Source organism: Camellia sinensis, chromosome 2 (genome assembly GCF_055761805.1).
Source record: "Camellia sinensis isolate YWXY chromosome 2, ASM5576180v1, whole genome shotgun sequence".
In the NCBI taxonomy this organism is placed as follows: Eukaryota; Viridiplantae; Streptophyta; class Magnoliopsida; order Ericales; family Theaceae; genus Camellia; species Camellia sinensis.
The window spans coordinates 32042775-32114863 of NC_138962.1; the positions used below are offsets into that span (position 1 = coordinate 32042775).

General features: G+C 34.1%; 2 protein-coding genes across 2 annotated transcripts; both read right to left on the reverse strand.

The window, feature by feature from the left end:
- Positions 1–31595: 31595 nt before the first annotated feature.
- On the reverse strand, positions 31596–34441 carry LOC114266367 (subtilisin-like protease SBT3). The gene has a single exon (XM_028207249.2). The coding sequence runs from the start codon at positions 34307–34309 to the stop codon at positions 32021–32023; it is 2289 nt and encodes a 762-aa protein (XP_028063050.2). The 5' UTR covers positions 34310–34441; the 3' UTR covers positions 31596–32020.
- A 2658-nt stretch (positions 34442–37099) lies between these two features.
- On the reverse strand, positions 37100–45126 carry LOC114293920 (Protein kinase superfamily protein). The gene is made up of 9 exons (XM_082914055.1): positions 44851–45126; positions 42589–43140; positions 39591–39878; positions 39150–39411; positions 39005–39057; positions 38647–38714; positions 38429–38518; positions 38124–38208; positions 37100–38041 (listed from the first exon to the last, which is right to left on the reverse strand). Exons 1-9 carry the CDS (start codon positions 44930–44932, stop codon positions 37497–37499), a joined length of 2025 nt encoding a protein of 674 aa, XP_082770181.1. The 5' UTR covers positions 44933–45126; the 3' UTR covers positions 37100–37496.
- Between the last annotated feature and the right edge of the window lie 26963 nt (positions 45127–72089).

The window sequence follows — 72089 nt, forward strand, 5'->3', positions numbered from 1 at the left end:
CAAGAATAATAAGAATAAGAGAGAGAAAACCCTTTTACAATTTTGCTCAAACTCTCAACAAATTTTCTTTCAATAGAAATAATTAATCACTCATAGTACACAACACAATATTTGAAAATATTTCAATATCACAAAATTTTCTCTTATTCGCTTCTTGATTTTTCTCCCCATAAAACACTTGTCGCGACCCAAACCAGCCCCTATAGATTTAGTGTCGTAACCAGCCAATAATCCTGGGATTACCAAAAGCCTCTGAACAAATAAATAAAATACAGGGGTTAGCAGAAGCAAATACAAATATGTAATGTCCATGGAGCTGTGTAAACATATATGGGACTGAAAATTTAAAACTTAATTCACATAATTAAGACGTCATACTCATGTCACCGTTCATACAAACAGACAAACAAAAGGCTTGTTCAACTTAACAAAAGAAATACAAAAGATCTTTAACAAGATTCACAAAAACTTGACCACTACAAAAGGGAACCTCCTTAGGAGGCACTGTGGCTGGCTAACAAAACGAAACTCCAGGCAATCAATTCTGAGCTTGGTCACGCGCCTGGTCACCTACATACATATATAATAATACGGTGAGCTGAAACCCAACGAATAACAACAGAGTAAAAGATTTATGAATGATGTCCAAACAGTTTCAAGAATTAGAGTTCATATCATAAACAAATTCAGATTCATATACGTAACCAGAAGTCTCAAGCAGTTATATGTGGTACATCCATTAGGTATCATATTATCTTGGTCCTAGGACCTATATGCATAGTCGGTACCGACAACCCCAAAGGTGCATATCTTGTACACAAGTAGCCATTGTACTGTTTCCTCCAGGCAAGGGCCATGTATAAACCACGATATTGTCTCCCCTGGGTAAGAGCCATATGATCATAAGTCACAGTATTGTTTCTCCTGGGCAAGGGCCATGTGAACTAAGGATGCCACAAATACATTTTAGAAAATCGGACATTCATTCATTATTCATAAAATAGTAGTTCATAAACAGATCATATCTTATCCTTCTAAAAATACTTGCAATCAAACATAGCTTTACAGAGTTGTTACTCACAGATAGCACCGATAGCAAAATGGACAGAGTAGATAGATTTGATAGCCTATGGCGTGTGACCTACACAAACACATAACAAATGCACATTGAACACACGCCTGGAAAACACATAACTCATTTCTTTTTTCTATCTTGGTGTGTCTCTAATCTTTATCCTCATTATTATGTCTTAATTAAGGCTTAGGAATGTCTAAGATGCAATGAGGATGCCAAAATGTAAGTTGAAACACTTAGTCAAATTTTCAAAAACAGGGCAGTCCGCTCGAGTGCAACTTTGGTCGCTCAAACGGTCTACAAAGTCTGCAAAAGTACTGGTTGCATGATTTTTACGCTCGACGTTCGCTCGACCGTCGTTCGAGCACAAGACTGGGTAAACAGGGTCTCCTCTCGAGTGCAACTTCCTTCGCTCAAGCGGTCTACAAAAGTCTGTAAAACTTCTGGGGGCTCTCATTTTATGCTCAAGCGCAACTTCGGTCGCTCGAGCGAAGGGTCAAAAATAAAGGTGGTCACTCGAGTGCAGGGTCTGCCGCTCGAGCCAACCCCCAAACTCTGCAAAAATACTGGGAGCTCGCATTCTCTGCTCGAGCGCAGAGTCCACCGCTCGAGCAGAGGATGCAAATTCTAGAATAAATGTAACAAAAAAAATTTCAACAATCATAATACAAACATTTATTTGCATTATATTTTCTCCTCATTTATTAACAAGTTCTTTGTCCAATAAATTTATATATAAAGCATATTTCTTCTCCCCCTTTAACATCATCAAAATAAAAGGTTGATATGGGTGAGAAAAATCAATTTTTCTTTTGAAGTAAATACAACAAGAAATATTTAACAATTATAATGCAATCATTTATTTTCTCCCTCTTTAAAAAAAATTGACAAACAATTCATATATAATTGTTATAACTTATACCTATTTTTAACATAATGAAACATTTGTGCAGATAAGGAGTAAGATAAAAATTTAGAGTAATTTCAGAATATATCTTTAAAAAAACTCCCCCTAAGATTATGTATATAATCAAAAAATAATAATTTTCAGAATACTCCCCTGAAGTTACGTTTCTCATAAAACATTATCTCTCCCCCTCAATTATTTATTTATCCTCCAAATACAATTTTTATTTCTTCTTTGAGGCATTTTCAAATATAAGTTGCACTATAAGATTTAAAAACTAAGTTTATATAAACTCTTCATTTCTATTGTGACTTAAAAAAATATCTAATTATAATACAAGACATCATGAAAAATGCATTTTAAAGATGTAATCATATCAAATCATGCATTTGTCAAGAGGTGTACAATCAAATTTTTTGATTTTTCAAAATTTAACAAATATCATAATATAGACGCAAATAAATATTTTAATATTTGATTATTTAGTCTCGTGTTCAGTGATGCCTTGTCTTCATTCAATCACATATAGTTGTAATAAGCATCAATTCACATGTAAATATACAATTTCAATCAAGCAAATTCAACACATGTTATACCATCAAAATCAACTTTTTAATAAAGTGATTCAATGTAGATAATCAAGATATAACAAAATCACATTTTTTATATATATTTATTTTCTATATCATTCCCGTGGCCTAAATGACATCATATAAGCATGTTATGACATCATGTAAGCATGGTATGGTATGGCTTAAGTAACATCATTTTGTCTGAAATCTATATAATAATTTATTTTATATATCCCTATAACTCAGGTTACAAATTGATTTTTTGACTTATTAAGAAAAAAATATATAAAAAATAAAGAAGTGACATAATTCAAATAAACTAATAAGTTGGCTTATAAATTTGTTCCCAAAATGGCCCTAGATTTGATTACACTAGTCAAAAAATATTAGAGAAATTATTAATAAATTGTTTTTTTTTTTTGTAAATAAAAAATTGATTAGACATTTAATTTTTTTAATTAATGATAATTAAGTTTCTTAAATTTTTTGATCAAAAAAATTATCTTTTTTAGAAGATGCCAAATACCCTTTCAAAGTACTAAAATTTTACTAAGCCTTCATTTAGGGTGTGGGTTGACTTTTTGACTATTTTAGCCTGGGATTAAAAAGCCTCGTTTGAAATGAGTTTTTGACTTTTTTGACTTTTGTGAAAGAAAAAAATAAAATGACTATAGTTTAGATGTAACAATTTATCTTTTTGACTTTTTTTTTTGGCTATGTTACCTTTTTTGTCTATTTTACTTTTTTGTGACTAAATTAGCCAAAAAAGCCTATGTCAACCTGTTGGCTTATTTTTTCTACGAAGAAAAATACCATAAATGCGAGCGTGCTAGTAAGGATTGAACAATCCTTACAGATTAAATTTAAGCCAATTATCAAGCGAATGTATTAACAGTTCTTTTGCCTCAATGAAAAGGACTTCAAAATTGCCAAGTGTAAAAAAAAAAATTAAAAGAAGAATGAGGGAGACAGAGAAAGATGATTGGGTGAACAATTGAGGTGATTGAGTGAACAATCAAAGTAACAATTAATTACCTCTGCTCCTATGCTTTGAAAAGTAAGTGCATAAAATTACCTCTACTCCTATGCTTCGAAAAGGAAGTGTTGAAAATAAAGTGCAAAAAATATAAATGACAAGGAAATATAAATGACAAAAAAAAATAGAAATCAATTGTCTTTGATTTGAGTTCTGGATCATTTACAATGTAGCAATGAATGGCTATTTATAGGTAAATATTTATAGAAAAAAAAACTACCTAAAACTACCCACTCTTCCACCTCCTCCATTTCATACTCCATGTCACGACCCAAACCCGCCCCTATGGGTTTAGCACCGTAGCCGGCCAATAATCCGAGATTACCGAAGGCCTGCTTAACAGTAATAAAGTAAAACAGAGTACAGGGGCATGGCGGAAGCCAAAACAATAAATAAACAATGTCCAATGAGCGGTGACAGTCTGTATGCAAAAGACTTTTTCATACATATATGCAGTCAGTGACAAAACAGTATGTACACATATACAATCATTCAGTTCAGGGACCTGATCCCTATTAAACAGTACGGTAACAACCTACAGTTTACAAAACAGAACAGAATGGGGAAAACTAAAACACTCCATAGCCTTAGCTTGACAGGCTCGTGTAACAACCCTCACCACTGTTTACCGATAAACTACAGATTACTGCTAAACTGAGAATGATTATGAAAAGTAATTGAACTGATTGAAATACTGAACTGACTGACTGAAATCTGAAACTGATTGATTGACTGTATCTGTTTAAATGCATTGTCTATCTGTTTGACTGTTTGATTATCTGTTCATGTTTTATGTTTAAATTGCGAGTTGAAGGCCTTATCGGTGGCCGAACCGGAGATCGATTAGTGTTTCATGATCATCATAATTTTGTGATTTTATGGTATATTTATCTGAAAACTAATTTGGTATGATTAAATTAAATTAAATATTAATAAATTGCATAGTTTGGCTTAATTACCAAAACACCACACTAGTGGCCCACTCGATGAACCATATTTGAGCCTTATTATATACTTAGGCAACATTTCATCAGCCACAATTGAACATCACAACCGACCAAAAGAGGAGAGTGGGAGGTTTGGAGTGAATTCAACTTGATTTTGTGCATTGGCTTGAAGAATTGGAATATAGGTTGCAAATTAAGCTTCCTCACCTTGTATTGGAGACTTAGGTAAGAGAATTCAACCTCTCATTGTTGTGTTTAAGCTTGTTCTTGCATGGTTTTGAGCAAAGTTAAAGTCTAGAGCCAACATATGGCTCAAATTGTTGAATTAGAGCTCAATTGTTGCATGCATGTGCATATTGATAAGTTTTGAGGTTGTAATTCATCATTCCTCACTTGCATGTCTATATTTTGAGAGTAGACCATGAATTCATCATGTTTTTGTAAGAGTTAGCTCATTTGAGCTTGTATTTAAAGCTTTGAAATGATTTAAGTCCATGCATGTTGCATGTTCATTATGTTCTTGAAATTTGGTTTGAAAATGAGTTTAATTGATCTTCCTTTGGGCTTTGATTTTACAAATTGAGCTTTGAATCCTGTTAAACTATGAGTTTTGAAGTGTTTTCCAGAAAATGAGCCTAAGAGGATCGAATTTGGTGTTTGAAACTTGATTTTGAGCTTGAGGTTCAAATCTGGGAATTCCAGATTTTGAACTCACGCTCGAGCGGGGTGACTGGCGCTCGAGCGTGGAAATCGTGCGCCCAGTATTTTGTTCTGTTTTTAAGTTAGCTCGAGCGGGACCTTGTGTCTTACGCTCGAGCGGATGTCGAGCGCCCAATCGAGTGTGGATTTCACCTATCTAGCACTTTTGACTATTTTGCATTACGCTCGAGCGGTTAAGTCTGCGCTCGAGCGGAAACCTTTGTCCGCATGTCCGCTCGAGCGGATTAACCTACGCTCGAGCGGGACCCCTGTTTTCTAAAAATTCTGAAAATGCTTTTAAAGTGCATCTTTGCATCCTCATTTCATCCTAGACATTCTTAGGCCTAGTTTAAGGCATCTTAATGAGGATATAGATGTAGAACCAGACCGAGGCAAATTAGGGATTAAGGTATTATCTTTCCCAACTGTGTAGCTTAGTGTGTGTTCAATCTGTAAACTGTGTAGGGTTGGCGACTGGGGACGCGCTCTAGCCTAACTATAGCCTAGAACTCTGTGAGTAACAACTATGTAAAGATATGTTCAAAAATGATTATCTTCTGAACAATTGAACTGTACTGTTTCTGAATTAATACTGTTAATGGAATGAATGTATGTCCTCTATTCTGAACTGTATTGTGGCATCCTTAGCAACTACTGTTACTGACTGTTACTGTTACAGAGATCTCTGTCGGTTCCCTTGTTGAAACCACTACTGTTTACTGATTGATGGCCATCATTGACTGTTCGGTCTTTCAAGACCTACTATTTACTGTACTGTTATGCTAATGGATGTACCACATATGACTGTACTGACTGAACGACTGAAATACTGATTTAATGAACTGTTTTCATTACTGTAAGGACATTCATTCTAAACCCCTTTACGCATTATGTTATTCACTGGGCTTTAGCTCACTGCTCATATATATATGTAGGTGTACAGGCACCAGACCGCGGCTAGAAGCGTCGGGGTTAAGCTCCAGTTTTGTCAAGCCAACCACTATGCCTCACTGCGAGGTTTCGAGCCTGTCAAGCTAAGGCTATGGGGTGTTTTAGTTTTCCCCCCTTCTGTTCTGTTTTGTAAACTGTAGACTGTTACCGTACTGTTTAATAGGGATTAAGTCCCTGAACTGAATGATTGTATATATGTACATACTGTTCTGTCACTGACTGCATATATGTATGAAAAAGTCTTTTGCATACAGACTGTCACAGCTCATTAGACATTGTTTATTTACTGCTTTGGCTTCCGCCAGGCCCCTGTACTCTGTTTTACTATATTACTATTAAGCCGGCCTTCAGTTATTTTGGATTACTGGCCGGTTACGGTGCTAAACCCATAGGGGCAGGTTTGGGTCGTGACAGAGTGGTGTCAGAGCGATACTTACCACGAGTTATGCCGCACACACGTGTCTAAATAAGCTATAGGATGTCCTAGAAAAGCGATTAGGGCATTACATGAGCATGATAAGTGCGTGGCTATGACATGACTGAATATACGCTAATGTGTTAATCTGTTTAAACAAATGACTGCCTATGTTGATAACTATTATAACTGCCTATAGTGAAATGGTTAATGCAAGAACTGCAAATGAATTTGAATCCTCATCTTCTGAGGCAAGAATGACAAGACTAGAAAGAATGATGGAACTAATTACTGAAAGACTAGATCAACAACAGAATCAATAGCTCCCACATCCTCCTCCGGTACAGCCGGAACAGAATGTGAATGTTAATGATGGGGACATAATTGCTCTCACCCAAAATTTCAGTAAAATGAAACCGCCGTCCTTTCAGGGAGGCCTTGAACCGTTAAAAGCTTAAGCACGGGTTCTTGAGACAGAAAAGTTATTTGAAGTGTTTCCGTACTCTGAAGCACATAAAGTACTGTTAGCTACCTTTACCTTGCAAGAAGAGGCCAGAAGGTGGTGGATGCTTATCCGCGATGATAATACTGTAATGACTTGGGCTCAATTCAAAGGAGCCTTCTTCGAAAAGTACTTCCCTCAGTGTGTTAGGGATAGAAAAGTGACTGAATTTGAACAGCTGAGACAAGGCACAATATCCGTTGCTGAATATGAAACAAAGTTCACCGAGCTTGCTAGATACGCACCACACATGGTGGACACTGATTATAAGAAGGCCAGAAAGTTTGAAGGCGGCCTTAATGTTGCAATACTGGACAGAATAAATGTTCTGAAATTACCGAACTATGTAAATGTTCTTGACCAAGCTTTGATGGCTGAATCGAACATCGAGGCACTGAAAACTGAAACACCAGCGTCTGAATGGCGTGGTAAAAGGCAGGATTTTAAATTCAAGAAAGGCAAGCATAACCCATTGAACAAGAAACAGAATACGGGGTCAACAACTAGCCCCAGCCAAGGGAGTGGTTTCATACCACCATGTTCTGAGTGTGGCAAGAAGTACAAAGGGGTCTGTTACAAAATATCTGGAGCCTGTTACAGGTGTGGCAAGGTGGGCCACATGGTTAAAGACTGCCCCTCTGCTCCACAAGCCAATAGTAAAGTTGCACCAAGCGTGGCAGCATCAACTGTTGCACCAAAACCGAACCCCAAAGCTACCGGGAAAGAGCCCATGAGGTAGGGCCGAGTGTTCGCCCTAGTACCAGGAGATGTACAGAATACCGAGACCGTTGTGTCAGGTATTCTCTCTATTTGTACTCAAAATGCTTATGTACTGATTGATTCGGGGTCTACGCATTCATATGTGTCGCATGCTTTTTCGCGAAAACTGAATAGACCATTAGAACCCATGAATTATCTGTTAGCTGTATCATCACCCGTTGGGGGGTCTATGACTTGTGCATATATGTACTCTGCTTGTGAAATTATTGTTGAAGATGCACATCTGTATATTGATTTACTGCCACTGAACAATGATTATTTTGATGTAATATTAGGAATGGACTGGTTAACGAAATACCATGCTACCATAGACTGTGTAACGAAACAAGTAGTTTTCCATCCACCAGGTTTACCCGAATTTGTGTTTAATGGGGTTGGACTAGTACCTCCTCCGTATTTGATTTCATCTGTGAAAGCTGTTAAATTGATTAGAAATGGGTGTAAAGGATATCTGTGTTCTGTATTGACTGTATCTACTGATGATAATGCTAATGTGAACAGCATTCCCATAGTCAGAGAATTCCCAGATGTTTTTCCAGATAATCTGCCAGGGGATTTGATTGAAAGGGAGATTGAATTCACCGTTGATATGATTCCGGGTACCCAGCCAGTATCTAAAGCTCCTTACCGAATGGCTTCGACTGAATTGAAAGAATTGAAAGTGCAACTGCAGGAATTGTTAGATAAGAAGTTCATCAGGCCCAGTACTTCACCGTGGGGCGCACCTGTTTTGTTTGTGAAAAAGAAAGACGGCTCACTAAGACTGTGTATTGACTACCGTGAACTGAACAAGGTAACTGTGAAAAATAAATACCCATTGTCACGTATTGATGACTTATTTGATCAGTTACAGGATGCTCAAGTGTTCTCTAAGATCGACCTCAGATCAGGATACCATCAGTTGAAAGTTAAACCAGAAGACATTGACAAAACTGCTTTTCGAACGAGGTATGGACATTACGAATTTTTAGTTATGCCTTTCGGAGTTACCAATGCACCTGCTGCATTTATGGACCTCATGAACAGAATCTTTAAATCATACCTTGATGACTTTATTGTTGTATTCATTGATGACATACTGATTTACTCCAAAAGTATAGAAGAACATGAGCATCATCTGAGACTTGCCCTACAGACCCTAAGAGAACAGAAACTTTATGCTAAACTGTCTAAATGTGAATTTTGGCTTGATCATGTTATGTTTTTGGGGCATGTTGTTAGCAAAGATGGAATTTCAGTTGATCCACAGAAAGTTGAAGCGGTAGTAAACTGGCCTAAACCAACAAATGTGACCGAAGTCCGAAACTTTTTGGGTTTGGCTGGATATTACAGAAGATTTGTCAAAGATTTCTCCAAAATTGCCTTACCGTTGACTCAGTTAACTCAGAAGGGGATATCATTTGACTGGACTGACCAAAGGGAATCAGCATTCCAAGAATTGAAAACTCGACTTGTAACTGCACCGATTCTTACCTTACCTTCAGATACGGATGGTTTTACTGTATTTAGTGATGCTTCTCATAAGGGTTTGGGATGTGTTTTAATGCAGAATGAGAGAGTTATTGTTTATGCTTCCCGACAACTGAGACCGCACGAAAAGAATTACCCAACCCATGACTTGGAACTTGCCGCAGTGGTATTTGCATTGAAAATCTGGCGTCACTATCTATATGGGGCAATATGTGAGGTGTATACAGATCACAAGGGTCTGAAATACTTCTTCACACAGAAAGAACTGAACATAAGACAGCGGAGATGGCTAGAACTGATTAAAGACTCTGACCTACAGATTTTGTACCATCTGGGAAAAGCCAACACCGTTGCCGATGCACTGAGCCGGAAATCGATTGGAAATTTAGCCTGTTTGCTCACCGGGCAGAAAGAATTGCTTTGTGACCTTGAAAAATCTGAAATTGAAATTGTTTTGCGAGAACAAGGTGGAATAATAGATGCTATTTCTGCTCAACCGGCACTGATTGAAGAAATTAAAGAGAAACAACAATCGGATAACTTCTTGAAGAAGATCATCGAAGAAAGGGAAACTAAACCAAGAGCGGATTTCAAATTTGAAAATAATATACTGAAATTTCAAGAAAGACTGTGTGTACCGAATGATATTGAACTGAAAAGAAGAGTTCTGCAAGAAGGCCACAATTCAAAACTGTCTATCCATCCAGGGAATACAAAAATGTACCAAGATTTGAAACTAAATTTCTGGTGGCCGGGAATGAAGAAAGAAATTGCCGATTTTGTATCAAAATGTCTTCATTGCCAACAAGTTAAAGCCGAACATCAACGACCCGCTGGATTATTGCAGCCCTTACCCATACCGGAGTGGAAATGGGAACATATCACCATGGATTTTATTGTGGGATTACCTCACTCCAATAAAGGTATGGACTCAATTTGGGTTATCGTTGATAGACTGACTAAATCTGCTCACTTCTTACCTGTTAAGACAATTTATAATGCGGACAAATTGGCTATACTCTATATTGATGAAATTGTTAGACAGCATGGAGTGCCTGTGCCCATTGTTTCTGACAGGGATTCGAAGTTTACATCAAGATTTTGGCAAAGCTTACAGACTGCATTGGGTACTGAATTGAGACTGAGTAGTGCTTACCATCCTCAGACAGATGGCCAGTCAGAAAGGACCATCCAGACTCTGGAGGATTTACTGAGAATGTGTGTCCTTGATTTTCAGGGAAACTGGGAAAGCCATTTGCCTTTAGCTGAATTCGCCTACAATAACAGTTTTCATTCAAGCATTGGTATGGCGCCTTTTGAGGCATTGTATGGCAGAAAATGTAGATCTCCGATTTGCTGGGCAGAAGTTGGAGATGGGCCTTTGCTTGGGCCCGAGATTGTATATGAAACGACTAAGAAAGTGAAACTGATACAACAGAGACTGAAAACTACACAGAGCAGGCAGAAAAGTTATGCTGATGTTAGAAGACGAGACAAAGAATATGAAGTAGGTGATCACGTTTCTGTGAAAGTGACACCGATGAAAGGCCAGACTCGTTTTGGAGTCAAAGGCAAGTTAGCGCCAAGATATGTCGGACCGTATGAAATTATTGAGAAAATCAATCCGGTAACGTATCAAGTTGGGCTTCCTCCTGAAATGGAGCATATGCACAACGTCTTCCACATTTCTATGTTGAGGGATTACCTCCGGGATCCTTTCCATGTGATAGAACCTACTCGTGTAGTGCTGAGTGATGACTACACTTACGAAGAACAGCCTATTCAGATTGTAAACAGACGGATCAAGAAGTTGAGAAACATGGAGATCCCGTTAGTGAAAGTCGACTGGCAAAACCATGGTGGCGTGTATGCCACTTGGGAAAGGGAAGATGACATGGCTAAAAGATATCCTGAATTGTTTCCACTGAATCCTGTTTTCTTCCAAAATGAAGGTAACTCGAGTTTAGAGGACTAAACTCTTTTTAAGGATGAGAGACTGTAACAACCCTCACCACTGTTTACCGATAAACTACCGATTACTGCTAAACTGAGACTGATTATGAAAAGTAATTGAACTGATTGAAATACTGAACTGACTGACTGAAATCTGAAACTGATTGATTGACTGTATCTGTTTAAATGCATTTTCTATCTGTTGATTGTTAATTGATCTGTTCGTGTTTTTATGTTTAAACTACAAATTGAAAGCCTTATCAGCGGCCATATCTGAAATTGATTAATGTTCTGTGTTCGTTAGAATTTATAGGATTTTATGGTATATTTATCTGAAAACTGATTTGGTATGATTAAATTAGATTAAATATTGATAAATTGCATAGTTTGGCTTAATTACCAAAACACCACACTAGTAGCCCACTAGATGAACCATATTTGAGCCTTATTATATACTTAGGCAACATTTCATCAGCCACAATTGAACATCACAACCGACCAAAAGAGGAGAGTGAGAGGTTTGGAGTGAATTCAACTTGATTTTGTGCATTGGCTTGAAGAATTGGAATATAGGTTGCAAATTAAGCTTCCTCACCTTGTATTGGAGACTTAGGTAAGAGAATTCAACCTCTCATTGTTGTGTTTAAGCTTGTTCTTGCATGGTTTTGAGCAAAGTTAAAGTCTAGAGCCAACATATGGCTCAAATTGTTGAATTAGAGCTCAATTGTTGCATGCATGTGCATATTGATAAGTTTTGAGGTTGTAATTCATCATTCCTCACTTGCATGTCTATATTTTGAGAGTAGACCGTGAATTCATCATGTTTTTGTAAGAGTTAGCTCATTTGAGCTTGTATTTAAAGCTTTGAAATGATTTAAGTCCATGCATGTTGCATGTTCATTATGTTCTTGAAATTTGGTTTGAAAATGAGTTTAATTGATCTTCCTTTGGGCTTTGATTATACAAATTGAGCTTTGAATCCTGTTAAACTATGAGTTTTGAAGTGTTTTCCAGAAAATAAGCCCAAGAGGATCGAATTTGGTGTTTGAAACTTGATTTTGAGCTTGAGGTTCAAATCTGGGAATTCCAGATTTTGAACTCACGCTCGAGCGGGGTGACTGGCGCTCGAGCGTGGAAATCGTGCTCCCAGTATTTTGTTCTATTTTTAAGTCAGCTCGAGCGGGGTAATTTACGCTCGAGCGAGACCTTGTGTCTTACGCTCGAGTGGGTGTCGAGCGCCCAATCGAGCGTGGATTTCACCTATCCAGCACTTTTGACTGTTTTGCATTACGTTCGAGCAGTTAAGTTTGCGCTCGAGCGGAAACCTTTGTCCGCATGTCCGCTCAAGCGGATTAACCTACGCTCGAGCGGGACCCCTGTTTTCTGAAAATTCTGAAAATGCTTTTAAAGTGCATCTTTGCATCCTCATTTCATCCTAGGCATTCTTAGACCTAGTTTAAGGCATCTTAATGAGGATATAGATGTAGAACCACACCGAGGTAAATTAGGGATTAAGTTATTATCTTTCCCAACTGTGTAGCTTAGTGTGTGTTCAATCTGTAAACTGTGTAGGGTTAGCGACTGAGGACGCGCTCTAGCCTAACTGTAGCCCAGAACTCTATGAGTAACAACTGTGTAAAGATATGTTCAAAAATGATTATCTTCTGAACAATTGAACTGTACTGTTTCTGAATTGATACTGTTAATGGAATGAATGTATGTCCTCTATTCTGAATTGTATTTTGGCATCCTTAGCAACTACTGTTACTGACTGTTACTGTTACAGAGATCTCTATCGGTTCTCTTGTTGAAACCACTACTGTTTACTGATTGATGGCCATCATTGACTGTTCGGCCTTTCAAGACCTACTATTTACTGTACTGTTATGCTAATGGATGTACCACATATGACTGTACTGACTGAACGACTTAAATACTGATTTAATGAACTGTTTTCATTACTGTAAGGACATTCATTCTAAACCCCTTTACGCATTATGTTATTCACTTGGCTTTAGTTCACTGCTCATATATATATGTAGGTGTACAGGCACCAAGCCGCGGCTAGAAGCGTCAGGGTTAAGCTCCAGTTTTGTCAAGCCAACCACTATGCCTCACTGCGAGGTTCCGAACCTGTCAAGCTAAGGCTATGGGGTGTTTTAGTTTTCCCCCCTTCTGTTCTGTTTTGTAAACTGTAGACTGTTACCGTACTGTTTAATAGGGATTAGGTCCCTGAACTGAATGATTGTATATATGTACATACTGTTCTGTCACTGACTGCATATATGTATGAAAAAGTCTTTTGCATACAGACTGTCACAGCTCATTGGACATTGTTTATTTACTGTTTTGACTTCCGCCAGGCCCCTGTACTCTGTTTTATTGTATTACTGTTAAGCCGGCCTTCGGTAATCTCGGATTACTGGCCGGTTACGGTGCTAAACCCATAGGGGCGGGTTTGGGTCGTGACAGCTCGGAATCTCGCAGTGAGGCACATAGGTTGGCTTGACAAAACTAGAGCTTAACCCCGACGCTTCTAGCCGTGGTCTGGTGCCTGTACACCTACATATATATATATGAGCAGTGAGCTAAAGCCCAGTGAATAACGTAATGCGTAAAGAGGTTAAGAATGAATGTCCTTACAGTAATGAAAACAGTTCGTTAATTCAGTATATCAGTCATTTAGTCATATGTGGTACATCTATTAGCATAACAGTACAGTAAACAATAGGTCTTAAAAGACCGAACAGTAAATAATGGCCATCAATCAGTAAATAGTAGTGGTTCCAACAAGGGAACCGACTGAGATTTCTGTAACAGTAACAGTAACAGTGAACAGTGAACATTGAACAGTAGTTGCTAAGGATGCCACAATACAGTTCAGAATATAGGACATAAATTCATTCAATTAACGGTATCCGTTCAGAAAGCAGTACAGTTCAATTGTTCAGAAGATAATCATTTTGAACATATCTTTACACAGTTGTTACTCACAGAGTTCTGGGCTACAGTTAAGCTAGAGCGCGTCCCCAGTCGCCAACCCTACACAGTTTACAGATTGAACACACACTAAGCTACACAGTTGGGAAAGACAATAACTTAATCCCTAATTTGCCTCGGTGTGGTTCAACATCTATATCCTCATTAAGATGCCTTAAACTAGGCCTAAGAATGCCTAAGATGAAATGAGAATGCAAAGATGTACTTTAAAATCATTTTCAGAATTTTTAGAAAACAGGGGTCCCGCTCGAGCGGAGGTTAATCCGCTCGAGCAGACATGCAGAAAAAGGTTTCCGCTCGAGGGCAGACTCAACCGCTCGAGCGTACTACAAAACAGTCAAAATTGCTGGATAGGTGAAATCCACGCTCGATTGGGCGCTCGACACCCGCTCGAGCGTAAGATACAAGGTCCCGCTCGAGCGTAAATTACCCCGCTCAAGCTGACTTAAAAACAGAACAAAATACTGGGAGCACGATTTCCACCCTCGAGCGCCAGTCACCCCGCTCGAGCGTGAGTTCAAAATCTGGAATTCCCAGATTCGAACCTCAAGCTCAAAATCAAGTTTCAAACACCAAATTCGATCCTCTTGGGCTCATTTTCTAGAAAACACTTCAAAACTCATAGTTTAACAGGATTCAAAGCTCAATTTGTAAAATCAAAGCCCAAAGGTGTTCATTTCAAACCAATTTTCATGAACAAGATGAACATGCAACATGGATGGACTTAAATCATTTCAAAGCTTTAAATACAAGCTCAAATGAGCTAACTCTTACAAAAACATGATGAATTCATGATCTACTCTCAAAATATAGACATGCAAGTGAGGAATGATGAATTACAACCTCAAAACTTATCAATATGCATATGCATGCAACAATTGAGCTCTAATTCAACAATTTGAGCCATATGTTGGTTCTAGACTTTAACTTTGCTCAAAACCATGCAAGAACAAGCTTAAACACAACAATGAGAGGTTGAATTCTCTTACCTAAGTCTCCAATACAAGGTGAGGAAGCTTAATTTGCAACCTATATTCCAATTCTTCAAGCCAATGCACAAAATCAAATGGAATTCACTCAAAACCTCTCACTCTCCTCTTTTGGTCGGTTGTGATGTTCAATTGTGGCTGATGAAATGTTGCCTAAGTATATAATAAGGCTCAAATATGGTTCATCTAGTGGGCCACTAGTGTGGTGTTTTGGTAATTAAGCCAAACTATACAATTTATCAATATTTAATCTAATTTAATCACACCAAATCAGTTTTCAGATAAATATACCATAAAATCCTATAAATTCTAACGAACACAGAACATTAATCAATTTCAGATATGGCCGCCGATAAGGCCTTCAATTTGTAGTTTAAACATAAAAACACGAACAGATCAATTAACAATCAACAGATAGAAAATGCATTTAAACAGATACAGTCAATCAATCAGTTTCAGATTTCAGTCAATCAGTTCAGTATTTCAATTACTTCAGTTATCAATCATAATCAGTCTCAGTTTAGCAATAATCGGTAGTTTATCGGTAAATAGTGACGAGGGTTGTTACACTCCATGATCTTCCACAACTTCATTCAACCTCCATTTCATGCTCCACGTTCTCCACTTTGTTCTCCATCACCTTTCCACATTTCATAACTTCTCAAAACTTCCAAATGAGTAGGATGTGCCACATGTCCTGTAATTATATAAATAATAAATAATAAAATTGCATATTTATGGTGCCAACATTACCCCCGCGGCCATTAAAAATAATATTTGCTTGAATTTTTGAAGGGCCGAACCAAGCACATGATTAATCCAAGCAACAAAGTGCTTTGAATAATATCAACAAAGTGTTTCAAATGATATAATAGCACAAAATGTTCACAATTTTGTCAGTTGAATGCAAGAGCCATTGTGTGACTACAACCGAAGTACACATATTGTCATTATTTCGTGCCTTTTGTGCCTTAAAAAAAATAAATAAAATAAATAAAAATAAAAATTGGCCATCAATTTGAAAAGTAAGTCATTCTCAACCATTGATTTAAATGCATAAGCTTTTCGTAGCCAGGTTCAACATTTCAAATGACTAAGTTGTTCTTTAGTACATCAAAATAATGCTTAAAGATGATTATTTTATTAGTCATTTCATCAAAATTAAATTTTGATGTGAACCACAAATCCAAAAAGGATTTTGAACTCCAAGAACCATAGTACAATATGGCCTTAAAAATTCAATCAACTTGACATTTTGAATAATTTCAAAAAATTCAAATTCATGAACATTAAATTGTTCATCATTCTTAGCCATGTTTAACTTGAGAACATGTTCTTTGGCGAAATAACTTTCATCATTTATTGACAAATGGGGTTGTTTTTCTATTTTATCCATTAGTGGATTATGAAAATCCTCCGTGTGAGTTTCATCATTTTTTGACTTAATTGGCTGTTTCATTTTAGCCATTAATGACTTATGAAAATCCTTCATAAACATCTTATGTCCATAGTTTGACTCTCTAAGAATGGGTTTTTCAACCTCCCGAGTCTTATATGGAACATTATTTTTGATCATGCTTGGCTTAACAACATGCGTTTTAGCCATGTTATTTTCATAAATTGGCTCTTTAAAAATAAATTTTTTGGCCCCTTGAGCCATTGATGAAATCAACTCTTTGCTTTTGCTATTTTTAACCATGGAAAATTTTTGAAAAAATTCACCAATTCCAGCCATTAAAGCCTCAGTTAAAGACTTGGTAGTGAGAGTTGACAATTCATCATTCCATTGGCGAATTTTCATATCAAATTGATGAATTTCTCCAATTAAATGTTGTTTTTTTTCTTCTACCAAATAATATTGTAAGGGATGAAAGTTTATTTCATCAAGAAAATGGATCTCTTTCTTGAAGATTCAAAAATTTTTGTTTACGCCAAAAGATTTCATTTAGGCTATTTAGAATGGATGAATCCAATTCATTTTTCATTTCTTACACTTGACATCCTACTGGGCGTGTCAAAAATTATTGGCTTATTTTTCCTACAAAGAAAAATACCATAAATGCAAGCGTGCCAGGAAGGATTGAAAAATCCTTACAGATTAAATTCAAGTCAATTATCAAACGATTGTGTTGATGGTTCTTTTGCCTCAATAAAGAGGATTTCAAAATTGCCAAGTGTAAAGCAAAGAAAAATTAAAAGAAGAATGAGGGAGATGGAGAAAGATGATTGAATGAACAATTGGGGTAATTGAGTGAACAATCAAAGTAACAATTAATTACATTTACTCCTTTGCTTTGAAAAGGAAGTGCATGAAATTACCTCTACTCCTATGTTTTGAAAAGGAAGTGTTGAAAATAAAGTATAAGAAATATAAATGATAAGGAAATATAAATGACAAGAAAAATTAGAAATCAATTGTTTTTTATTTGAATTCTGGATCCTTTATAATGTAGTAATGAATAGCTATTTATAGGCAAACATTTGTAGGAAAAAAACTACCTAAAACTGCCCACTCTTCCACCTCTTCCATTTTATACTCCATGATCTTTCATAATTTCCTTCAACCTCCACTTCATACTCTATGTTCTCCACTTTATTCTTCATCATCTTTTCACATTTCATAACTTCTCATAACCTCTAAATAAGTAAGAGATGCCACATATTTTACAATAATATAAATAATAAATAATAGAATTATATATTTATGATGCCAATACAACCATAGCCTGATTGAACTTGGGTTGCCCGTCATCCAAGTTGCACTCCAAAAGGTGATATGAAAAGGATCGTTATCGTGTCTTAAAGGTGCGAATAAAGAAAATAGTTAAATTTTGTTCACATACCGACACAAAATGCAAGTTGTAATTAGTTCAAAATGATAAAATTCACAATTTAAGTGATGTTAACAATATTTTTAAGTATTAAGCTTATAGTTTTAGACTAATCAAATTATAAAACATATATATTGATACAAAACTGGTACATACATTGTTATAGAACTATTACATGCAGAATATCTATAAAATATATGTATGTGTACATGTTAACAAGATTCTTATAAAAATTAAAAGATTGCTATTGTGATTTAGAAGCTAGACTTACTTTCTAGACTCAATGTCAAAGAGATGATCGGATCAATCAATCACATTCTTAACACAACACTGAATCTGAAAAATAGATTTAAAAAATAAATTTTTATATCATTTTCTTACAAATTAATATTAAAAAATTACTCACCGATTCCGAAATCCATTTTTCCAAAGACATATCCATAAATGCGATTCCTTTAATTTCTCAGCTTAGGAGATAGATAGATACCTGTATTGATTAAAACATGCACATGTCACATTAAACACAGGCTGTTAAGTCCAATAATTCAAGATATATATATATACCCATTTTTCCAAAGATATATCCATAAATGCGATTCCTTTAATTCCTCAGCTTAGGAGATATATAGATACCTACACTGATTAAAACATGCACATGCCACATTAAACACAGTCTGTTAAGTCCAATAATTCAAGATATATATCGAATCCTCGTAAATTTTGATGATTTACTAGTAATAATTAAATAAAAAATGTTGAAAACGACTCTAAGATTGTTGTTAGTATTAAAAAAAAAGTGTATAAAAATGCACTGCAATGTGTGAAATATTTTGAGACATGTAAAGAGTATATTCAGATTACAAAACGTCTGACATTTAATGGTTTTTATTCACAGCTTTTAGGACTATCATTAATAAGACTCTTAAATAAATATCTAGGAAAAAAAAATAGTTAATTCAATTTGTCACTTGAATTATTGACAATCAATACCCCAAATCCTTAACTTTTATATTTTATAAATTTATGTCTCATTTAGTTTAGGAAAGTGCTATAAATCCCAAATAAATTATCAGATTTTCTACCAAACCTCTCATATGAGTGTGAGACCTATACAAATCACATGCGTGTAGGTCACACACCTATACGAGAAGTTTGATAGAAAATTTAGTAATTTATTCAAGATCCCTAATATAACTCTTTAATTTATCATCTCACGTGACACATCAATAACCATTGATATAATGAGTTTGACATAAGGTGCATTTATATTTAACTGTTATACATATGTCACATGATATTATAAACTAAATGTATTGTGTGGAAAATATAATAACTACAGCATTGTTGTTTTTAAAACTTGAAACAACATTTACAAACTGCAAACTCTTAACGATCTGATTTTGAGAAATAATATTGTATTTATCATCTTTTTATACAACATTTTATTTACTAATAAACATAATGCAATTAAAAAGATAATAAGTATAACGTTATTTCAAAACTCAAAACAAGAAATCAACACTAAAGTCACGTTTGGGAACATACTATTTTAGTAACTTTTTAGTTTTTTGATTAAAATGAGAGGTAAAAAAAAAGTAGTATATTTAGAATGACTTTTTAGTTTTTTATGGGAATAATAATGATATCATCAAATGAAATATTTTCAGATTTAGAAAATCAACTTTTACCAAAGCTAGCTATACCAATTATTTGTTGGTGTTTTTGAATATTGCGTGATTACTGTTTATCTGAGAAGATGTGGTGAATATTGTCTCCGATTATGCATTATGAACATCCACTATCCAATTACCATTTTCTCTTACCGGATTTCACCTTGAAGTGCACCTACAAAAAAAATCAAGTTTTCGATTTTGGTATCCAAATCTTTTTGGGTCCGTGACTGTTAGTTTCAAGATTACTTGATTTTTTGTTCCATGTAATCCTTTTTTAAATTGACATGATGAAATTGAGTGACCATTCCTATTACAATAATGACTGTAACAACCTTGACCTGTGATTAGTTAATAATCTTTGATTAAGAATGTTTAATAAGTAATTAAGAAGAAATTCTGCGTTCATTGCATGCTTTATATGTTATTTGCATTTCTATCTGTTCATGGAAGGAGTATCTATCTGTGATTTTATTTCTTTTTGTGAAGTGAAGGCCTTATCGGCCGCCATGCGAAATTGACTTGGTTTTTGTGTTATTTGGAATTTTTAGAATTTTATAGTAAGTTTAACCAAAATTCGATTTGGAACCAAATAATTAGAATGAAATAATGCAAAGTTGTTTAAGTTAAGTCAAGCTTAATTAAGTCCCCTAATCAAGCCTATATAGCACTACTTAGACGCTTTACACTCTTGTTCCTACACTCTTAAGCCTCAAAAACATGAGAGAAGGGGGGGGAATTAGGGTGAGAGAATTGAATTCAAGAAGGAAATGAGGATTTGCTAGGGAATTAAAGGGCAATTGGAGAATTGAGCAAGAACTCACTAAGAATTTCAGGAATTGAGAACTTTGGGTAAGAATTTCAATCCTTAAGCTTTGTGTTTGACTCATTCAAGCTTGAATTCAAGAGAAGTTAGAGATTAAGATCAAGAATTGAGCTTAAAGAGCAAGAATTGAGATCAATCCATGCATGCATGCATATTTTCTTACATTTTTAATTTAATTCTCACATGCATGTACCAATTCTACCTTAGTTTTGGGAATTTGTCATGTTTTCCATCAAATTACCTTATTTGATCATGATTTGGAAACGCTGAAATAAAGAAATTAGATGCATGGCACATTTTCAACATTTCAAGTTTAATTTTGAGCAATTGGTATGCTTTTGGGTCTTGATTCTATGAAATGATCTTTAATTCTCTATGTTTTACAAGTTTAGACATGTTTTCTCAAGTTTTGGGGCCCAAAGGTTGTGTTTTAAGGCTTTGAATTTGAGTTTTGAACTTGGGAGTGGAATCAGGAAATTTCAGAACAGATATAGCAGATGGATCAGTAAACCTTAAGCTATCTTTGAGTAATAACTTTGTAAAGTTATGTTTACATTTAAGTATTTTCCTATATGATATGACAAGAAATGCTCTATTTTCTGAAATACTATGTTTTGTATCAATGAATGATTGTCCATATATTGAAAAGTATTCGTGGCATCCTTAGCACACGGCCCTTGCTTGGAAGTAACAATACCGTGGTCTATGAGCACAAGGCCCTTGCCCGGGGTAATAATATCGTGATCTCATGGCCCTCGCCCGGGGGTCACAATACCGTGGCTTAAGTAAGTTATCTATTCCCGGTATCGGAGGTTCCTTGATGGTACTAGTCAAGTATGACCATTAATGCTTTGTATCTAATCTGTTAGCGTTAATGGGTGTACCACGTATGATTATCTGTGAAATTGAATACGTACATGTTTTTGAGCTCTAAATAAGAATATGAATCTATCTCTGATCTAAACTCTGCTTTCCGAATTTGATATGGGACATCATTCATTAAATCCTTTACTCTGTTATTATTCATTGGGCTTCCGCTTATTACTTATATTATATATGTAGGTGATCAAGGACATGACCGGACTCAGTGATGGTTGTCTGGAAATCTGTTGTCAGCCAACCTTTACGCCTCCTAAGGAGGTTCCCGTCTGAAAAAGTCAAGTTTTTGTGGATCATGTTAAGGACTTACTTTGTTTAGTTTTGTTTTTGTTTATCTGTACACTGGGTTAAGTCCCTTATGATAATATCTATATGGTGGTGCTTGACTTAAGTAATTTTGACATCATATGTATATGTTTAAGGTTTAAATTTTATGTCCCATGTATGTCTACACAGCTCTATGGACATTGTATTTGTATATTTGCTTCCACAGCCCCTTATATTATATGATATTTAGGTCAGAGGCCTTTGGTAATCCCAGGATTACTGGCCGATTACAATACTAAACCTATAGGGGCAGGTTTGGATCGTGACAATGACACACAAAATTAGAATTACTAAATGATGATACTCTAACAAAGAAATTTTTATAAAAAAATTGTTTCTTGTGGGGTTTGAACCCAATACCCGCTTTATCAAAAACACATCTTTGATTTTCAAGTAATTTATTTAAATTTTCTTTCCCTTGTGTGAATTTAAAAATCATTTTATTTAAATCTTCTATATTTTCTTACAAAGAATTATTTTCAATTTTCAAATCATTTGAAGAATTTTTTAAAGAATCATTTTCCTTTTTTAAACTTTCATTTTTATTTTTCAGAGTTTCATTTTCAATTTTAAAGTTTCATTTTCATTTTTCAAAACATCATTTTCATTTAAGAGACATTTATTTGATTTTTCGAGAAAATATTGTTTTGAAATAATCTTTTGAAAATCATCATGTAACTCCTCAATAAAATCTAATAATTCATCATATGTGGGAGAATTTGTATTTACCTCATCATCTTCAACTCTCATGAAACAAATATTTGTCACTTCGTTGTCGGTACTTTCTCCATTGGGATATTTTATATTGTCATCATCGTCATCTCCACATGCAAATTTTACTTCTTCTATGATTTCATTTTCTTGATTCGTGCCTTCATGTGTGATTTTTAATTTTTTCCAAATCTCTTTTGCTGTGTCACAAGCGCAAATTTTATCATATTCATTAAGATCAAGTGCATAATATAAAATATATATTGCTTTGCCATTTATTTGAATGCTTCTAATATCATCCTCATCCCATTTCTCTTATGTTTTAAGAATTTTCTTTATATCTACGATTTTGGAAGAAATAATTGGACCATTTTTAATAATCTTGCATACCATGTAGTCTGTCCATTGAATATACACCATCATTTTATTTTTCCAATAATTGTAATTATCACCAGTAAAATATAGAGGGTTGGAATGTGAGTGACCATCAATAATTTGTGTTCTTATAATGGTTGCCATAGATCAACTTTAAGACTGTTAGGTCAAAAAATAAACAAGAGTTCTCACTCTGATACCAATTATTATCCCAGGTAGACAACCCAAGAAAGGGAGATGAATTGAGTTTCTAAATAAATTACCAAATTAAAAATTTAACCCAAATAATAAATAAATAAATTTTCTCAACAATATTAAGTAGAGAAATAAAATGAGCAAAGGGAAGAGAGATCAAACACAGTGATTTATAGTGATTCGATATGCCGAGCCTACGTCAACTCCCCAAATATCCTCCTCAGAAATTTCTCTACTATTCTTCAAATAGTAATACACGAATAACTTCATGGCTACTAGTGAACCTTTACAACAAGTGACCAATCCCGATCACTCTGACTAGTTTAGAATTCGGTGCTTAGTCACACATCACCAAGTGATTTTAACCCAAAAACCACCCACAAAAATAATCTAACTAGTTTTGAATCCGGTGCTTAGTCTCACCTAACCCAAGTAATTTTATCCCGAAAAATCACTTACAAAAACTCTCTTTTTTTTTTTACAAGAATAATAAGAATAAGGGATAGAAAATCCTTTTACAATTTTGCTCAAACTCTCAACAAATTTTCTCTCAATAGAAATAATTAATCACTAATGGCACACAACACAATATTTAAGAATATTTCAATATCACAAAATTTTCTCTTCTGCACTTTTTGATTTTTCTCCACATAAAACACTTCTATTTATATCCAAAATACTAGCCGTTGGGGAGGCAGACACTCCCCTGTTTGCTGGATCACGTGGAGACGGACGCTAAAAGAAATCATCACGTGGAAGATTACCTTCCGTGTAGAGGTTGCATATTTAATTTATTACCTTCGGTGTAGAGGTTGGCTTGACCATCTTGTTTTGCCATTTGTTCAATACTATTGGTTGTAGGCAAAATTGCCCTTGGAATTTTAGTTCTGCTAACCACTTGGATATAACTAGTAATGTTAAACTGCTCAACTGATTAACTCAGCCACAAAGTGTTTCTTTGTCTCTTTCTTTCTTTTCTTTTGCTTCACATTTTGGGGCCATATAGCTGGTTTGTACTACAATAAAATATTTAAAGTACTTTGTGTTACTCCCAGTGGTTGTGTGTGTGTAAATTAAATGTATAAATAAAATAAATAACAAAATGAAAATAAATAATCTAGAAAATAATTAAATAAATTAAATTCCAAATTAATTGCTTACAGAAATTAAAAGTCGAGACTTATGTTGGACACAATCTCCTTAAAGTAGATTTCGCCCGCGCTCCAGTGCTTTGAGAATTAACGGCGTCTACTTCCCAAAATGCAACGACTAATCCTTGATTTGCAGCACTACAAACTCAAGTCTGGTGAACCAAAACTATGTTGTAACTCTCTATTTCTCTTCCTCAGATTAAATGCAGAACAACTATAGAAGAACAAGAGGACGATAAGAAGAAGAAAAAGAAATAAATGTTGAAGAAAAATTGATGGAATGAAATGCTAGAATCGCAAGCTATTTATAGCCAACCATGCACCTATTCAGGTAGGCCTTGGTGGTTGTTTGGACATGACTGGAAAGTTGCAACCGGAACAGTACCGGCTTAGAAATGAGGCGACCAGAAAATTCAGAAATTTGAATTTGAAATTTTGGCATGAAATTTGAATTTGAAAATTTGGTGAAAATTTTGAATTATTTCCGTAAGGAAAAAAAAAATTCCCATAAGAATTTGAAAAAATTCAAACGAATTTTGTCCAAAAAATTAAAGTTAGGACCCGACCCGACCTACACTATGCACCCGTGCCCGGCTCAACTCGGCTCGGCCAGTCAGCCGGACAACGGTGGCAACGTGCATACATGTGTGATGGCTTTGGTCCAAGCCCACTTTGTCCATAACTCCCCTCCTTACAAAACTTGGGGTGCCCCTTGGGGCCCATCCCAAGTATAGCAAGCTAGACATATACTCATATAAATCCTTAAGTCTTTCCTATGTGGGACAAGCACATTTCATAAATGTGTAGGAAACCCACCTAAAGCCATTTCCACGAACCCAAAAATGCGCATTGAATTCTCATTCATCAGGAAATGGTTTTGAGCAATCAAATACACGATGTTATTCACTATGCAGCATTAAACATAAACCCAATTAGAAACGTTAAAAATAACGCTTGGGTCTTACCTTAATTAATGCTCAAAGCTAGCAAAAAAATAAGTTTATACAAACCCATTTTCCAACAATCCCCCACATGAATGAAATTTACAATAACGGACATGCAACAAAACGCAGACAAAGAAAGAGTACATTAAGAAGATACACCACATTGAGATAGGTAGCTTTTGGCTTTGAACTTCCTTTGGTGAAAGCCTATCGAACTTAATGGCTAACCAGTGGACGCGATGCCTTAAACTGTTCAGTTGTTTATGTAAGCCAAGACAATAGACTACACATAATGTATCTGCAGACACAGTTTGGTTCTCACGGTTGTGTTCATTTTGGCCCTAAACAACACCTGGTAATTCATGAGTGCTCTAAAGAATTTAGCCTTCTCAATTCTCACAGAACCGGCTCAGTTCACACTCATATAGGTGACTTCTTATTAAGAGTATTCTACCATACCCCACTTTGATGTCCAAGCTATAAGAATCATTAAAAGCAAAGATTATCCTACTAACACTGCAGGTATCACTCTTCTTATCATAGAAATGAGTAGGAGAAAACCTCCTTAGTGATACGTGAAGTCATCCATAATGTTGTCCCTTTGAACCTAGATCTTGGGATCTGCAGTTAACTAGGTTGGGTTGCCATTATAGCGGCTTTTAAGTAATAGGCTTTAATCTCATTCCTCTCGATAAATGGTACACTTACTCTCTGGCTAGCCCTTTAGTCAATGGATCCGCAATATTCTCTCTTGACTTTATATATTCTATGAAAATTATTCCAAGTGAGAGCAAATGCCTAACAGTATTATTTCTTCGATGAATGTGTCGAGACTTATCGTTATACATATGATTTTGTGCCCGCTCTATTGTTGCTTCACTATCACAGTGAATGCATATAGCTGGCACGGGTTTAGGCCACATTGGAATGTCTTCTAAGAAATTACGAAGTCATTGTGTTTCTTCTCATGTTTTATCTAATACAATAAACTCAGATTCCATTGTCGACCTTGCTATGTATGTTTGCTTAGAGGATTTCAAGAGACTGCAGCAACTCCCAAGGTAAAGACGTATATACTAGTGGATTTTGAGTCTTTAGTATCCAATATCCAATTTGCATCACTGTACCCCTTGAGTACTGCTGGATATTTGGTATAATGTAAGCCATAATTCTAAGTGTGCCTTAAATACGTAAATACCCTAATTATCGTTTTACAGTGATCTAACCCTGGATTACTTGTGTACCTACTCAATTTGCTTATAGCATAGGCTATATCTGGCCTAGTACAATTCATTAAGTACATCAAGCTTTTGATTATCCGAGAGTACTCTAATTGTGATATGCCTATACTTGTATTTTTTAACAAATGAAGACTAATGTCAACAGGTGTTTTAGCAGGACGGTCGTCATGCTTTCTAAATTTCTCCAAAATCGTCTCAACATAATGAGATTGAGATAAATCATATCCTTCTGATGTTCTAGTAATTTTTATTCCTAGAATTATATCTACTACTCCCAAATCTTTCATGTCAAACTTTTTATTCAACATTTTGTTTGTAGATTTAATCATGTCATTATTGTTTCCAATAATGAGCATGTCATCCACATAAAAACAAACTATGACATAGCCTTTGTCTATGCTTCTAACATAGATGCATTTGTTACATTCGTTTATCTTAAAACCATACGAAAGCATAACGTGATCAAACTTTTCATGCCATTGTTTCGGAGCTTGTTTTAATCCATAAAGGGATTTGACAAGTTTACAAACTTTTTTCTCTTGGCCAGGAATTTGAAACCCTTCCAGTTGTTCCATATAGATTTCTTCATCCAACTCACCATTTAAAAAGATTGTTTTAACATCTATTTGATGTGTCTCCAGATTATACAATTCTGCAATGCGAATAGATGTCATTCTTGTCACTGGTGAATAGGTATTAAAATAATCAAGGCCTTTATTCTGCATGTATCCCTTAACAACAAGCCTAACCTTGTATTTATCTATTGAACCATCTGCTTTCATTTTTCTCTTGAATATCCACTTATATCCAACAGGTTTACATCCTGTTAGAAGATCTACCAGTTCCTAAGTATGATTTTGCAAAATAGATTCAATTTCACTATTCACAACCTCTTTCCACAATGGAGCTTCAGGACTTGACACTGTTTCCTTAAAGTTTTGAGGCTTATTTTCTAACAGGTATGTCAGAAAATCTAGACCAAATGATTTAGAGAGCCTAGCTCTCTTGTTATGTTCAGGTTCATCTGCTTCATTATCATTTTGGTCTTCACTACTACCCATAGTAGTATCAAAAGTTCTTTTATTTGAACTTGTCTCTTCAGTTTCCTTGCAAGGAAAAATGTGTTCAAAAAATGATGTATTCCTTGACTCAAAAATAGTGTTTACATGCATATCAAGTTTTTCAGATCTGTAAACTAAAAATCTGCATACGCTATTATTATTTGCATAACCAATGAAGACACAATCAATGGTTTTTGGTCCTATCTTAGTTGTTTTAGGACTAGGGACTACCACTTTGGCCAAACACCTCCACACTTTGAGGTAATTATAGGTAGGTCGTCGACCTTTCCATACTTCATAAGGTGTTTGATTGATTTTCTTGTGGGGTACCCTGTTAAGGATAAAGTTAGCAAACAAAATCGCCTCCCCCCACATGTTCTAAAGTAATCCTGAACTAATCAACATGGCATTCATCATCTCTTTAAGAGTTTGATTTTTTCTCTCAGCAACTCCATTTGACTGAGGAGAATAGGGTGCAGTGGTTTGGTGAATAACACCATGTTCAGAACAAAATTCCTCAAATGGTGCATCATGCACACCACTTTTGTCACTCCTCACTACCTTAATAGTTTTGCCAAGTTGATTTTTAACCTCAAGTTTATATTGTTTAAAAACTTCTAAGGCTTCATCTTTACTTCTCAATAAGTAAACATAACAATATTGGGTGCAATCATCAATAAAAGTAATAAAGTACTTGTTACCTCCTCTAGTCTGAACAAATTTTAAATCACAGATATCTGTGTGAATTAAACTTAGAGGTTCAGTACTTTTTTCTATGTTATTAAATGATGCCTTAATAAGTTTTGCCTCAACACAAATCTCACATTTATAATTAGGATCAAACTCTAAGTTTGGCAAACATTCTAAAGAAACAAGTCTACACAAAGAATTAAAATTAACATGTCCTAATCTACCATGTCATAAAAAAGAAGACTCAGCAATATAAACAGAAGATATGTTCTTATTATTAACAGCCAAATTTGGTACAACAGTTAAAACATTGAGCTTAAAAAGACCATCACTCATGTAACCTCACCCCACATACATTCCACTCTTGGAGAATATAACCTTGTCAGATTCAAAGACTAATCTAAACCCATTCCTGATTAACAATGACACAGAAATCAAATTCTTGCGAATTTCTAGCACATGGAGTACATTGTTAAGAGTGAGTACGAAGGCCTCTGAACAGAATAACATAATATAAGGGGCTAGCGGAAGCAAATATATAAAATATAATGCCCATAGAGCTGTGCTGACGTACATAGGACAGAAAATGTAAAACTTTAATTACATAATTAAAGCGTCAAACCACGTCACTATCCAAGTACATATAGACAAAACGAAAGACATGTACAAACTTAACCAAAAAAAAAAAAAAAAAAAGGGATCTTTGACATGGTTCACAAAATTTGATCGCTTCTCAAAAGGGAACCTCCTCGGGAGGCACAGTGGCTGGCAGACCCAAAACTCTCCAGGCAGCAGCTTAGGCTTGGTCACGTGTCTGCTCATCTACATACATAAATGATACAGTGAGCTAGAGCCCAGTGAATAATAACAGAGTAAAGGGTTTAATGAATGATGTCCCATAGCAGATTCGAAAAGCAAAATTTGAATCAGAAACAGATTCATATTCTTATTTAGAGTTCAGAAGCATATACTTATTCAATTTCATAGATGATCATACGTGGTACACCCATTAGCGCTAACAGATCAAATACAGAGCATTAAGGGTCATACTTGACTAGTTCCATAAAAGAACCTCCGGTACCAGGAACAAATAACATACTTAAGCCACGGTATTGTTACACCCAGGCGAGGGCCATGATACCACGATATTATTACCCCTAGGCAAGGGACTTGTGCTCATAGACCACGGTATTGTCACCCCCGGGCGAGATCCATGTGCTAAGGATGCCACGATTTCTTTTCAATATATCGACAATCATTCATTGATACAAAACATAACATTTCAGAAAACAAATCATTTATTGTCATATCATATAGGAAAATACTTAAACGTAAACATAGCTTTACAAAGTTATTACTCACAGATGGCTCCAATAGCAAAACAAATATAGTAGACGGATCAGGCGATATATGGCACGTGACCTACACAAACACAGAACAGATACATATTGAAACACACACCCGAAATTTCTTTAACTTAGTTCTTTCTTATCTTGGTGTGTTTCTAATCCTTATCCTCATTACTATGTCTTAATCATGGCCTATGAATGCCTAGAATACAATAAGAATGCCAAAATATGCCTTAGAACACTTAGTCAAAAATTTAAAAACAGAACACCTCGCTCAAGCGTTACTTCCTACGCTCAAGCGTTACTTCCTACGCTCGAGCGAGCCCTTAGGTCTACAAAAGTACTGGTCGCATAAATTTTCCTCTCAATGGTCGCTCGACAGTTGCTCAAACGGAAGATTGAATAAATACGGTCCTCGCTCGAGCGCAACTCTTGTCGCTCGAGCGGTTTACAAAACTTCTAGGAGCATGAATTTTACGCTCGAGCCAACTTTTGGTCACTCGAGCGAAAATACAAAACCAAGTGTGGTCGCTCAAGCGGTGAGACAGAATTCTAGAATTTCCAGATTGTACTCACAAGTCTAAAACTCAAATTCAAAGTTTCAAAACAGGTTCTTTTGGGCAAAAACTTAAGAAAACATGTGTAAACTTGTAAGACATGGTGAATTCAAAATCATTTCGCAAAATCAAAGCCAAAAAAGATGCCAATTATTCAAAATTCAACTTGAAACTTCCAAAACATAACATGCATGACTTGTCATGAACTCAAACCTTCCAAAACATGAATGGGGTAAGATAATGAGAAACTTGATAAATTCTTAAAACTAAGCCAAGATAGACACATGCATATGAGATTTGTTTGAAATTTAAACTCAAAATGTGATGAAAATGCATGCATGTATGAATCATGCTCAATTCTATCATCTAAGCTTAATTCTTATATTTAATCTTTCAGTTCTCTTGAATTCATCCTCTTATTGATTCAAACACTTAATTTATGGGTTGAATTCTTACCTTAAGCTTGAGTTCACACGTGTGGAAGCTTAATTCTCTTAAGTCTTCTTCAATTCCCTCAAAGTCTCTCCAATTCTCCTATGTTTCTTTGATCTCAACCCTCTTTTATGTTTTTCCCTCTCTCTCACGTTTGTAGGCTCAAAATGATGAAGAGGAGATGACTCAAAGTGGTGCATAAGCCTTAGATAGGCTTGATTAGGAAATTTAATTAATTAGGCTTACCACTAATCAATTGAGCATTATTTATTTTAATTATTTCGTTCCGAATCGAATTTCAATTAAACCTACCATAATTTTCTAAGAATCCAAAATAACACATATATCAAGTCAATTTCATAATCAGATGCCGATAAGGCCTTCAATTTGCAGAACAGAACAGAAATACAAGCAGATATTTCTACGACAAACAAATATAAACACAATTAATGCAACACACATGCAATTAATTCAAAATTTCTTCTTAATTATTTATTAGGCATCCTTAATCATGGTTTAACAGTTAATCACAGGTCGGGGTTGTTACACGAGGTCATTTTCAACATAATCTTTCCTTGTCCTTCCACAGTTGATGTAGAGGAGTTTCCCATAAAAAGTTGTTCTCCACTTTCCACCACTTTGTAAGTTGTGAACATCTTCTTATTTGCACAGATATGGCGGGTTGCTTCAGTAACCACCCACCATTCCTTGGGATTGCCCACCAAATTAGCCTCAGAGAATATTGCAACAAGATTGATCAAATAAAGATTCATATTCATAACAATTTTAAAAGTAGTTTAAGTGAGCATATATAATCCATTAGCCTCACACTTTTGATATAATTATACTAACCTCCCTTGAAGTTTTTAATTTGCAGTTAGGTCATTTTTTATCAACAATTCGTTAGTTGTATAAATAAAGAAAATTATTGTCTTCTCTTTTCTACTAAAATATGTATATATTTTTATTTATTTCAGTGTCTACCTGTTATCTGCATCACTTTAACCTTTATTAGAAGGGAGATTAGTATAATTATGTCAAAACTATAAAATTAATTGTATTATTTTCAAATCTCAAGAGAAGAACAAATTAAATAAAATACCAATTGAGACTATTGTGTGACAAGAGACATTAATAACAATAATTTATATAACAAGGAAGGCGGGTTTTCCTTTGAATTGGGATGAGACATTTGTCCTACGTGGCAATGTGGACCAGACATATGTCCTTCTAGACCCTTCTTGTTCCGCTCCCTATCAAATAACAAGTGTTATGGTTACATTGAAGCAGAGTTGCTATGCTTTGATCGGCCCTCTTATCCTTTTTTGCACCCAAAAAAACAAAAGGTGAAATATAAAATGCACTTGGCCTTTAGTTTCTAGCCATTCTCTGTTTGTATGCTTGGGATGTGCCCTTTTAGGCTGCCGTCAACACAAACAATGTAGTACTTGAAGCACACTTATTTTCACCATTGGCAAACCTTGCCTATGGTGCAAATGCAGAGACTATTGGACTTCTTACCACATGAGTCCCATTAACCTCATACCAGCCTAAGTACCCATAAGTCCCATTGTACTCATTCCATGACCTAACTCCCAAATCAATTTCAACTGTCAAGTTGAACTCAGCCTTACTGTATTTCCCCGTGAAGGAGATTGTTGACGGCTGCACAATAATTTTCGTACCCATTGGAGCCGTCACCTCTGCTAGATACACCGAATGTGAATCGACCATATTAGTCAGCACCCTCTTAAAGGTGTAACTTGTAATATCAGTGGTGTTCAAGATGACGATAAATGAAGGATAGTTAAGATCCAAACTAGCATTTTCACAGTCGAAATCTGACCTCCTTGTTATAATCTGAATCTGTTGCGCTGTATAGTTCATTCCACAGAGGAAATCGATGTAGTCTTGGACCTCCATGTCATACACAAGTCCAGGGTCCATGGCCTTGTTAGGGTTCACATGTCCTGCCCCAAAATCAAGAGGAGTCCCTGCAGCTCCAGTGGCTATGTCAATGATTGTGCCATTCAAATTATCAAACACATCTGCAGTAGTCATCATAGAAGATCGAATAGCAGCTGAGCTCCAATCCCGGTGGGCTGCTTTCAACAATGCAGCTATGCCAACTATGTGGGGAGACGCCATGGAAGTGCCAGACACAATTACATAGTCTGAGAGTAATGAACTGCCGTGAATATACGCACTCAACCTGTTGGGTACCCATCCAGCCAAAATCTTGTATCCAGGTGCCAGTATATCAGGTCTAAGTACCCATGGAGCCTCTGAACCCGGCCCTCTTGACGAAAAGCTCGTAACTTGAGGAGCCGGCTTGACACCTAGTAATGTTATCTGGAATTTGATACTCACAGTTGGGTTTTCAAATCCAACTATATAATCCTTCATTAATTCTCCATCTTTAAGGCTCACAACCACAAATGGAGTACCGGAAGAAAATATCTCGACAGAGTTTGAACTTACGATAGCTCCAGCAGCTCCTGATCTGTTCAATTCTTTCCACTGCAGAATCTGCGGATTCATTGATGTTTCGTTGTCAAAATCGCAAAAGATATACTTTCCTGCAACATCTTTAGGGTCTAAGGCACCAAACTGACAAATTTCTTTGCTTTTATTTCCATGTCCAAAGTATAAAGGGACTTTGGAGACTAACAGGTTTTCAAGGTAAGTAGACCTTCCGGTAACTGATAAGGCCCCATTGCCAAGTGTGATATGAGCCAAAAAATCTCGATCAATAGTTCCTGCACCGACATTGGTGATCCAAGGAGCTTCATTAAACAGCTTATCATGGCCGCTATTTCCAGCTGAACACGACACGAAAATCCCTTTTTCCATTGCTGCAAAAGCTCCGATTGCAATTGGGTTTTTGTAGAATGGAGCCTCAGGGAAGCCTAATGACAAAGACATTAGATCCACGCCATCAGCTATGGCCTGGTCCATGCCAGCCAGTATGTCACTCGAGGTTGTAAGGTCGGGTTCATTGAAGAAGAACACTTTATACATCGCCAATCGAGCCTTCGGTGCCATGCCAATGGCTTTTCCCTTGGCATAACCGAAGTAACTAGCACACGGCACTGGGCTGCCAGCAGCAGTGGATGATGTGTGAGTCCCGTGACCGAAAAAATCCCTTGGAGAGTCGTAGTCTTCAGTTGTTGATATGTTGAATCCAGCTTGCTTCATTGCTTTACTAAAAGACCGTGCACCGATAAGTTTCCTGTTACAATGAGAAGAATTAAACTCAGTTCCAGTTTCACAGGCACCGCGCCAACGTGCTGGCACCGGAGGCATGTCATCGTCGTTGAAACTCTCACTTTCAGGCCATATCCCGGAGTCGATGATACCAATTATCATGTCATCCCCAAACCCCGCCACGGGCCATAATCCGACATCGTCTTGCAAGCCAAGAAACTTTGGGGAATGGGTTGTGTGGAGATGGCCAAATGTCTCTGCGTACGTTGCAAAATGACCTGGCATTTTCTGCAGCTGTTCGAGCTGGGATTGTGACAGAACTGCACTGAACCCGTCTATCACATGATTATAAGTGTAGAGATGCGTCGGGGGAACATTGTCTGTGGAAGAGAGGGATGACAGTATCGATGTGTACCAGCTGTGGGGTGTGGAGAAGGGAGCTGGCATAGCTGACCTGTCCATGTGGATGATGTAGCTTTGATGGTCATCGGACAAGGAGGATGATATGGAAGATATGATAAGAAAAATGAAAGAATAGAAGAGGTAGGAAGGCTTTCCATGTTCCATTGTTATGGACACTAATGCTTGATTAACTATGAGATGAAAGATCAAATGATCTCATATATAGGCAGAGCCGGCCCTTGGACAAGGCTGGTGAGTCCGTGACCTCAGGCCCCAAATTATGTTTAAAAAATAGGCACCGAATAATTTTGATCTTAAGTTGTGTTTGATTAATAATTTTGGTCTTAAGTTATGTTTAATTTATTGAATTGAAATTGAATGAAATAATCACTTTATCATAATATTCATTCTCACGTTTGATTTATTAAAAATAAAAACAAAAAGGATAAATTACAAATACATTCTATCTCCTGAGATTTCTAATTAAAATACGAATCGCAACTGTGATTTTAAAAATTACATTCTATCTCCTGAGATTTCTAATTTCATAACAAATCGTCCATTTTATTAATAAATTATCAAGTCAATTAACAATTTTTAATAATGTTAGAAATATATTTTAATTTAATTAATAATTTAGCTAATTTTATTATTATATTAGAGAGTGATCATGAATTTTATTTTTTTAGTTAATTCTCTTGAATAAAAATTTTTGATATGAGAGTATTTATAATTTTTCAAATCACAGAAAGCAATATGTATTTTAAGCAAATGTATTTATAATTTACCTAAATAAAAATTACAAATGAAATTATCATTTACCATTATGGGAAAATAATCATTCTATAAAGATCAATTATTCTTCTTGTGCCTCCAAAATGTCAGGCCGGCCCTGCATTGTAGGGACATGAGCTAGAGATGATTGATAAAGTCAAGGGCATACATATACGGCTAGTAATGTCTGTTCCCTGTTTCAATACTCTGACATTTAGTCCATGTCCTCAATATTAGAATCAAAATAATAATATTCCCATCACAGATTTGTTGTTGTTGTTGTTGTTGATTTGAAGACAAGGATAGAACCACCTTCATATTCTAATATTCTGGTATTAGTAAGATTTTAATGTTAAAAATATTTTTCAGATTTCAAAAATGAAAGATATTTTTGGTCCAAATATGTTTGTTTCTAAAATCGCTTTCTATTTACTTTCAATTTTTGTCGTACCAAATAAATATTTCAAACTGTAGTATATATGATTGGTTTCAGTTTTTCAACTAACAAAATTAAAAAGTTCGGATTTGATGCTAAACAATATTATTCATACATATTCCTTCATTGTGCCAAACAATATCTGAATGGATTTGCTTTCATAAAAACAAAATCTGCAAATAAGTTTTAAGTGGCGAGATGCATAAATGGGAGGACAACAATAGTTGCATTTCGCATATAGAAATTAAAACTAACTTTATCTAAAATTAAGTGCATATTGAGACAATAATTGAGTTTTATACAAAAAGGAGTTGAGCCATTTGCAAGATTAAGATCTATATAACTCTCTCCCTTTCATCTTTCTTCTCAGCATCTTTCAAACTTAAGCTCAAAATGATTTAATAGACAAAATTTGTAGGAAGATGATTCCATATTACAGCCATTGTCACTCAGTTTTCGAATAAGATTTTCGAAGCAAAAATGCAAATATCCAAGTTCTAAGCATCATTATTGCTACTGAAGCTACAAATGCTAACGCAACTATTCCACTAAACCTCGCCAATGAGGTTATTGAATCCAATCCAAAGTTAAATCGAGAGGCAAAAATATATTGTAAGTGCAAGAAACTTTACATCCCAATTGTGAACAATCTATTTCCAAAAGCTACTCAGGCCATAGATAGAAATGATCGTAAAGTCGTTGCAAATGCGATCAATAAAGCTCGTGTTGGGGGTTTCAAAATGTTCAAAGCTTTTGGATCACATTCTGGAAAATGTATCACTAGAGATTAAGATGAGCATAAAGAAGACAGCAAATGTTCATGTCGTAGAATGCTCTAGTATAATTAGAGTAGTTGTAAAACAATGGTTGGCTTCATAACTAAAAACCAACTTTTATATGAGCTCTTAATTATAATTGAAATAATAATAAAGGAATTAACTTTCAAGTGTAGCATTTTAAAGGGATTAAAGGTTTTTTTTTTTTATTCGAGTTCGAGATTGGTTGTTCGAAAAATGAAAAGCTAAGCATGACACAAATGGAGTTTTTGTAACACTCCAAACCCAACTCCTTTGGGCACGGTGCGCTAGCTAAAATCCAATCTAACATTTCCCAAATAGCAATCTTTCAAATCCACTATAAAAAATAAAATGGTATCCAATTTACAATTGCTTCTGATCTTAAATAATACACAACAGAAATCCTAAAATTTCTATCATGGATAAATCTTCATACAATCCGATCTTGTACTGGATCAATATGTATACATTCTGATAAATATGTATGTGCATATTTATGAATGTATATATGCATGCATGCATGTATGAAGTTGTAGAGATGGTAGAGATACAAAACAATGGCGAAAAACTGATTGGTGGTTTGTTTTCAGCAATGAAAATGAATAAGACTTACTTGGAAAGAAACAACCTATGAGGGACAAAATCTACTCTCTAAATGGAGTTATATATCAGAACAAAATCTAGTCAGCATGAAAAGTAATCTCTAAAAAATGAGATCATCTCATTTTAGATTCTATGATAAAGCAAGATATAGTCACTCCAAATTTATGTATTGATTACCTTAATTTTCTCCTCGTTTAGTAGGTAAGTAGTTGAAGAATAGGGTGGGATAACAGTACAAATCTAGTCCTCGGTGCCAAGACATACAATAAGTTACAGAATTGCATTATCCTATGAGCATAATAGTTAGTCCTAATAAAGTCAATTGAAATATGACAAACAACATAGTTTTACAAAATTGCAATTCATTCCAGCCTCAAAGAGATCAATACTCTGACAATTTTCTTTTAGCATCTTTAACAATACAAGCCATGATACATATTTTATACCTCTTCCCCCCACAAAATTTTACACAATGTAAATAGAAAACAAATAACATCCCTACTCTCGCAGTTTTTCTTCTCTCCCCTCTTTTTCCAATTAACATGTCTTGTAATAATCATGACAAATGCATTAAACTGCTCGATTGAAGGAAAGTTTCAATTACTCAATGAGGTAGAGAGCCATGCATACCTGAATCAAATATGATCCTGTGCTTTACAATTCAACCACAGCTTCGTCAAAGTGCTCCACCCAAAAAAGTCCAAAATCCATTATAAGTGGCTAAGCAGATGATTGGTTGTCCTCAAATGGAGGGTATAGCTGAAGGAGATTGCGGAGAACCAGTTTCAAGTAGAAAGCTTCTACTACAATACGACCTAGATGTACTTGAAGAAGAAGCGAGACACCTTCCATCTCCACTGTGAAAAAACACCTCGGCTCTATGCATTTTCCCTTTACTCCTTCGCCCTCTCCCATCAGTTCCTTCATACTCTTCATCTTCCACAGCTTCAACAAACCCACTATGCATCGGATCTGAACACTCGTACAGAAGCCGAAGAACTTGCTTAATTGACGGTCTAGCCCTTCCTTCTCTCTGGGTACACCATCTCACAATTGTCGCTACTGTTTGAAGTTGATCAAAGTCGAACAAATCACCGATACTGGGGTCCACAAGCTCAGCAAGACTTGACTCTGAATTCAAAAATACTTGGGACCATTCCACCAAATTCTTGTTGTCTTGTATTGCTCTTCTGCCAGTAACCAGTTCTAATAGTAGCACACCATAACTATACACATCACTTTTTTCGGTGAGCTCTTGAGTGGTCACATACTCGGGATCCATGTAACCTGAAAGTCATGCAGTGTTCGACTCCCTTCAGAGCAAGTACAGAGAATTTTTGTGTTTTCTGAAAACAATTTTGTTTTTTACCTGGAGTGCCCCTGATGTCAGTGTTCACTGGTTCAAAGCAAACTGATCCATCTTTTGAAGCATGCAAAAGGCCAAAATCAGCAACCTGTAAAACAAATCATGGGCGGGAAAAAAAATATTCCAAAACCATTCATGTGGATGTGCTAAGATGTCCAGTAAATATCAGATGGGCTATTCCAAGATGATAAAATAATAATTAACTCAGTTAATGTTGTTTAGTTATACGAGAGAAATTTGAAGACTACCCGAATTTTAAATTTCAAAACTCATTAAAGCCTTAAAGGGCATCTAACTTGGTATGTTACCTTCGCAATGAAATTCTCGTCTAATAAAATATTGCTGGACTTAATGTCTCTATGGCACAGTGGAGGATCACAATAGAAATGGAGGTACTCCTGCATGTGGAGATATCAAATTAGAACAAAGTGAATGTCACAAGATGAGAATTAGACTGCAAATGAATGTAGTAGATTTTGAAACTGTAGTATATTGGCTCATAGGTAAGCATTATTCTGCAAATTACCAAGGCATTTGCCACATCAATGGCAATTTGAATTCTAGTCTGCCAACTCAGAGGAGTTCTACCTGGAGCTGCACATAAATACAGAGACATTTAAGACTTACTAAAAGAAGCCAACTCCAAAGATTTAATTTCCATTGCATCTGAACGCGTCAATTCATCATGCAGAATAGATAGTCATGACCGAAGTTTGATATGGAATCAATATGTTTTATGTGTAATGTTTTGTCAAATAAATACATGGATTATGCAATAGAATTGCAAGGTTCTGTTGAAGAAAAAAAAAAAAAAAAAACTTATATTCCATTTTAAAAGATCAAGCACCAACAAAAAAGTGAACTGAAGAAATTGAGAAGCATACTGTGAAGATGGTCTTTCAAGCTTCCATTAGCCATATACTCATACATGAGAAACCTGCCATAAACAAAAGAGAGTTTTCATTTTTGTCAACAAGAAGTCAAATATATGTGTGCACACATCTTTATATATAAAGGTGGATGGACTACCTTTCACGTCTTTCAATGCAAAAGCCTCTAAGAGAAACAAGATGACGATGATGCAGCCTAGCAAGAAGCTCTATTTCTCTACAGAATTCATCCTCAGCTTGCTCTGAAACTTTGTCCATCCGCTTCACCGCTACTACGGTACCATCACTAAACTGAGCTTTGTAAACAGTTCCAAATCCCCCTTGTCCAATTATTGTGTTGAAGTGATCTGTTGCCTTCTTTGTCTCCTTGTAACTGAATTTTCGAAACATAGACGATGGGCCTGCATTTGGTTCAAATTCCCCCATCCCCCCCCCCCCCCCAAATTCAAATTTAAAAAAAAAAATGAAAGAGAAGGAAAATCAAAATGACAGACACAAGGATAAGACCCAAAAAAAAAAGGTTACAACTTTTATATGCTAAAGTCGAGACCACGTAACAAGAAAGAAACGAGAATTCTACCTTCCAGAAATTTTCTTGGAGGTTGAGTGTAGCCTTTTGAAGAGGACTTATCAATGGTCTCAGAATCCTCTAGCTCTCTTCTTTTCCTACGAATCAAAAATATCAAGACTACCAGCGACACAACTGCAACTGCTGTAACTGCTATACCCAGACATGGAATTAACGTGAGATGAAAGAGATGGTGTGTTTCATTAAGACGCGGACTCAAGGAGAGCTGGCCTGGGCTAGCAGCAACCAATGGACTCGGAGAAGCCTCAGGTGAAAGCAAAGATGGGGATGGCTCCGAAGCTAGCATAAAAAATGCAACATTAAACTATAATCAAAGGGCTTAACATATAGATATGAGCATAATGGATAACATCTACAAACATTTAAGATAACCATCATATGTGATGTGCACAGATAATGGGTAAAATCCAGTGTTAAGAGAAAACATCAGAAATAAACTAAATAAAATGTGGCCATCTTTTATGCATAGGCTCGTATTACTCAGCAGATTTTTTTCTCTTCTTTTTTTTTTTTGCTTTTGGGAAACGATGTAGCTAAAATTCCATAAATTACTAGTCAAGTTGAAAAAAATGAGGTGCACATTGAATGGTCAGAACTTACTGAAGTTCTTTGTTTCTTGGCATTGTCTCATAAACCAACACTAAAGACTTACAAGTAGTTTCTAAGCAAAAGGTGAGGTGAATTTGAGTAGTCAAATCTGATCTCATCAATGCTGCCAGAAATACTTTTGTAAAACAATATTATTTGAGGAAAATATATGCATCATAAGATCAATATGATACAAAGGGACTTGAACAAATCAGGGAGAGGCCCTCTGAAACTTTTTTCCGTTGAACCAACATCTCAAGGAGTGGAGTCACTAGTTTGTAATGAAGATTGACAAACCTTGCAATATTTACATCAAATTGGTTTGTGTTTGTGCCCTTGTCTAATATTTCATTTGATCAATTCTTTTGGGAGTATTGTTCAAACTTCTCATTTAATCTTGCACTTCAAAATTTTTTATTATTATTTTTCGTTAGATATGGTAATCAACTATTCTTTACTCCTCTTTCTTTTCTCTCTTTTTCTACTGTGAAAGAGTTAGTCATTTAAATTAAAACTATTTAAAAGCAAATGTAATGCAAATTGTGAGTATATGGTGACTCTTTGGTTACTAAAACAAAAGGAAACACTACCACCATAGTACACCCAAAAATTTAGCGTAGACTTTGGATTGGACCTCAAGATATCATTCATCACAGTACCTCCTCTTTTTCTTTTCTTTTTAATGAACATGCCAATAAAGACACTCAACTAAGCATGCCAACTGCACAGCTTAGAGGTGATTGCCTATGATTCCAAAAAAGATGTTAATGCAACATGATACGTATGAGTTGTAGATGATACAACCAATGGCATTAGTCAGTACAGTTTTGGACAGATTATCAAGTCAGAGAAACAAAAAGCCATGATTCAGCGAGTTAATATAGGAAAGCTAGGTAAGATAAGACTGAACCAACATAATATTCTCTCCATCTTAGTATGGTAAGAAAAAAATACAAACAACAAAATTAACAGGATATTGATATTTTGGCCACCAAACCTGGTCCATAAGAAATATTAGGGGTAATCACTAGTTTAGTGGTTAAAATCTCGGCCTACTAACCTTGACATTCTAGGTTCAAGTTTGAGGATAGCCACTTTGTGCATTTATACCAAAGGCTAGGTATGTACCCAATCTAATCCCTCCCAAACACCCAATAATGGGTACTAATTGGGCATTGTTTTTTAAAGATAAATATTGTTGCCCATGTTCAGACATAAAATCATTCCCAATAACTAGAAACCGAGAGTCCTACTCGAACACAGCACAAAGGGTGTTCAAACGGAGCACTTTGAAGGTTTTGCAAAAGTCCTGAGAGCATTGATCAAAGAGCACTTGAGTGGACGGTTCTTGATTCTCGCTCAAAGTGTGCTTGAGCGGGAAGTTGAGATTTCTACTATCTAAGAATCCAAAGAAGGCCACTCAAAGCCCACCAAAAAGGCACTCAACCAGTGCATAATTTTTGGAATACTACAAAACTATAACTACAGCACTACATCTTCTATACAAAAACTTATGAAGCATTGAAAAACCCTAGCTTGTCGGGAGTTCTTAGAACACATAAGGAACCCGCCTTTATCAATTCCAGAGAATTGAACTATAAGATTTCAAAACTGTTTTGAGTATTTTTGTAGATTGATTTCATTCTCTAAAAAAACCTACAAATATGTGATATATGCTAGCAATCTACCCTGGTCGATTGAGTATTGGAGTCGTGTGAGTGGAGAAAGGTTGTAACTGTGTATAGTGCAATCTCATCAAGAGAAGTTTGAAGGTTTCAGAGCCACGAGAGTGTGCCGAGCAAATTCGTTTGTGGAAGATGTTACGAATAAAGATTAATCAAGTTGGGTTCTTCATAAAATCTTGATAGTTAGTGGATTGTTAAATCCACAGGGTGTGCCTGTGGTTTTTCCCTTGGGGATTTTTTTCCCTTGTAGTTTTCTTTTTCACTTAGTGATTTGTGGTTACTATTGGAATTTGGATTTGATTGAAATGTATTGGTTGACTTTGTGAATTGAATTGAATAACATATTATAGCAAAACTTGACTTTAAAATTAGTTATCCTTTACTTGGTTTGGATTATTCAACCCCTCTAGGTGCAAACTTGTCCATCTCCACTATTTCAATTCTGAATTCCCCGACACCATTATACCAACCACAAACACAAAGGTGATGGAATCATGGTAAAAAAACAACCAAAATTACATAGGCTGCGGATGGTCTCTTCCACACATTCAGAATATACTCCAATTTCACCACACCAATAAATAAATAAATAATTGCACATAAATCAGCATCTTGTAAGAAAAAATCTCTTGAAGAGGAGATTTAAAATATCAGGGCAACAACCTATATATTGTTCGACAAAAAATAATACTATTATTTTCCACATCTAGTAATACCTGGAGGAGTCATAAGCCCTGGAACCCCAAAGAAGCAGCTTGCAATGTCGACAGCGGACACATTATCAACTTGGCTGGCAAGTGCAACAAAAGTTGCATCCCGACATGTACTTAACGTCATATTATCCACTGCACCTATTAGATTGCGAAGATATAGAATTCCGGCATTTAAACATGTTCTGCAATTACTCTCCATTGACAGTGGCAGTTGGCAATTTTCGGTGACATCTGGAAATGTTGGAGATTGCAGCATCTGTGTAACAGTTGTTCGACCTTGGCATTCATAATTAACAGGGATTTTGGTTCCCAATCCACAGAAAACAGTTGCATTTCTTGTTATCCCATATAGGTCTAAGGTTTCTGAAATGGAACTGATGCAAATCTGAGATAAATCTGGAGTAACCCCCAGGCTGCTCGTGAGATTTGCATAGCGAGCAATAGAAACTGCAATAAGGGCATTAATGTACCGGCAACATTTCCCTCTTTCTTCTTTATTGGAGCAGATGGAGGCAGCGAGTGTAAAGTTTGACCCACTCAAATCTAATGGACAATCTGCATAAATGAAAGAGAATGAAAATTTCTTGAACTTTCCAATGACAGTAATGTAAAACACAGACAGTAGTTCCAGTAGAAGCTGAAAAAAAAAAATGGAAAGAAAGAAAAAGTAAAGGAAATGCCATAGAACAATGAAAATCCTAGTAGAGCTTCTTTTGGGGGGGCTATGTTTTTATGAAGGTCAGGCAATGAAATCCACACCACATTTCATTTATGTGCAGAGTCCGTATGATGGCTGCATAGCGATTTTCCGAACACAATGTTGTTGTCAGTCTCAAAACTAAAGAATTATATCAATTTACTGTGGTCATCTTTAGGTGATTAGGCTTACTCTACTGACAAATTGTAAGTCAAGAGCTGTTTCTTCACAGCTTTAAATCAATTTTTTTGGACATGTTTGAAATACCAGGCCTTGTGACAGTATCAATTCAACCATGAGTTCAGCTACCGCCAATTAGTATGCAGCATCAGTTTGATTTATGTTAAGAGGAAGTACAAAACAAATTGTTGAATTAGAAATACCATCAAGAGTTGAATATCTCCAAACAGCTGGCATAGTGCCTTGTTTTGTTGAGATAAATTAGCAATAAAGATGGAATAAATTTGCCAAATGTCAGAGGGAAGATCGAGAATGTTACAGACAGCTCTAATTACAATAAAACTGAATTGGAGTTAAAATTAATGAGAAATGTATAATTGTTCAAAATAGGTAAAAAAAATAAAAGGGTTTTGTCTGTTTCAAAACATAAATCCTAAAATTATGGCCTCTAAAGCCCTCAAATTCCTGCCTTTCGTGCCCAGAATTGCAGTATTCAACCAGTAAGCAAACATAATGCATGAAATCATGTTCATTTGCATCCACCAAACAGATACATACACACTACAAAATCACATAAATCAGTCAAAGCGTGATTTCCAGTGTGAATTCGTAATACAAACCTAAATTAAATAAATGAAACAAGTGTTCTGAAATTTTCACTGAGATAAAACCAAGCTGTAGATGCATAACTTGCCAAAAAAACTATAGATGCATAAACAAATTCATACATAACCGTGGAGATACTTCACTTCAAAACTAATACTCTTTCAAGTAATATCGCGTGACAAGATTCACCAACTCCACCAAACGCAAGTCCGAGATCTCCAAATGTCATAAATAATCATGCATCATGTAAATGCCCATTAAATTGAAAACAGAAACAAGAAAGAAAGATACTTAAGAAAAAGAACAATTCAAACAGCTCAAGTTCACAACCCAACCCACGATGCATAATTACCAATCTTGCCCAAAAACCAGTCCAAAAAGCTCCACGTCATAACCAAACCCATAAGCACTGTTACCAATCTCAACCAAAAATCAGACCAAAAAGGCACATTAAATAGCGGTAAACTGTGAAAATGAGAGAAAATGCCATACCTGTGGCTGACATTGTGAGGGAAATGCAGTTCAAGAAAGAACAGCAAACCCATATCCAAATGCCCATTAAATTGTAAACAAAAACAAGAAAGATACTTAAGAAAAAGAACAATTCAAATAGCTCAAGTTCACCACCAAACCCACAACGCACAATTACCAATCTTACCCAAAAGTCAGTCAAAAAAAGCTTAATTTCACACCAAACCCATATGCACAATTACCAATCTTACCCAAAAACAGTCCCAAAACGCACATAAAACAGAGATGAACTATGAAAATGAAGTCCTTACCAGTAGCTGACACCGTGAGAATAAAATGCATTTCAAGAAAGACCAGAAAACCCAGCAAGAGGGCGGTTCTGTGTGCCACCATGGTGGCGGCGGCGAAGGAAAGTGAACCAGAGAGAGAGAGGAAGGCGGCGAGGCAAGTCTCCCGAGCGTCTTAGCACAGTTGTGTGAACTGAAGGGAGCTAGTGCTGTTTTGAGTGTAGTGATGAATAATTAATAAAGAAGACTGGCTCAGAATTGCCAGTCTCAAAAAACCCTCACAGTCACGGAGGGTTGAATAATGTTTTTAGATTCTTCAACATAACTTTTTATAAAATTTAACAATTTTAAATATTTTAAGTTTAGAAATAGTATAAGATTATAGAAATTAGTAAAACATCTCTTTTTAATTTTGTGTAGTAGAAGAAATAGAAAAGATTTTTTTATTAGGTAAAGCCCCTTAATGAAATTTCTTTGTGATCGTATCAAAGAAATTTTTTTTGTAAAAATTGAAATTCTCTATGTCAAGATCGAAATTTCTCCGTATCGAAATCGAAATTTCTCTGAATTGAACACAAATTTCTCTGAGTCAGGCATAATTTTCTTTATAAAAATGTTGAGGAACCCCAACTACTATGAAAATATTGTATGTCATCTATTTTATAAAATTCTAATATCAAGAACCTTAAAAAAAACTCTCCTTTAGAATTTGAGTGAATTACAAACAAACCCCTTAAGGTTTACTTAAATTACAAATTACCTCTTGTGGTTATAGAAATTACATTATGCCCCCTAAGATTTTTAATTTCATAACAAATAGGTCCTTTTTATTAATAAATTATTAAGTTAATTAACAGTTTTTTATAATGTTAAATTTTTATGTCAATTAATAGTTCAAATAATTTTATTATTGTATAGGTGAACAGTTAGAAATTTCACTTTTTTAATTAATTCTGTTAAATAAAAAATTCTGATAGAGAGGTATTTGTAATTTTCCAAATCACAAGGACAATTCGTATTTTAAGTAAATCTCAGGGGGTGTATTTGTAATTTACTCTTAAAATTTCTATCAACATTACAAATATACCCTTATTAATATAAAATTTATTCTGGAAAAAAAAAATTAATGGCTCAAATTCATTTCATATGTGGACCTCACATTTCATCAATTCAATCTCCACTATACAAATACATTTGGGGTAAATTCAGGATATGTAAGAGTGGATTCCTAACATTTTTCTTAAAACTTTTATGTAATCAATAATTCAAAATAAACGATTTAAATATTAAGTTTAGAGAATTTGAGGGGCCCACGAGAATCACTACGAGTCTCGTTTCAATTATTCACAATCTTTCATTTTGTAAGACTTAAGTGTAAATCATTGGTTAAAAAATCAAATGAATTTGATAATTGAAATATTTTTATTTTATGACATTAAACACTATAAAATTAAAATGTTTCGATTATCAAATTGATTGCTCTTCTCCATAAATGATATACATGAGTAACTTGCAAAATGAACGATTAATGTAGCGACTTTAATTTTTCGTAAGTTATTATTTTATTTATTATTTATTATTATTATTTTATTTTATTTTTGACTTTGTTAATTGCGTGGATACATGATAATTTAATGTGATATTTAATTGATTTAATGTGTTATTTAATTACATATAATTAATTTGAATATTTATATATATTTATATTTTTTTATATTAGTGCTTTTCATTTCTTTCCTCTCCAAATTGTTTCAAGTCTTCTAATCTTGTTCTACTTACCTATCTGTTATCCACTTTGTTAGCAGCTACCCACCTTTCGTCCCACATCCAGTGTAAGTTCTTAGGTTTAGGCAGAAAATGGATTTCGGGGTCCTCTGGAGAAGGTATGAGTGAACACATAGTATGTGAAAACATGATAAGTTGTCCAAGAATTTAGATAATTTGGAATCTTGTTCAGTATAAAAACAATGAATCGCTTGTTCAGAAGTAACTCCTCCGTCAGTTCTAGATCTTCATCTACAATTTTAGCCCCCATCCCAGACGCTAATTTAGTCATTAATGAGGAAGAAATTGAATTACAGAATGATGAAAAAATTGATTCAAATTGGAATATCCCAAGAATGCCTATTAAAGAAATTTATAAAACAACTTTCTTACAATAATCTTTTAAAGTTAATCTCTATGTCAAAACTCTCGAACAAGTTTATGCTTTAACTAAACTTAGAGAAACCTGTCACCTCCTTTCTGCTAAAAATATTAGACGACATATATTTACTAGTCATAATTTTATTCATCTCGGACTCATTCAAGTTGGCATTAATCCTTTAACCCAACAAGGTAAAAACTCATCTGTTTTAATTTACTTACATGATGCTCACTTTATTAATTATCATGATAGTATTATAGGAATGATGCAATTAGGCTTTCATCAAGGACCTGTTCATTTTAATTGTTTTTCAAATTTTACTCTTAGCTTACGTGACCCTCATATCTTGAAAGCATTAACACTTAGGGTGTGTTTGGTAACGTTTACGTTTTTAGTTTATATTTACAAAAATTTTATAAACTGATTTTTGTTTATTTTTAGAAAAACATAAACTACAAACGCGTTTGGTAATTGACAAAATGTTTAAAAACTTTTAAAAATATAAAAAAGAGTGAGAAATGGCAAGTGGTGGCAAGTGGCGGTGGAAGATGATGGTGAAAAGTGGTGACGGTGGGTGGTGGGTAGTTGGCGGTGGTGGGTGGTAACGAGTGGGTGCGTGACGGCGGCGGGTGGGTGCGTGACGGTGGCGGGTGGTGGGTGGTAGCGAGTGGGTGGTGGTGGTGGCGGGTGGTAGTGGCAGGTGGATGGCAGATGGGGGGTGGTAACGGTAGGTGAGTGGGTGACGGTGGCGGGTGGTGGGTGGTAGCGAGTGGGTGGTGATGGTGGTGGCAGTGATGGCGGATGGCGGGTGGTGGTGACGGTGGGTGGGTGGGTGACCGTGGCGAGTGGTAGGTGGTAGTGAGTGAGTGGTGGTGGTGGTGGTGGTAGGTGGTGGGTGGTGGTGGCAAGTGGGTGGCGGGTGGGTGGTGGGTGATGGTGGTGGTGGGTGGTGGTGGCAGGTGGGTAGTGGTGGTGGGTGGTGGTGGTGGGTGGCTGGTGGTGGCAGGTGGTGGATGGTGGTGGATGGTGGTGGCAGATGGGTGGTAAGTGGTGGTGGCAAGTAGGTAACGGGTGGTGGTGGCGGGCGATGGACGGTAGTAGCGGCTGGTGGCAGATGGATGGTAGGTGGGTGGTGGGTGGTGGGTGGTGGTGGTGGTGGTGGTAGCGAATGGATGGTAGGTGGATGGTGGTGGCAGGTGGGTGGTGAGATGTGATGGCAAGTGGTGGTGGGTGGTGGTAGCGGAAGACGGTGGTGGAAAATGGTGCGCGGGTGGTGGCTAGTGTTAGGTGGTAAAAAAAAAAAAAACTCAAAACGAAAATACATTTTTTTGTGTTTTCATTTTTTAGCCAAATTTATAAACTAAGACCAATGATTTATAAATCAAAAATTTTACCAAACAAGTTTTTATTTGAGTTTTTTAAATTTTTATAAATATAAACAGAAAACTAAAAACGTAAGTGTTACCAAACGGCACCTTAATATTCAAATTTCTGGTTCAGCTGCTAATATGATTGACAAAGTGCATAATATTGCTTTAATTTATCGCATTTACTACAAAGTGGTCAAAACTAATTTAAATGTTTAAGCCTTAAATAAAAGTCCCAAAGATAAAACATTACTTATTCAAAAAGGCACTCGTGATGGTAATATATCCGTCCCAAATATGATTAACTGGAAAGATATAACGTTACCTGAAGAATGGATTACTAGTAATGAAAATTATAATCTTAATCCACAGACAAGTCAAGATGAACTTCAAGGTATTCAACAATTCACTAATGGTTCTGTTCATATTAAATTTAATCAATTAAATAACCAATCTTCTAGACATAGTACTTTTAGTATCCCTACTGAACCCAATGAAGATATAATTTTTAGTACAGATCTATTTAGAAAAGATCGTCATATTAATCTTGGTCAATCTTCCAACACCCATAGTAAATTAAAAGGAATAGATAATTTTTCTACTTTCCAAATTAGTAAACCCGTTTACTCAATCCACACACATCTTCACGATGAAGATACTACATCACAAGACTCACGTACTCAAACTGATTTTGAAGTCGTTCCTCCTGTCAACCCACAATTGTTAACTTTAAGTAAACCTTTTACTCCAGATCTTAACAAACTTCATGATGACTTTAAATCTAAAGCAAATAAGTCAAAAAGACAAACCTATAGGAATACTTATGATACAAAGCAACAATCTAAAATTACCAAAAAATGGTATCAATTTATGATTGACATCAACACTGACATCAAGTTCTTTGATTATTTAGAAAATTATTATCAAAAAGTAAATGTTATTACAAAAACTAAATGGAAAACTTTTCCTACTACTTTTGTCTCATCTAGTCACCCTCCTTTAGAAACCATCCTGATTAAACATAAAGGCACCATTGTTCATGCTTCTCCTTTTAAACTCCCTAGTGAAGAATCTGAAATTAAAAAAGTCATTGAACAAAATAATTATACCAATCAATGTTTAAAAACCATTGGTAAACAACTCGACAAACTTGAAACTACTTTTGAAGATTACTCTACTAGCCATACTTCTACAAGTAAACCTTTGGATAAACCTCTTATAAATCTTCCTAGTACTAGAAAACGATTAAGCTTAGCTACTCAAGATAATACTACTATCGAAGCCATTGAAAAATTATTTAATAAAATGTCTACCTCTAATCCCGGCAAAGGAATTATTGTTTTATCACAACAACCACCATTAGAATTTCCCACTCATTCAGCTACATCTAGTGATAACGAAATTAATCACATAGCACAACAATTTCAACCTTCTCACCTTAATAGAATCACACACCCTAAAGTTAATCCTACCACTCTTACCAAAAATTGGTACACTAGACCTACACCTCTGGATCTTCAATTTGAAGAAACCAATATTAGTAATCAATTTTCTGTTTTCGTTAAAAAATTATATGAATGGAATATCGATGGTCTTACTGAACATCAATTCCTCCAAAAACTCAATCATTTATCCATGGTTACAAATAGTTACCTTACTAATTATCCTGATTATACTCAACCTGAGATTGTTCTTTTAATTACTACTGGATTCACTGGAATGCTCAAATCTTGGTGGGATAAATATCTAGAGATGGTAATTTAAAACCGGCCCGATGGGGACCCGACCCCCCGATCCTGAATTGAGCAGGTTTTTTCCAAAAAATACCCCCGACGGGACGGGGATGGTGATTAAAAATCAATCCTCGAACAGATTCGGGCCGGGGACGGGGATAAGTGTTCTAGTCCCGTACCTGGCCCGGCCCGGCCCGGCCCCGTCCCCGATCCCCGGCCCGATTTTATCCCTAATGTTAAATTACAATTTTACCCTTACATATATATATATATATAAACCAGGTTAGTCTCTCTCAGCTCTCATTTCTCTCTACCCGTCTCCGTCTCTCATTTCTCTCTACCTCACTGACTTCTCTCTCTCTTTCTCTCAGATCCACCACCACCGCTGAGCCTCGCACCACCACCGCCGACCATTGCCGAGCCTCGCACCACCACTGCCGACCACCGCCGAGCCTCGTACCACCACATCGCAACTCTCATCCACTCCCTCTCTCTCGACGAGCCTCGACCACCACATATGAGATCTTTTTTTCTTTTTTTTTTTTAGATCTGTTCCAGATCTGTCTCAGATGAGTTGTATTTTCTGATGATGTTGTTGATGTTGTTGTATTTTCTGATGTTGTTGATGTTGTATTTTTGAATGATGTTGTTGATGTTGTTGTATTTTCGGATGTTGTTTCAAACCATTAATAATTTTGTTTCAGATCTGTTTTTAGATGATGTTGTTGCTGTTGTTGTTGATGAGTTGTATTTTCTGAATTTTTTTTTTTTTTTTAAGCCGGGGAATGCTCGGGGTCGGGGAAACCCGATCTCCATTGGGGACGGGGGTGAGGGCAATGATAGGTTCCCCGTCGGGGATCGGGGCTGGGGCCGAGGGAAATTCTACCATCGGGGATCGGGGATGGGGAGTGCGATTCCGGGCCCCACCCCGCCCCGTTGTCATTCCTGTAAATATCTCACTTCTGATTAACGTGAATCTATTCAACATGTTGTTCAAATGGATGATAATGATTTTCCTATCTTTGATGAAGAAATAAGGTCTAGTATCCCTGATGGCATTAATATTTTAATATATACCATAGTCAAACATTTTATCAGAACACCGACTAATATCCATTCCCGAATCCATGATCAACTTAGTAATTTAACTTGCCCTACTTTAAGTGATTTTAAATGGTATAAAGATGTTTTCACCTCTAGAGTAATGCTTAGAGATGATTGTGCTAAGTCATTTTGGAAAGAAAAATTTATTAATGGATTACCAAGTCTTTTTGCCCATAAAATTAGAGATGTTCTTAGTCAATCTACTAGTATTATAGAATATGATAATTTAACCTATAGCGATATCATTAGCACAATTCAAAAAGAAGGATTAAAAATATGCATTGATTTAAAACTTAGTCAAAAAGCTACTAAAAATAAACATAAAGCTAAATATGAATTAGGTAATTTTTGTGAACAATATGGTTTACCTCCAGTAGCTCCTTCACGACAAAAAACTAGTAAAAATAAAAAAATCTTCTTACAAATATTCCAATAAAGGTAAAAAGAAATATTCCCCTTCCAAATCGACTGATAAATATTATACTAAACCGAAAAAGAAATATCATAAGAAATCTAAGAAAGAGTCAAAATCTACTCTGGATGTTACTTGTTATAATTGTGGTAAAAAATGTCATTATTCTAATAAATGTAAAGTCAAAGAAAAACTTAAAACTAAACTTAACCAATTACAGATCACTGCAAAAAGTCAACAACAAATACTTGACATAATTAAATTAACTCTAAATCAATCCCCGGAACAGTCTAGTAATGCATCTGATAATAATATTTCCTCAAGTGATACTTCTACCTATTATTCTCCTACTGATAATACTGACAATGAAATTGAATTAAGATGTAATGATACTTGTTGTAAAATCGTCAATGTTCTTAGTAAAACTGTCACGCCCCACTTTTTATTACTCGAAGTCATTACCAAATTCATTAGCTTAATTCAATTACAAGGATAACATGCGGAAATAAACTCATATATTCAATCCGTAGAAGTGATTAACGATACTCTCATTCGTATGCAAAGTAAATATTACATGAACATACTTAATAAATTGCCCTTGGGCTTACATCACTTAAGGTACAAGAAGAAGGGTGTAACCCTTTTACAACAATGGCATTCCGCCAACATAACTGAGGCCCCGTGGCCAGTAAACAAGTAGATCCCAATCTTGCAGCTCAACCTGCTTAATACCAAAAAAAGATTCAACAACGTGGGATGAACATATAGTCCAGTAGGGAACTCAACATGATCCTCAACAATAACAACTTACAGATAGCTATGATCATGAACACTCATTCTGATACTATAATAGTAATGTGACAGTTTATACAAAATATATATGTATGAACTTTTCTCGAAAACAACCGTTTCATTCAACGCTACAAGTGGTTTGTCTTTCCTTTTTCCTTTCATTAACCCCCGTTCCCAATCTGTCATAACATTAACAAATGCTTAGGAAGTAATCACACTAAGCCCGATACTCTCTTCCATTTTCTATACATACTCAGATGTACCTTTTCAAACATGTTTATCTTTAAAACATACGTTCTCCTCCACACTTTCCAAAAGACAAAAAGACATTTTGGTTCGTTTCCATTACTATCATAACTATACATGCACATCTTTGTAAAAATATAAATTTACAACCCACCAACATGTATACAATCAACCAATGGAGTAACTCGGTCCTCCAAACTGTAACCAATCAAAATCCATGATATTTTCAGTTACAATGAAACAACAACAATCCCACTTTGCTCTACTAGCTATGTGTGTAGTAAGCCAACAATATATGAAAATAACTACAACCAACTTCGCTCTACTAGCTATGTGCGTAGTAAGCCAACAATACACCTTTTACAACAACAAGCCAGTTTACCAGGCGCTAGCTAGAGGGGTATGGTACCTTCGATTATTAGCGCAGACAGTTATCCAGGCACTAGCTGGAAGGTAACGGCACCTTTGATTATTAGCGCAGACAGTTCTCCAGGCGCTAGCTGGAAGGTAACGGTACCTTTGATTATTAGCGCAGAGTATAACACCACCAACCAAATGCAACAAGGCACAACTAACATGTATAACACATATACATAAACCATCCAGATACAAACAATGTGTTAAAGTATATGAACACATAACTACCTCTTCCCAAGCAAGTATACATATCTAATGTATCTCAACAATTCATCACATACGATGTTCCATTAACAATGGTATAATGCATACACGACAATTCAATTCCCATATTTATTTTCTATGACTCACATAGAGTTAAAGTTTCGTTCTTCACTTTCAAAATCAACTTTCATAATTTTCCAAATCAATATGTTCCACCACTTATTTCAAAACCACTTCCCTCATTTTCACAAAAACGATTCCATTTCCTTTTTGTTATCACAAAACCAACTCCACTAATCTTGTTTCCATAAAATCAACTCCAAAGCCATGGATAATCCCTTAAGCATTAACACCCTTACCACACTCATTTTGACAAAAGAGATTTACACACAACGGTCAACAAACCCCTATTTTAATTTACCCAACCAAAATATAATTTAGGGCTTTTCTTCATTTAACTACAACATGCTAATTTATATTTTAATTAGCCAAGACAACAATCAATGAAGCCAAAACCATTCTCCACACAACCAACCCTAGGTTTATTTCATGATTTTCAAACAAATCCAACATGGTACAATTTTCATGCAATATAAAAATTACCACATGTCTATCTATAGACGGAGTATTGAAAAAGAACAAGAGGAATCCCTACCTCAAATGGAGAACTCAAATGGAGAAGATGACCCGAAATTAAAGTGCTCCAAATCCCAAATTTCTTGGATCACAACGAAGCCCTCGACGATCAACACACTTCTTACAAAGACCCAAGGTGAGGAAGACACTCTAGCTAGATCAATCCTAAGAGAGAAGTTAGGTTTTAGAGTGAGGTGCTCTCCAATGGCTTTTTCGGAAAAGTAAGAGAGAGAAAGGAAATCAAAAAGTGATTCAAAAAGCTGAATCTCGGTGTGTTATACAGGTCGCCCCGCTCAAGCGTGGAAACCCCCGCTCGAGCCTCACTCACAGACTCCCGCTCGAGCGCCAAAAACCCCGCTCGAGCGGCGAATACAACCATCCAGAAGTTTTGCAGAACAGGCCCCTGCTCGAGCGTCCAACTCCCCGCTCGAGCGTCTCACACAAACTCCTGCTCGAGCGTCAAACCTCACGCTCGAGCGTCCAACACTACAGAGGAAATACTGGGAAGGTGATTTTCCCGCTCAAGCACCGAAACCCCCGCTCGAGCGGAGAGGTCAAAAACTGGGCAAAGATTCTAGGTTTTAAAACACAACCAACATAACCCAACAAGTCCAACATAACCCAAAACTCTAAGATAAAGAATAAGGGACAGAAAAGAGAATGAGACAAAAACAACAAATCTACGGAACCGAGTCCGGATTACAGTTCAATAACAACAGGGAATATCGGGATCGCTATAAAAACTACTCTCATTGAATTAATTAGTAAATTAGAGAATCCTAAATTAAAACGACAATATACTAATAAGTTAAAATCTTTATTAATTAATAAAGATAAGAAACCTAAGCATGACAAACCAATCATTAGTTTAACTAAAACTTTAGACCGATTTAAAAAAGAAAAACATAAAGAAATCACCTTACAAGATTTACAAAATGAAATTAATAATATTAAACTGACTATTCAAGAATTAAAAGAAAAAGACAAGACCTTAGAAGCAGACATTGCTCTATTAAAAAACAACAAAAATTTTCATGATTTCCAACAATCCAATAAATCATCATTTGATTCAAAATCTGAATTCGGTTCTGAACCCGATCCAAACAAAGTCATCTTTGATAATAGAACTACTCTACACAATGGTGATCATGATAGTAATCGCCTTAACATAATTAATCGAATTAATATTCAAAAATGGCATTCAAAAATCAAATTACGTATACATGATTTTGAAATAGAAGTTATCACATTAATAGATATTGGTGTTGATTTAAATTGTATTCAAGAAGGTTTAATTCCTACTAAATATTATCATAAGTCTACTGAACAATTATGTTCTGCTAATGGAAGTCAAATGTATATCAAATATAAATTGCCAAAGGTACATATTTGTCAAAATAATATTTATTTTAAAACATCTTTTGTTTTAGTTCGAAACTTAACGGATAAAATCATTTTAGGTACGCCATTTATCCTTCTATTATACCCTTTTACTACTACTAATAATGGAATCACAACACAAGCTTTTGGTCACACTGTCACTTTTACTTTTAAATTTCAATCTCCACAAGTGATTAAGGAATTAAATCAATTAAAAGAATGTTAAATTTCTCAAACCATTAACCGATTAACCAAACAACTCAAATTTCTCAAAGAAGAAGTAAATTACAAGCGAATTGAAACTCAATTAACTAATCCAATTCTTATATCCAAAACTGATGGGTTTAAAAATCAATTAACCAATACCGTTTGTTCCACTTTACCCAGTGCTTTTTGGCATAGGAAAAAACATGTAGTAACACTCCCTTATATTAAAAATTTTAATGAAAACCAAATTTCTACTAAGTCTCGACCTATTCAAATGAATCATGAATTAATGGAAATGTGCAAACAAAAGATTAATGAATTATTAAAAACTAATATCATTAGTAAAAGTAAGTCACCTTGGTCTTACCCTGCTTTTTATGTTAATAAAAATACTGAACTTGAATGAGGTGTTCCCCGATTGGTCATTAATTATAAACCATTAAACAAAGTTTTAGAATGAATCCGATATCCAATCCCTAATAAAAAAGATTTAATTAAAAGGCTCAGTCAAGCCGTCATTTTTAGTAAATTTGATTTAAAAAGTGGATTTTGGCAAATACATATTCATCCTGATGATCGTTATAAAACTGTCTTTACTACCCCTTTTGGTCATTACGAATGGAATGTCATGCTATTTGAATTAAAAAATGTTCATAGTGAATTTCAAAATATTATGAATGAAATTTTAATCCCTTTAGTCATTTTTCCATTGTCTACATAGATAATATTCTCATTTTCTCTAAGTCCCTTGATGAACATTGGAAACATCTTAATTCTTTTCTCCATATTATCAAATATAATGGTCTCGCCCTTTCTGCTCCTAAGATTAAGCTATTCCAAAGTAAAGTTCAATTCTAAGGCTATGATATCCACCAAAGTACTATTCTTCCCATCAGTCGGTCCACTGAATTTGCTTCTAAGTTCTCTGATGAAATCTTAGACAAAACCCAGTTATAACGGTTTTTAGGATCTTTAAATTATATTGTTGAATTTTATAAGCACCTTAGGAAAACTTGTCAACCCCTTTTTGATCGGTTGAAAGATAATCCTCCACCTTGGACTTCTACACATACTGCTATTGTTTAACAAGTCAAAAAATATGTCCAGACTTTGCCCTGTCTTGGTATTCTTACTGAAAATTCTTTCAAAATTATTCAAACTAATGCCTCTGATGTTGGTTACTGTGGTATCCTCCTTCAGAAAATCACCCCTCATTCATTTGAACAAATTGTTCATTTCCATTCTAGTGTTTGGAATAAAGCCCAACAAAATTATAGTACTATTAAAAAAGAAATTTTATCTATTGTTTTATGAATTAGTAAATTTCAAGATGATATTTTAAATCAAAAGTTTTTATTACGTGTTGATTGCAAAAGTGCTAAATACGTTCTAGAAAAAGATGTTCAAAATATCGCTAGGAAACATATTTTTGCTCGATGGCAATTTATTTTAAGTATTTTTTGTTTGGAAATTGAATATATCCCTGGTAGTCAAAATTCTATTTTTAATTTCCTCACTCGAGAATTTTTATAGAGGGAATAGGGATATGACAACTCCTTTTATTTCCTACCATAAATTAAAAATCACCTATTATGGAGAACTTGTTTACCAAACTGCTTACCGTATTGCTTGCTTTAAGACAGCTCGCAAAACTACTCGCCGTGCACAATTCATACAATTTCATCAGATTACCAGTCATCGCAATTTACTTGCTCATTATACTAATTGTCTTCATTACCATTTGAACAAATTAGATATCCTCAATGGATGCTAAATTTTGTTCATTCTATTACATATGTCTAGTCAAAAATCCCAAAAACCTCCCAGCAAGGCCATTGTTCCAGCCAGTCACCCTGTTGCTCTTCCTCCTGTTGATTTAGTCAATAGTTACCAAGTTCTTGGCCATATTCCTAAACCACCTAGTTATACTTCTGCCCTTACTACAGACCCATTTGCCACCTCTTCCCAGTCACTTATTTCTTATCTACCTAATCCAGTCAGAGCAGCCAGAACTGATTATATTAAAACCCAGTCTATTAATTTATTCTTCAAAGAACCTACTCACAAGAATATTCATAATGTTCTTGACCTAGTTAAATCATATTTCCCTCCTGGATGGCATTTTGTACCTCTCCATCCAGAGAAGTCAATTACTTTCTACAAAGACATTCTTTTCCATCATCAGTCCATTGTTATTAAACCTATTTTATGATCGCACCTACACCAGTAAAATCATTTACCATTCATTATATATTCACAATATTGTTTCTCTTGATGAATGGGGTCTCCCTTTTCTACTCCATGATTTACCAGGTCATACCATCCAATATAGTTATTATGATTATATGAATGCTTGGTTCAAAATCCTTTTACATCAAAATGAGTGATATTCTCACTCTTGGTTTCTCCAATTTGATCACAAATTCAAGTCAACAATTCCTACCTGGTTCCTCAGATGGTGGTCTCAACATGGTGCCATCTCTAAAATTATTCCATCTGTATTAATGGAACAAATTCACTATTTCTCTTCTGTCTATAAACTTAGTCAACATCAAAGTCAATTTCCTTTATTACTTATTTTTATGTCCAAATATAAAGTCCCTTGGATTTTCAATGGCAATATGCTATTTCTGAAAATATAGTCACCAAACTCCATTTTGTCAAATGGTGGGATATATTTAAATCTCATCGGATTATTGAACAAGTCCAAGAAGAATTTCCAGTCAATTCTCATGCACCAACCCCAGCCATGGTCAAAGCTTAGCAGAACCCAACTCCTTCAATCACACAAGATAGCCTAATTCCTCCAGCCAGACTTGGAAGCCCAACAACCAACTCTTCCAAGCCTAAGTCATCTAAATCTAAGTCAACTCAGTCCAAGCCCAAAGCTAAACCCAAGTCATCCAGTGATGAATTGATTCAGATGGCCAAACTATTGATGGCCCAAGCCAAGTCACAGATTGAAGATGAAACCTCTGAAGAATCCAGTTCCTCCAAGGCTTCAACCAATAATGATCCTTATGGGCCCAAGTTTCAAGATGCTCAGGACCCATATGCTTAATTAGTCAGCCATTGGATTCTATATATATACAAAACAGTTTCAATCACCACTCTGTTTTTGAGAAAAGCTGTTGTTTTGTATCTATATTGATTTTCCATCAATCACCTGCCTCCACTAAAAGCAATGAATAGTTAAAAAAGTCAAAATTACTGTTCACTATTCATCAATCAGACAATTCTCTACAGTCAAAAGCTTCAATCACCTTTCGTCATTCACTGAAAGCAGCAGACAGCTCCCATGTGCTTCTCTCAGGTCAAATTCCTTCACAAGGTTCACAGTTACCTCTTATGCTTATAAAAGAGCCTATTCATTCATTGGCAAGGATAGAGTTAGAAGGGAGAGTTCTAGCTCCTCTAAAATAGCTATCTTTGTAATTTACTATCCTATAAAAAATTATTTACAAGTTTATGTATTTTGAAGAACTGTTTTCCAATTATCATTCTATTCAAGTTACGTTCTTATTATATTTTATTTACGTGCTACTTCCGCCCTCTTTTTATTTATTTATATATATAAAAGATGTTATATATATTGATTTTATATAGCATATATATTATATTTATATAATATAATGTTATTAGGTTATAAGCATTAGAGGCTTACTAAAAATAAAATTTAAAATTTAAAAAAAAATGAGAGAGAGCTACCAAGAAAGAAAGAGGGTTCACTGTGTGCGACAACCGAGAGAGATTAATCAAAACCAAGTGCAAGCCAAGAGAGAGAACAAAGAGACGACAAGGAGAAATAGGAGAGAAGAAAAAAGGGTTAGAGTTTTGTTTTGGTAGTTTCATTAATTTTTTAAATATTTCTTTGATTTTTAAAAAAATATTGTGAGTGCAGATCCATTTTCCTTTATTTATGTTTAATTCGTTGTTTTTATTTATTTATCTGATGTTGGTTTGAGTTTGTATTTGCATGTAAATGATGGATTGATTTCAATTATTTTGATTAGTTGTATATGCATATGCAAGGTTTAGGATTTTTATATGTATTTATTTTATAATTGTTATCACACTCATAGATATATGAAATTAAAATAAACTAGGAACCCATAGATAAATTCTGAACACTCTACCATGACTCTATGGATTGTTATTTTATTTGAATGCAGGTGAGAAAGAGTGTATAAAAAAAAAGAAAGTGAGGATCGTGAGATTTATTTGAATGTCTTAGGCTCGATATTGTTGTGTTTGTTCTCATGAGTAGATGAGGGGTTATGTATATATATATTGTTGCCTCGTTCTCAGGAGTAGACGAGTGCTTTGAGTTACGTGTGTACGTATATGCTAACCGTCTGGGGAGTGTGGGTCAAACTCGAGACGATATCCCCGTGCAAGTTTGGCTTCAGAGCGGTGTTAGGTATACAAAAGGCACATGGGATATATGTATAGGCCGGAAGTGAAGAGCCGAAGTGGTGGAATTAAGGTACAAAGAATTAAATACGAACTTATTGGTATAATTTGAATTGTTTTGATTTGTACATCTTGAAAAATAGTAAAAGATCTCAATAAATTACGAAATTTGAGTAAAGACATGTATACGTAATTCTAGACAACTTTTGTATTTTAATTTTTTACTAAAAAGATTGATAGAACTTGTGATCAAATGATCTTGGTCATAATATTTTTTATTCATTTTAACAATGTAGATTTTAGATGCTGTTTTATCCCACGAAACAAGCTCATTTTTTTTATTTCGCGTAAACTAACACTTTTTGTATTTTGAACTTTTCCAAAAAAAATCGTCTCAGTGCAGTTTCTTTTCGTTTTCAGTTTCAGATTTTTCGGTTGAATTCCGTCTAGGTTCTTCTATCAAGTTTTTCTCTCAATCTATTTAATTTCTACTAAATTCGTCCGCGTTACCTTTTAGAAAATTTTATCCTATACAACTTTTGTTCTTTTAAGTCTCGGTCAATTCGAATGATTTAAGCATGAAACAGTATATTTTTATACTTCTTTAGTAATTTACTTATGATTAAATTATACTAATTTTATTTTTTTGAAGAATGGTGGGTCTTACTAACTTTTTATGCATGATTGATTCACCATATTATTATTATTATTATTATTATTATTATTATTATTATTATACTCAATTTTTTTCGTGTTTTGAACTTTTCCAAAAAAAATCATCTTAGTGCAGTTTCTATTCGTTTTCAGTTTCAGATTTTTCGGTTGAATTCCGTCTAGGTTCTTCTATCAAGTTTTTCTCCCAATCTGTTTAATTTCTACTAAATTCGTCCGCATTACCTTTTAGAAAATTTCATCCTGTACAACTTTTGTTCTTTAAGTCTCGGTCAATTCGAATGATTTAAGTATGAAACGGTATATTTTTATACTTCTTTAGTAATTTACTTATGATTAAACTATACTAATTTTATTTTTTTTAAGAATGGTGGGTCTTACTAACTTTTTATGCATGATTGATCCACCATATTATTATTATTATTATTATTATTATTATTATTATTATTATTATTATTATACTCAATTTATACTCAATTTTTTTCGTGTTTTAAACTTTTCCAAAAAAAATCATCTTAGTGCAGTTTCTTTTCGTTTTCAGTTTCAGATTTTTCGGTTGAATTCCGTCTAGGTTCTTCTATCAAGTTTTTCTCTCAATCTGTTCAGTTTCTACTAAATTCGTTCGCGTTACCTTTAAGAAAATTTTATCCTGTACAACTTTTGTTCTTTAAGTCTCGGTCAATTCGAATGATTTAAGCATGAAACGGTATATTTTTATACTTCTTCAGTAATTTACTTATGATTAAATTATACTAATTTTATTTTTTTGAAGAATGATGGGTCTTACTAACTTTTTATGCATGACTGATCCACCATATTATTATTATTATTATTATTATTATTATTATTATTATTATTATACTCAATTTATATTTAGTTGTGTACGGATAAGAAACTAAATGTCACCGTATCTCGGGAAACTACCCTTTCGTTTAAGTGTAGGTAAAATTACTTGTCTTGTCCCGTAATAAAAATTAAATGAACTTTTATTTTTGTCTGGCGGACATGTAGGTGTAAAATCGTATATTCATACTTGTATACTTATATACTGACTCGTTTTGTCTCTTGGCATCTCAGGTGTATTTTGTTTGAGCACAGCCGGGCTTCCTTTGCAAGATTAGTTGGGACTACGGTAGTGATGAGAAATAACTACGATTGTAGGGCATGTCCTTTCGGATTTCTTTTGTTTTATGGAGTCTAAGGTTGATATTAGTTTATTTATTTATTTATGTTTTTTTTATGACCTTAGTATTTTGGTAATTTGGCATTGTGGGTTATTTTCTAACTTTACATTATTTAAGTTGTTTTGACTATTTGTTACTACTTTAATGTTTGAGGTATTGAATAGTCATGAATTTATGATGGATGGTTCGGTTAGAATTTGTTAATTTTTTTTTTAATCCCTTGTATTTTTTTTTATTTTTTTAGAATTGAAATTTACTTAAACCTTATAGAGACGAGAATATTTAGATTTTGTTTCACCCTTAAGATTTGAATGATGAAATATTAATTGAGATTTAGTCTTAACTTAATATTTAAGTGTCTAAATTTTGGGACGTGACAATTAAGATCATCAAAATATTTATGGACCCATAGGGTTTTCAAGTTCTCTCTAAGACTTGACTTTTTTTTAGCTAAATAGGTTAAATAATTGCTGCTTTTGTATGAAATATGAACAAAAATTTGAAATTTGGTATTTAATCCTTCTAATTTTGTTCATATTGTGTGAGATTTGCTTTAGATTGTTTGAGATTTGTTAAAATTACCTCTAATTTTATCTTTTGCTTGATTCCTTTTGTTAATTGCTTCAAATTTGTTGATTAATTTGTTCATTTCTGTTGAAATTTTTGTTCGAAATTGGTGAAACAATTTCTGATATTGTAAAAAAAAAAAAAAAAATTGTTTTAAAAAATTTATGTTTTACACAAATTTTTGTTTAAATTTTTTTTGGTGAATTTGGTTTTATAAAAAAAAATTGGCCTTGTTTTGTTAGGAGGGAGGAAGGAAACGGTTGGCTTTTAGATGAGTTGGCACATTTGACATTTGTCAAATTTGATAGCTACCATTTTTAACCATTGGAGTATCAATTTTTGAACGTAACTATTATATTTTAGCTTTAACAGCTCTAAAGACCAACCATTAGAAACACTCTAAATTATTAATGGTTTTGGCCTGGGATAAACAAATATATATTTTTGACCAAATAAAGTCAAAAAGTAAAAAAATTGTTGTCTTGATCTAGAAAGTAATTAAAAAATATACCTTGCCAGTAACAGAAAAATAAACATAAAAAATAAAAAGAAAGATAGAAACTATTTTAGTAATTACCAAAAAATCTGTTTAATTTTTTTTAAAAAAACTAAAAAAAAAAGCAATTATCAAATTCTAATTGGATCGTTTCATTTGGCAACTCAATATTTTAGTCTAAAAGTCAAAAACTCACTGAAAAAAACTAAAAAACCAATAATTTATACCAAAAAGTCAAAAAATTTCTTTTCTCTTTACTTTTTGCGCATCTTTTATAAAAAACCAAAAAATTATTTCAAACATAATAATTTTTTTATCTCATATTTTAACTAAAAAATTAAAAAATTACTAAATAATTTGTTCCTAAACAATCTTTTTAACTCTATCCAACATAAGACCTAAATCTATAAAATATAAACTCATTAGTATGTTGAATATATCGTTCTAGCTCTCGTTAGACTCCCATGTATCTTATTAAATTCTTGACTTTGATTTACGATAAGTTATTTGATAGATATCTACGATTATATACCCGCTTAACAATAACAAGGAAATGCATGACAAAATATTTATATTTACTATTTTTATTTTGAGGAGTCATGCTAGTGACATCCTAACAAAAAAATTAGATTAAAATTTATAAATTTCGAAACATTTTTATATATTTTTATACATATTTTACACAATCATTAGCATTAACTTCTAGACAATCATTAGCATGAGAAATGGCAAGCGACATATTATAGCCTCATTTCAGATTTGATTTTTTTTTTTAGTAACTTTTAATTTTTTAGTATTTAGTTTTGTTTTTTTAAGTGAAAAAAGTTAAAATATTTAGGAATGATTTTTTTAAAAAAATTTTATAGAAAAATGCTAATAACTGATGTATAGTTTTGGTTTTATTGTAATTTTTTAACTAATTTTTTGATTTTTTTTTTAACTTTTTGATATTTATTTTTAATCTAAAAATAAAGTTTCCAAATGAGTTATATATAGGCATGATTTATGAAGGGATTGTGTTCAGGTCATTACAGTTTGTTTGGGAAGTTAATATATTAGTTTTAAAAAAAAAATCATTAAAAAAATTTTAAAAATACAAAAAATAAAAAAATATTTTGTAATATCTCTATTTTTTTTACGATTTAAAATTTAAAATATAATTTATAAACTCTTTTTATATTTTCACATTATATTTTAATTGAAAAGTTATTAATTTGTTTTCCCAAACTAACCCTAAAGTGCTAGTATTTCTTATTCATTTTAATTGATTACTAGAATTGGGCCCAGAAAAGCTTTCAATGAGGAGACAGTGGGTCACACCTGGAAGGAGCCGCAACTGAGAGCACGCGAGTGCATGCGTGTATGGGGGCACGGGCATTTGGAACGTTATAAATGTCGCGCGTGTCGACAAACCCTACTCCTACACCATTTTGTTTTTTTTTCTCGACATAAACCCTACTCCTCATTTTCTACTAAAAAAGTTATTGATTTATTGATTAATTTAGGGGTACGTGCGGTTAGATTTTTGAGAGTAAAATTATAAATTAAATAATAAATTAAAGAATTAAAAAATTATGATTTGAGTGATTTTAGACAAATTAACAGATTGAACAATATTCTAACTAAGTAATAAGTTTTTATATAATATATAACACTAACTTAAATAATATTTTTTATATATATAACTATTAATTTATAATAAATTTCACATATTAAATATCTCTCACACTCATTTTTATTTTCATATTTCACTATAAATTAAACATATATATATTAACCATAGCGGAGCGGAACAATTTTAAAAGCGGATTATAAATTTTAAAATTTAAATTGCGGTTAGCGGATAAAACGGTACGAATTGATGCCGTTTTAACGAATTAAGTAGTATTTTGCACAGCCCTAAATTGATCTAAGGTAACGTCATATAATATTTTACATGTATTGTGATTAATTAGGGAATAAAAATTATAATTTTTATATTAGGATGAATTACACTAACAGTCCCTATAATTTGGGTCTTGCGTCATTTTGGTCTCTAATTTTTCAATTGTGACATATTTGACCCTGAATTTTGAATCTTGTTCCAAATAAGGACAATTAAAAATACTATTACTTAATTTCAATGTCAAAATCGCCAATCTGATAAAATATAAACTAATTTGACAAAAATAAATGTCAAAAAAATATTTTAAAATTTTTAAAAATTATTTCTATCCATCAAAAATAAAATTATATAAAATTGATAAGTCTTTTAAACATTTATATATTTATTTATCTTACCAAATTAATTTTTATTATATGTTTGGATGATGATAATGTAATAGGTAGTTGTTAAGTTTTTAATGTGTAATTGATATATTTAATATACTAAATATTTTTAGTTTATATTTTTTGATTTAATGGATTAGTTTAATAATGATATCAAAATTGTCACCATATTTAACTTTTGAAAAAATAGAAACTAATTTAATGAAAATAAAAACAATCACTCATTACATGATTATCATCCAAATATACAATAAAAATTAATTTGGTAAAAATAAATAAATAAATAAATGCCTAAAAAATTTATCAATTTTATATAATTTTATCTTTGGTGGGTAGAAATAATTTTTAAAAATTTAAAAATATTTTTTTGACATTTATTTTTGTTAAATTAGTTTATATTTTATGAAATTGATGATTTTGTTCTTGAAAATTCCAATGATATCTTCAATTGACCTTATTTGGAGCAAGATTCAAAACTCAAGGTCAAATGTGTCATAATTTGTTAATCATATCGTTTAATTTTAATGATGTCTAAAATATTATTTGTCAAAATTTGAATTTTTTAATATACATATTATTTGACACAAAATATTATCTATTTAAAATATATATTGTATGATACATTTGTTAATTATTATTTAAATGAAACTATTTTGAAAACTTTATTATTCACTTTATAAAAAAAAAAAAATTAGGCTGATCACTATTTATCTTTTGACAAATTTAGTATGGATGGGTTGTCTTCTTTTGACAAAATTGATTTGGAGTGGAAGGATATATTTAGTTTAAAATCTCTACAACATATACAATAATTTAAATAGGACATATATTTTTAGATCTATCATAAATATTATTTAAAGAGAATTTTTTTTGTATGCAAATATGTAATTAAAATATTATATATATATACATGATATTATATTCAAAAATATTGATTAAATTATATATTCAAAACCTTGATGATTTACCTATAATGTTTGACAAAGAAAAAGTGGTCAAAGAAAAAGTGGATAAAGAAAATATAAGGTTTGACAAAGAAAAAAAAATGGACAAAGAAAATACAATTTTTGACAAAAAAAAAGGGTGCCACATGATTTTAGATGCCTTTTGCCTGTCAAGGAGCGTGCCCACGTAATCCATAATGTCAGCAAAGAGCGTCCTACTTCCAACGGATATATTTTTGTGCATAAATAGAAGTGTTGTATGTGGAGAAAAATAAAAAACTTGAAGAGAAAAAATTTCTGTGTGCTCCAAAATTTTGAGTATATTGTATTATGCTTTTTCACTTTCAGATCTAAGTGTAATCTTTGTTCTTAAACTTTCATATCTACTATTTGTGAGAGAATTATTGTTAAAGAGGGTGTAAGTACGACTTATTTTTATTCATTATTTTTGTGAGAGATTTTGTAAGAGTAATGCATTTATTGTTAAGTGAGGCTTAATAGATAAGAGTAAGTCCTATGCCAAATCCACAAGTTTGGTGATGCATTTATTCAGTTGATAGTAAAGAAATTCTCAAGGAAGTTCCTTGGAGAGTGGATGTAGGCCTGGCATGCCGAACCACTATAAATCTCAGCGTTTGATTTTCTCTCCCTATCTCTCTTACTTTTATATTGATATATTTTTTTTTTAGTTAAAATTCTAAATATTGTGTTAATTTTAATATTGTAAAATTTTTAATAGCCCAATTCATGCCTCTCTTGGGTTGCCTACCTGGGATAACAATTAATATCAGAGCCTAGACTCTAATTTATGTGACTTAACCATCTTAAAGTAGATCATGGCAACCCCTAATTATTTCTTACCTAAAGGACAAGCATCCAATAGGCCACCACTATTTAGCGGCACAAATTTTAGATATTGGAAAACTAGGATGGCCATACATGTTCAATCTAATGACTATGAATGTTGGAAAATTATTTGCAATGGTCCAAAAATTTCTACCAAAACCGTAGATGGACTTAGGGTACCAAAACCTGAATATGAGTGGAATGAATCAGATACTAGAATGACCCAAATTAATGTCAAAGCCACAACACATGTTGTACTGAGCCTTAGATGCCAATGAGTTTAACAGAATTTTCACATGTAAAACCGCAAAAGAAATTTGGGATAAACTTATAGTGATTCATTAGGGAACCGAACAAGTTAAAGAATCTAGAGTCAGTTTGCTAGTCCATAAATATGAACTTTTTAAAATGAAGCCTGATGAAACTATTCCTCAAATGTTTACTCGCTTTACTGATATTATTAATGGTTTAACTTCTCTTGAAAAAATATATACTAATGCTGAAATTGTAAGAAAAGTGCTTAGGTCATTGCCAAAAAGTTTGGAGACAAAAGTCATTGCCATTACCAAAGCCAAGGATTTATCAAAGAGAAGTCCAGGTGAGTTAATGGGATCTCTCTTAACTCATGAGCTCATAATACAAGAAGGAAATGAAGAAGATGACAACAGCAAGAAGAAATGAATAGCCTTCAAATCCACCTCGAAACATCAAGAAGATGAGGAAGATGATTCGGATGATGATGAGGAAATGACATTTATCACTAGGAAGTTCAAAAGGTTTGTGAAAAAGAAACAAGGTGTGCGAAAATTCTTTAGAAAAGATTTCAACAATAGGGATTTTCAAAAGGGAGAAAATCACAAAAAAAATTGAAGTTACCTACTACGAATGCAACAAACCAGGACACTACAAATCAGAATGTCCGAAACTTAAGAAACAATTCAAGAAGGACAAGAAGAAAGCCATGATTGCAGCATGGAAAGAAGATAGCGATGAAAACGACTCAGAAACCAAAGTTTGCAAAAATGAGGTTGCTAACCTATGCTTAATGGCACTTGGAAACGAAGATGAGGTAAATGACGAGTCTTTTACGTTTAATGAATTACAATCAACTATTGATGAATTACATGCTGAATTTATGAAATTTAGGTTGAAAAGTAGCTATCAAAAGAAAGTGATTTCAAATTTATCAAAAGAAAATGAATCCTTAACTTCCAAAATAAATGATTTAGAGAATGAAACCATGAAAATGAAAAAGGAAAATGATATTTTAACTCAAAAAGAGTCTTCAATTTTTGAGAAAACATTAGTTGTATTGCAAGAAGAAAATGAGTCTTTAAAAAAGGAGCAAATTGTTTTGAAAGAAAATATCGAAAACTTGAAAAACACTCTTTCCAAATTCATTCAAAGTAGAGAGACTTTAGATCAAATTCTTAAAAACCAAAATTGTACTTTTGGTAGAGCCGGAATTGGATATAAACCTTTTTTAAAAGTAAAAATTGTCAAAAATGGTTTTGTGCATGCATCTTCTAATCATTCTCATCTCACACGTCATTTTTGTGGTACAAAATGTCATATTTCACCTTCATGACTTCTTAAAAGAAATCCTTTTGCTAAAATAAAAAAGATGTGGGTTCCTACGGACATTTCAAGAGTGTCAATTCTAACTTTTATGGACTCAAGAAAATATGGGTACCAATAGAAAAATCAAATTTTTGTAGGTATGTTTCACGACAAAATCCAATAACGATAGATGGTATCTCAACAGTGCATGTTCGAGGCACATGACTAGAAATAAAGCTATGCTCACCATACTCTAACCAAAGAATAGCGGGTATGTGACTTTCGGCGACAATAGCAAAGGTAAATCATAGGTATAGGTAGTATCAGTAAAAATCCTTCTCCTATTATTGAAAATGTTTTACATGTTGAAGGTTTAAAACATAACTTACTTAGTATTAGTCAATTATGTGATAAAGGGCATAGAGTTATTTTTTAGAAAACTCATTGCACTATTGAGAACACCCTAGAAAACAAAACTTTATTTGTAGGTTATAGACATGAGAATGTATATGTGTTTGATTTACATGATTTGTTATCTCATTTTAACATTAAATGTTTATCTGCTATAAATGATAATGGTTGGCTTTGGCATAGAAGATTAGGACATGCTCATTTTGATTTAATTTCTAAACTTTCAAAAAATGAGTTAGTCATTGGCTTAGAAAAAATTGTTTTGAAAAAGATAAATTTTGTGATGCATGTCAATTTAGAAAACAAACTAATTTTTTTTTTTAAATCCAAAAATATCATTTCAACTACTAAACCGCTTCAACTCTTGCATATTGATTTATTCAGACCATCCAGAACATTAAGTTTAGGAGGAAAATTATATGCTCTTGTTTGTGTTGATGATTATACTAGATATACATGGGTATTATTTTTAGCACACAAAAATGAAGCTTTTTATAAGACTTTGTAAAAGAATTCAAAATGAAAAAAAAAATCTTAATATTTGTAGTATTAGAAGTGATCATCGTAGAGAATTTGAAAATGATGATTTTATTATATTTTGTGATGAGTTTGGAATTAATCATAACTTTTCTGCTCCTAGAACTCCTCAACAAAATGGTGTAGTTGAAAGAAAAAATAGAACTCTTGAAGAAATTGCCCGTACTATGTTTTGTGAAAATAATTGCCTAAATATTTCTGGGCGGAAACTGTTAACACTACATGCTATGTTGTAAACCGAGTTATGATTAGACTTATTCTTAAGAAAATCCCTTATGAAATTTGAAAGATAGAAAACTTAATATTAGTCACTTGCGTGCATTTAGTTATAAATGCTTTGTATTAAATAACAATAAAGATAACTTAGGAAAATTTGATACTAAATCGGATGAAGCTATATTTCTTGGATGTTCAATTTCCAGTAAAGCCTATAGAATATTCAATAAAAGAACTCTACTTGTTAAATAATCTGTGCATGTTATTTTTGATGAATCTAACAACATTATTTCCAAGAATCTTGTAAGTAAAGATATTGTAGAAAAACAACCAAGCATTGAGACCATTTATATAAAAGAAAATGAAGAAAATCCATTACGTGAAGAAGCAATGACAATGGAAAAACTTCAAGAAATATATGCTCTTCTAGAAAACGACTCAAATTTACCAAAAGAATGAAAGTATGCTCATGGCCACCCCAAAGACCTCATCATAGGTGATGGGGCAGAAGGTATAAAAACTCTTTCTTCTGTTAGAAATGTTTGTGATAACTTAGCGTTTGTTTCACAAATTGAACCAAAATCGTTTTTAGAAGCTAAAAATGATGAAAATTGGATTTTAGCAATGTAAGAAGAATTAAATCAATTTGAAAGGAATGAAGTTTGGTTTTTAACTCCTCGACCTAAGGATCATCCCGTTATTGGTACAAAATGGGTTTTTCGAAATAAAATGGATGAATCCGGAGTTGTTACTAGAAATAAAGCTAGATTAGTAGCTCACGGTTATAATCAAGAAGATTGTATTGATTTTGAGGAAAATTTTTCACTAGTTGTTAGATTTGAAACTATTAGAATGTTACTTGCTTTTGCATGTTTTAAAGATTTTAAATTATATCAAATGGATGTTAAAAGTGCTTTTTTAAATGGGTACATTTTGGAGGAAGTTTATGTTGAACAACCTCTCGGTTTTGATAATCATAAATACCCAGATCATGTTTTCAAACTTTCAAAAGCCTTATATGGCTTAAAACAAGCTCCTAGAGCTTTGTATGAAAGATTGAGTAATTTTTTACTTGACAAAGGTTTTTGTAGAGGAAAAATTGGTACAACACTTTTTATAAAAATAAAAGAGGAAGATATGCTAATTGTTCAAATTTATGTTGATGATATCATTTTTGGTGCTACTAATGAAAATTTGTGCAAAGAGTTTGCTAAAGATATGCAGGGTGAATTTGAAATGAGTATGATGGGAGAGTTAAATTACTTCATTGGTCTACAAATTAAACAAACTAATGATGTGATTCATTTAAATCAAACGAAATATATCAAGGATCTACTCAAAAGGTTTGAAACGGAATCATCAAAGCCTGCAGCAACTCCAATGAGCACATCAATAAAAATCGACAAAGATGAGCAAGGTAAACCTGTAGATGAAAAGAAATATTGAGGTATGATTGGTTCTCTACTCTATCTTACTGTAAGTAGACCTGATATAATGTTTAGTGTTTGCATGTGCGCATGTTTTCAATCCGCACCGAAAGAGTCACACATCACCGCAGCCAAACGTATTTTCAGATATCTTGTTGGCACTCCAAATTGGGGATTATGGTTTCCTAAGGGAACCACTTTTGAACTTTTTGGTTACTCAGATGCTGACTTTGCGAGATATAGGCTTGACCAAAAAAACACTAGTGGCACTTGTCATTTTCTTGGACATTTTCTCATTTCTTGGTTTTGCAAAAAACAAAACTTAGTGGCTCTGTCAACTGCTGAAGCAGAATACATTGCCGCCGCTGGGTGTTGTGCATAATTGCTTTGGATGAAACAACAACTTCAAGATTTTAGACTTCACTGTGATCATATTCCTATAAAATATGACAACACAAGTGTCATTAACCTTTCAAAAAATCCTATTCAGCACTCATGCACTAAACATATTGAAATAAGGCATCATTTTCTAACAGACCACGTACTCAAAGGTGACATTGAACTCGAATTTGTGCCTACAAATTGTCAATTAGCTGACATATTTACCAAGTCTCTAAATGAAGAACAATTTTGTTATATTAGAATTAAACTTGGTATGATGAATACTCCAATATAATGTTTATATTAAAAATAATTTTTTTTTATAAATAAAAATAAAAATAATAATGATAATAAGTAATTAAATAAAATAACTATAGTAATAATAATTATTATTATAAAAAATAATAATTATAAAATTATATACATATATATATTCTCTCTCTCTCACCTGCTCCGTCTCTATCTCTCAACCACTTTCTCCCTTAGCCGACACCATCTTCATCCTCACTATCGTCTACAACCAGCTCCACCATCCACAACATCATCCATCATTTTCATCACTACCATCATCTACCTAAATCCCTTACCAATCTACCAAGATCCATCATTACTCTACCCAAAATTTGCATCATCATCATTACCGATTTATCAAGTTCCATCACCAATCCATCAAGATCCGTGACTAATCCATCAAGAT

What these genes read in the sequence shown, in the direction of transcription:
- LOC114266367 (XM_028207249.2), bottom strand. Translation starts at nt 34,309, where the DNA reads ATGGAACATGGAAAGCCTTCCTACCTCTTCTATTCTTTCATTTTTCTT.
- LOC114293920 (XM_082914055.1), bottom strand. Translation starts at nt 44,932, where the DNA reads ATGGTGGCACACAGAACCGCCCTCTTGCTGGGTTTTCTGGTCTTTCTT. An exon ending in AGGGCTTATGACTCCTCCAG is followed by an intron (nt 39,879 to 42,588) that starts GTATTACTAGAT and finishes TTTTTATGCTAG; the next exon opens with CTTCGGAGCCATCCCCATCT. An exon ending in TCCAAGAAAATTTCTGGAAG is followed by an intron (nt 39,412 to 39,590) that starts GTAGAATTCTCG and finishes AACCAAATGCAG; the next exon opens with GCCCATCGTCTATGTTTCGA.